Source organism: Saimiri boliviensis, chromosome 9 (assembly GCF_048565385.1).
Source record: "Saimiri boliviensis isolate mSaiBol1 chromosome 9, mSaiBol1.pri, whole genome shotgun sequence".
Taxonomy (NCBI): domain Eukaryota; kingdom Metazoa; phylum Chordata; class Mammalia; order Primates; family Cebidae; genus Saimiri; species Saimiri boliviensis.
In genome coordinates, this window is record NC_133457.1 from 71,874,375 (window position 1) to 71,946,463 (window position 72,089).

General features: G+C 42.7%; 1 protein-coding gene across 1 annotated transcript; it reads right to left on the reverse strand.

Annotated features, from left to right (window-relative positions):
• Window positions 1–18,240: 18,240 nt before the first annotated feature.
• On the reverse strand, window positions 18,241–35,042 carry LOC101030295 (ral-GDS-related protein). Its single transcript, XM_039479710.1, is given in 13 exon segments — window positions 18,241–18,490; window positions 18,648–18,719; window positions 19,169–19,240; window positions 19,722–19,756; window positions 20,195–20,255; window positions 21,441–21,565; window positions 22,534–22,572; window positions 22,574–22,749; window positions 23,486–23,595; window positions 23,597–23,787; window positions 23,922–24,026; window positions 24,058–24,230; window positions 34,847–35,042. Coding segments are annotated over 13 exon segments (1,605 nt in total).
• Window positions 35,043–72,089: the final 37,047 nt, after the last annotated feature.

The window sequence follows — 72,089 nt, forward strand, 5'->3', positions numbered from 1 at the left end:
AAGTTCTTTGAGAAATCTCCAAACTGCTTTCCACAGTGTATGACTCATTTGCATTTCTACCAGGACTGTAGTAGGTAACCCTTTCCTCTGCTGCCTCATCAGCATGTTAGGTTTAGACTTGTGCAAAATCACCATTTTGGGCTTTATGGAATGGTACGTGCTTTTGTGATGTATTTCTCTGATAATTAGTGATGGAGCCTTTTTTATGTTTGCTGCAGGCTTGTAGGTCTTCTTTTGAAAAGTGTGTGTTCATGTCCTATGCCCATTTTTGAATTTCAGTATTTTTTTTGATACAAGGTCTCGCAGTGTCACCCAGGCTGCAGGGCAGTGGCACAATATTTGCTCACTGCAACCTTAGCCTCTGAACCCCAGGCTTAAGCAGTCCTTCCAGTCAGGCTCTCAATAACTGGGACCACAAGAATGCACCAGCACACCTAGCTATTTTTTTTGATGGAGATTTCACATTGCCCAAGCTGGTCTTGAACTTCTGAGCTCAACCCATCTGCCTGCTTTGGCTTCCCAAAGTGCTGGGATTACAGGCATTAGTCACCATTCTTGGCCCTTTGTCCATTTTCTAACTGGATTTTTACATTGTTTGCTGATTGGTTTGTTTAATGTACTTGCAGATTCTGGCTATTAAACCTTGTTTAGATGCATATTTTTTTAACGTGTTCTCCCATTTTGTAGGTTGTCTGCTTACTCTGTTGATAATTTCTTCTGCTGTACAGCAGTTATTTAATGTATTTTTAGATTCCACATGCGAATTACTGTTTTGTTGCAGTTGCTTTTGAAATGCAGCCATGTAAATGTTTTGCCAAAGCTTATGACAAGAAGCGTATTTCCTAGGTTGTTTTGCAGAATTGTCATAGTTGAAGGTCTTCCATTTTAGCGTTTTATTCATCTTGAGTTATTTTCTGTATACAGTGAGAAGTCAGGGTCCAGTGTTATTCTTCTGCATCTGCCTAGCCACTTACCTCAGCACCATTTATTGCATAGGGAGTCCTTTCCCCGTTGGTTATTTTTGTGTACTTTGTTAAAGATCAGATGGGTTTAGGTGTGCTGGTTTACTTCTGCATCGTCTAATCTGTTTCACTGGTCTCTATAGAAGTGGGTCCCTAATTTTCCAGTGTAATTGGAGACAGTGATGCTAGCAAAGTACTTGCTAGAGTTCTCAGGATTGCTTTGGAAATTCAGAGAATTTCCCCTTCCCATGAGAATTTAATTTTATTTTGTTTTGGTTTAAATAATTTATTCCATTTGGTTTTTTTTAAACTTGTATTTTAGGTTTGGGAGTACATGTGAAGGTTTGTTATATAGGTAAAGTCATGTCACAGTGGTTACTTGTACAGATTATTTCATCACCCAGGTATGAAGCCTAGTACACAGCAGTTATTTGTTCTGGTTTTCTCCCTCCTCTCACCCTCCACCATCAAGTGGACCCCATTGTCTCTTGTTTCCTTCTTTGTGTTCATGAGTTCTCATCATTTAGCACCCACTTATATGCGAGAGCTTGTAGTATTTGCTTATATATATTACTTTAAAAATTGCCATATAGTAAAAGCATACAATGTGAGTGTAGAGTGGGACATTTTGGTCCAGGCAGACATTGTGGAGTGATGGAATCCGGGCATTTAGTGTCTCTCTTACCTCATACAGTTGTTACTTTCTTTATGGTGAGAACACTCAAAATCCTTTTTTATCATCTTTTGTACAAAGGGCCTGGGGATATGCTAACCCCTAGTCACTCCACTGTGGAACAGAAGCGTACATTTCATCCCTCCCATTATAAATGTAACTTGTACCCATTTCTAATCCCTGCCCATGCTTCACCTTCCCCCAAACTTCTGGTAAGCACTAAGGTGCTCTCTAGATGTAAGAAAGAACATTTTCATAGACTGTACATTAGTAACACATTTCTCTGCCTGACTTAATTCATTTACCATATGTCCTCCAGTTTCAATTGCGTGGTTCAAACTATGTGGTTTCACTATCTTTTTCTGGGTTAAGAGTATTTCTTTATATATATATATATATATATATATATATATATATATATATATATATGCATTTTAGGTTCTGGGGTACATGTGAAGAACATGCAAGATTGTTGCATAGGTACATACATGGCAATGTGGTTGGCTGCCTCCATCCCCACTACCTATATCTGGCATTTCTCCCCATGTTATCCCTCCCCAACTCCCTACCCACCCTAGTCACCCCCACAGACCCCAGTGTGTGATGCTCCCCTCCCTGCACCCGTGTTCTCATTGTTCAACACCACTATGAGTGAGAACATGTAGTGTTTGATTTTCTGTTCTTGTGTCAGTTTGCCGAGAATGATGGTTTCCAGATTCATCCATGTCCCTACAAAGGACAGGAACTCATCATTTTTTATGGCTGCATAGTATTCCATGGTGTATATGTTCCACATTTTCCCTGTCCAGTCTATCATCATTGGGCATTGGGGTTGGTTCCAAGTGTTTGCTATTGTAAACAGTGCTGCAATGAACATAGGTGTGCATCTGTCCTTATAATAGAACAATTTATAATCCTATGGATGTATACCCAGTAATGGGATTGCTGGGTCAAATGGAATTTCTATTTCTAGGTCCTTGAAGAATCACCACACTGTCTTTCTTCCACAATGGTTGAACTAATTTACACTCTCACCAATGGTCTAAAAGTGTTCCTATTTCTCCACATCCTCTCCAGCATCTGTTCTCTACAGATTTTTTAATGATTGCCATTCTAACTGGCATAAGATGGTATCTCTTTAAGGATGTTGAATATTTGGCCGCCACTCTCTTCTGGCTTGTAGGGTTTCTGCTGATAGATCTGCTGTCAGTCTGTTGGGCTTCCCTTTGTGGGTAACTCAACTTTTCTCTCTGGCTGCCCTTAGCATTTTCTCTTTCATTTCAACCCTGGTGAATCTGATGATTATGTGCCTTGGGATTGCTCTTCTTGAGGAATATCTTCTTGGTGTTTTCTGTATTTCCTGGACTTGAATATTGGCCTGCCTTGCTAGGTTGGGGAAGTTGTCCTGGATAATATCCTGAAGAGTATTTTCCAGCTTGGATTCATTCTTTTCATCACATTCAGGTACACCTATCAAATGTAGATTAGGTCTTTTCACATAGTCCCACATTTCTTGGAGACTTTGTTCATTCCTTTTTACCCCTTTTTCTCTAATTTGGCCTTCTCGTTTTTTTTCATTCAGTTGATCTTCGACCTCTGATATCCTTTCTTCTGCTTGGTCAATTCGGCTGTTGAAACTTCTGCATGCTTTGCAAAGTTTTCATGTTGTGTTTTTCAGCTCCATCAGTTCACTTATATTCCTCTCTAATTTGTCCATTCTTGTTAGCATATAGTCAAATATTTTTTCAAAGTTCTTAGTTTCTTTGCATTGGGTTAGAATATGTTCTTTTAGCTCATGGAAGTTCCTTATTACCCACCTTCTGAAGTCTGATTCTGTCATTTCATCACACTCATTCTCCATCCAGTCTTGTTCCCTTGCTGGTGAGGAGTTGTGATCCCTTGTAGGAGGAGAGGTGTTCTTGTTTCGGGTGTTTTCATTCTTTTTGTGCTGGTTTCTTCCCATCTTTGTGGATTTATCCACCTGTCGTCTTTGTAGTTGCTGACTTTCAGATTGGGTCTCTCAGTGGACGTCCAACTTGTTGGTAATTAAGTTATTTCTATTTCTTAGTTTTCTTTCTAACAGTCTGGCCCCTCTGCTGTAGGGCTGCTGAGGTCCACTCCAGGCCCTGCTTGCCTGGGGATCACCTGCAGCAGCTGCAGAAAAGTAACGGTTGCTATCAGTTTCTTTTTCTGCTATCTTTGTCCCAGAAGGATACCCGCTAAATGTCAGTCTGATCTCTCTTTTATGAGATGACTCTTTATGTATACGGGGATCAGGGAGCTGCTTGAGGAGACAGTCTATCCTTTACATGAGCTCAAGTGCTGAGTTGTGAGCTCTGTTTTTCATTCAGGGCTGCTGGGCAGGTACGTTTAGGTCTGCTGCAGCGAGCTCATAAATACCTTTTTTTCCCCCAGGTGCTCTGTCCCAGGGAGTTAGGGCTTTATGAGTTTCCGTTGTGCTGCTGCCTTTTATTTTTTTCAGGGCTGTGCTGCGCAGCCATGAGGCAGCCTAGTCACTGTCTACCTGCAGAGGCTTTGCTGAGCTGCTGTGGGCTCCACCCAGCTGTTGTGTGAACTTTCCTGCAGTCCTGTTTATATGGGTGTAGTTAGAACTGTCTCAGCATTGGTGGTCCGCCTCTGTAATGGCAGACTCTCACTGTAATGTCAGGTTGCCTCGGCAATGGCAGCTGACTCAGCAATTGCGGACGCCCCTCCCCCACAGAGCTGGATCATCCCGGGTTCAGCTGTGCTTGCTGTGAAACTCTCAATCCAGAGTTTCTGATTGCTGTTCTTCTGTGGGTGTGGGACCAGCCAAGCCTGATCACCTGGCTCCCTGCCTCAGAGCCTTTTGCTCTCCAGTTGAACGGTTGACTCTCTCCCAGGTGTTCCAGTCACCTGTTAAAAAGGCACCGGGGTCTATGTGATTTCCCCTGCGGTGACTCACTGTGCCAGCTGAACAGCAGCGCTGAGATTCATGGGGCCTTTTGTTTGTTTGTTTGTTTTTGCCCAGCAATCTCCTGGCTTGGCTCCCTGCCTCAGACCACCCTTTAGTTAGATGAATGGGTGACTGAGCCTTCCCAGTGAAGAGGGAGACCCAGGCATCTCACATCAACTTACCTTTTCCTAAGACTATAAACTTCCCCTTTTCATTCCTAACACTGCAAACTGAAACTCTTTTCATATGTAATTCCTAAGACTGTAAACTGAAACCCTTTTCATATGTAATTCATAAGACTGTAAACTGAAACCCTTTTCATGTGTAATTTCTAAGACTGTAAACAGAGATCCTTTTCATATGTAATTCATAAGACTGTAAACTGAAACCCTTTTCATGTGTAATTTCTAAGACTGTAAACAGAGACCCTTTTCATATGTAATTCATAAGACTGTAAACTGAAACCCTTTTCATGTGTAATTTCTAAGACTGTAAACAGAGACCCTTTTCATATGTTAAACTATAAACCTAAGATTCTCCCATGTGTAACATCTAAAGTATCAGCCTATATAAAGAAGGAACATTCCTTTGTTAGGCAAGCTTGGATATTAGGCAAATATGCCACTTGGCTCCCAGCCAAATAAACTCCTTCCTTCAATATTCAGTGTCCGAGAGATGTTTCCCATGGCCACTCCTGCAACATTTTGGTGCGTTGGCCAGGAAGGGAATCTTGGATAGCAGATGGTGGGAAAAAGTCTCTTAGGTGGTTTGCCTAGCCCTGTGGAACATCCCTGCGGGGGGACTCCTGCTCCCTAGGGTGACGCATCCTGAGAGCACTCCTGGGAAGGTATTTGCCCAGTGGAAAAGCCTCGCCAGAGTGGAGCAGGAATGCCCCGTGGTATGGATCCACCCAGTGGCTGAACACCAAGGAGGAACAAGAACATTTGGGGAAGTCCAGCTCACTGAATTTGGTAAGATTGTACCCAGGAAAGTAGCCCACCACATTTTGGGTGGAAGCGTGGCCTGATCACGCACAGGTGCCAGATTGGCATGTTGGAAGGTAGCTCTCTGTTGAATTGGAAGGAGAGCGTTTGGATGTGTGTCTATGTCTTTGTACCCGGGAAAGTAGTCCACCCCAATTTGGGTGGAGGTGTGACCTGATCACCCACGGGTGCCAGATTGGCACATTGGGAGGTAGCTCTCTGTTGATTTGGAAGGAGAGCATTTGGATGTGGGTCTGTGTCTTTGTACCCGGGAAAGTAGCCCGTCCCATTTTGGGTGGAAGTGTGGTCTGATCACCCACGGGTGCCAGATTGACACATTGGAAGGTAGCTCTTTGTTGAATTGGAAGGAGAGCATTCGGATGTGTGTCTGTGTGTAACCTTGGAAGCTTTTGCTTATGGTTTTGAATTCCAAGGAGAGCAATCGGATGTGTGTCTGTGTGTGGATATGTGTCTGTGTGTAGATGTGTCCAGCCAGACTCATCAGTCGTGAAAGGTATTGGGCCCATTAGGAAGGGCTTCATGTGTCAAGCAATTTGTAAGAATTAGAGATAGCCACATAAGGCTGAGTGAAGAAGCCTCAGGGCATTGTAAAAGGATTGAAGTGAATGTAAATCAGAGAGTGCTCTGTGCTGCATCTTGCTAGTCAGGAACTGCTGTGAGTGAACTAACACTCTCCTAAGTGTGGGAATTGTTTCTTTGAATTGTTAATATGGGTCACTCCATAACAAGCCCACCCCTTTGAAACCATGCTGAAAATTTTCAAGACGGAATTTAGTGGAGATTATAAAGTAACTATGACACCAGAGAAATTAAGGGTTTATGTAGGAAAGATTGGCCAGCATTTAGGGTGGGTTGGCCCCCAAGAGAGGCCCCTTGTCTCCAAAGTAAGGCATGAGATTATGTATGGTGAACTAGAACACTTTGGTCAATTTCCGTACGTAGACTCATGGTTGCAGTTAGTTTTGAACCTTCCAAAGTGGCTAAGAGAGCAGGCAGCGACTATTTTAGTAGCCAAGGGACAGACTGCTAGAAACCACCATCCTCCTTGCTGCCAAGAAACGCAGACTCCCAAGTCCAGGCAAATGCAGTGGCAGAAACAGGCAGGATTAGCATGTACGAATAGTTCAGTTATTGGAAGTGGCTAACCAGGCATTTGTAAACCAAGAGGCGATAAGCCAGAGGGGAAATCATAAGGAAAGGGAACATCAGGCTCAACGGAAGGCTGACTTGATTGCTGCTATGAGAGGAATGCCCCCAAGAGTGTGGGAAAAGGGGGGTTCCTGGAAAGCCCCACAGTCTGCCCACCTGTGCCTGCAACGTGATCAGTGTGCATTTTTGTCAAGAAATAGGACATTGGAAAAAATGCCCACAGTTAATGGGAAAACAGGGCCATCCTAAGCACGAGGATCCAGATAAAAAGTGAAGGCACTCTGTTCAATCTAATGGAAGGGTCACCGTACCTAAAAGAGAGGGGAGACAGACTCATATGCCCCCAAAGAGTCCACAGTCCAGACAACAGCCCTGTAACCCCCCATGGGAAAAAACAACCAATATTGTTAGAGCTATTAAGGTGCTAAGAGAGCAGACTTTCTTGTACTTAATGGACTGCCCCTGCCCCCCTTCTCCGGCAAAACCTGTTGTGCAAATCGAGGACCACTATCCTATTCAAAAAGAAGATTCCCTGCAGCTGAAATGCCTTAGGCAGGGGTCATCCAGGCTCTCATTGTCCCTTGGGAAAGAGGGTGGCGCCTTCCTAGCCAGAAGCAGAAGACTGATATTATCACCCAGGCCCATGCAGGGCTTGTGTGGTTCGCACTCAACTCAAACACGAAGTTGGGATTATTGCCAGCAGAGGATAGTTGGTTCACTTAATGGGACTTAAAGAATACCTCCTTAGCATTGGACTGGCCTCAGAGGGTCAAAAGAACTATTTGCATTTCAATGGCAGAAACTCAGAAGCAAGTGTAACCACTCAATACACCTGGACCCAGCTTCCCAGGGGCTCAGAAACTCTCATCATCCTTGGGGAGGCATCAGGCTGTGCCCCCCCCCCCACAAGCTTCTTGCTTGCATGCTGCTCCCGTATACTGATAACCTTCTATTGGGACACCCCATGGCAGTCCGGTGCACAAACAAATGCCTTACTTTAGCACCTGGAAGACTGTGGCTATAAAGTGTCTAAAAGGAAAGCCCAGATTTGCCAAACCATCTGGAAGGGGGAACACAGCCTAGAAACAGAGAGGAAGCAAGCCACTTGCAAAGTGACAGAAACTGAGACTAAAAAGCAGGCGAGAGAGCTCCTGGGAGCAGTGGGTTTTGTAAATTGTGGATTTCCAAACTTCGCAGTACTAGTGAAACCCCTCTATGATGTGACAAAGTTGGGGGACAAGGAGCCCTTTGAATGGGGATCCCAGCAGCGTCAGGCCTACCAGAAACTGGAAACAAAACTAATGTCAGCTCCATCTTTGGGTCTGCCTGATTTAACAAAGCCCTTCGCATTATATTGGCAGAAAGAGAAAAGTGGCAGTTGGGGTCCTAGTCCATACAGTAGGACCTTGGCTCAGGCATATAGCTTACCTCTCCAAGCAGCTGGATGGAGTTTCCAAAGGATGGCCCCCATGCTTAAGGGCCCTGGCAGCAACTGCTCTGCTGGCACAAGAAGCAGATAAGCTAACTCTGGGGCAGAACCTAAATATCACGCAGTAGTGATATTTAGTCACTACTGCGTGGCACGTCACGCAGTAGTGACTCTAATGAATACCAGAGGGCATCACTGGTTATCAGATGTTAGGCTGACCAAATACCAGGGCCTGCTATGTGAAAATCCCTGCACCACCATTGAAGTCTGCAACACCTTAAACCATACCACTTTGCTCCCATTGTCAGAGGGTCCTGTTGAACACAACTGTGTTGAAGTCCTGGACACAGTCTATTCCGGCAGGCCTGATCTTCAGGATCAGCCATGGACAGTAGGAGACTGGGAGTTGTATGTGGATGGGAGCAGCTTTGTCAATCCACGAGGGGACAGATGTGCAGGCTACACTGCGGTAACTCTGGACAATGTAATGGAGGCCAAATCCCTGCCTCAGGGCACCTCAGCTCAGAAGGCTGAACTCATCGCTTTAACTCGAGCCTTAAAGCTGAGTAAAGATAAGGTTATAAACATTTACACCGACTCTCGATATGCCTTCCCGACTCTCCAAGTACATGGAGCACTGTACAAAGAGAGAGGCCTGTTAACTTCAGGGGGAAAAGAAAGTATCAGCATGAAATCTTGCAGCTGCTAGAAGCAGACTGGAAGCCCTGGAGGGTGGCAGTCGTGCATTGCTGAGGACATCAGTGGGCCCACACCTCCGTGGCCCTGGGAAATTCCCGAGCGGATTCAGCAGCTTGTACGTAGGGCAGCATCTGCCCCCTACCGAGTAGCAGTTACAGGCCCGCTGATTCCCCAGATCCCTGATTTAATACCTACTTACTCTAAGGAGGAAAGAGACTTTCTCCAGACAGAAGGGGATAACTGATTAAAGAAGGATTGACCAACTGCCAGATAGAAGAATAACAGCACCGCAGCTGCTGGGGGCAGCAGTTGTACAAGCCATACATGAGACCACTCATTTAGGTCAAGAGTCACTTGAAAAGATGTTGGGCCGGTGCTTTTATGTAAATCTCACACTTAGCAGCCTTGACCAAAACTGTGGCACAGCGATGCATTACATGTCGGCAACACAACTCAAGGCAGGGTCCAACTATTCCCCCTGGAATTCAAGCCATACTCTGGATGGGACTGAAAGAGCCCATGAAGTAACCTGTGTGCTGCTTCAAGATCTTATCCCTAGGTTTGGACTGCCACTGCACATAGGGGCAGTGGACCAGCATTTGTGGCAGATTTAGTCCAGAAAATAGCAACGGCCTTGGGTATCACCTGGAAACTGCACGCTGCCTACCAACCTCAGAGTTCAGGAAAAGTGGGAAAGAAATGAACCAGACCATCAAAACAGCTTAGGGAAAGTGTTCAGGAAACAAGATTAGAGTGGGTGCAGTCACTTCCCTTGGGGTTATTCAAAATTAGAGGCACCCCCTTTAGGAAAAACAGGATATTCCCCTATTAAGTCTTTGGGCACTTTTAGGAACTCCTTGGGAGTGGGGAGAGATTGAGCTAGGATGCTAGTTACCAGCTCTAAGGAGAATCGCTTAGGATACTTCAACCTAAGTAAATAACAAATGTCCTGTAAGCCTTTTTCTCCCCAGTTCACCCTTTCTCACTAGGTAATCACGTGTGGATAAAGGACGGGAGTACAGCCCCTCTAAAGCCGCAATGGAAAGGACCTCAGACCTGATCCTGACCAATCCCACAACTGTGAAGGTAGAGGGACTCCCAGCCTGAATCCACCACAGCCGTGTAAAAAACCAGCAACAGCTGAGACTTAGACCAAGGCAAGGACTGCAAAATCACCCTAAGGACAACAAGCCTTGCTCCAGCCACATCCCAGAAGCTGACTGGTCCACACATGGCCAAAGCATGAGGCGATTCATTGTGGGACTTGTTCTTCTTAATATTTGGACTTGCACAGTAGGAACATTAATTTTGAAGAATGCCCTCAGTGTGTACACCAGGTAGGATGTAAAAGTTACTCTTTTGTCCTGCAGTTCTTCTAAATGTACGGGGACACAGAAGGGAACCTGTTTATATAATGGAACTCATTATAAGGTGTGTAATCCATGAGATGGACAGGTAGCTGTGCCATAGGCATCATTAAGCCTTCGTTCTTCCTATTATCTGTTAAGATAGGTGAGCTGTTAGGGCATTCAGTTTACTCCACTAGGGAGAAGAGATACCTAAAACTAGGGAATTGGACAAATGATGAGTGACCACCGGAGAGAATTATTAAGTACTATGGGCTGGCCACAGGGGCTGAGGATGGGGATACCGGACCCCTATTTACATGCTCAGCTAGATCATCCAGTTGCAGGCTGTTTTGGAAATACTAATAAAACAGGCAAAGCTCTGTTCCTCCTGGCCTGAGAAACTAAGAACCGACCGGCCCTAGATTGTTTGCTAGCAGCCAAAGGAAGAGTCTGGGGAAAATTCAGTCTAACCAACTGCTGTCTGCACATAGATGACCAGGGGGAATCAGTGGAGGATATTGTGCATAACATGACCAAACTGGCACACATGCCTGTACAGATATGGCACGGATTTACCCTGAGTCCTTATTTGGAGGTTGGTTCTCATCCTTGGGAGGATTCAAAACCCTCATCATAAGTGTAATAATAATAATAGGTGTTTGTTTACTGCTCCCTTGTCTACAGCCCCTGTTCCTTCAGGTGATTAGGGGATTCATCCCTACTGTAGTTAGCCAAAAAGTGACATCACAAGTGTATTATATGAAACATTAGAAAATCTGGAAAGTGAGAATGAAAGTGAGACCTCTTACTAATATTATGAAGTGGTGAGGGTCTCAGGGGTAATGAAGAGGGAGACCCAGGCAGCTCAGATCAACTTCCCTTTTCCTAAGACTATATAAACTTCCCCTTTTCATTCCTAAGACTGCAAACTGAAACTCTTTTCTTATGTAATTCCTAAGACTGTAAACTGAAACCCTTTTCTTATGTAATTCCTAAGATTGTAAACAGACCTTTCTCGTATGTTAAGCTATAAACCTATGATTCTTCCACATGTAACATCTAAAGTATAAGCCTATATAAAGAAGGAACCTTCCTTTGTTAGGCAAGCTTGGATATTAGGCAAATATGCCACCTGGATCCCGGCCAAATAAACTCCTTCCTCCAATATTCGATGTCTGAGAGATGTTTCCCACAGCCGCTCCTGCAACACCAGGGCTCCAATGGCCAGCCAAAGGGGCACCCGGACCAGTGTATTTTGTACAGAGAACTGCTGTGCTGGGGCACTGCAAAGCAGCTGCGCAGGCCAAAACAGCTGCGGGGACTGAAACGACGCCGCCAGCCAAAACACTCATGCTGGTGACCTGTGGGGCTCCTACGCCTGAGAATCTCCTGGTCTATGGGCAATAAAATCCGTCTGGAAATGCGACATCCACTCACCCTCCGCGCTTTCACTGGGAGCTGCAATCCCAAGCTGTTTCTAAGTGGCCCTCTTGGATCCTCCTGAGATGGTATCTCAATGTGGTTTTGATTTGCATTTCTCTAATGACCAGTGATGATAAGCATTTTTTTCATGTTTGTTGGCCTCATATACATCTTCTTTTGAAAAGTGTCTGTTCATATCTTTTGCCCACTTTTTAATGGGTTTGTTTGTTTTGTTCTTGTAAATCTGTTTTAGTTCTTTGTAGATTTTGGATATAAGTCCTGTGTCAGATGGGTAGATTGCAAAATTTTTTTCCCATTCTTTTGGCTGCTGGTTCACTCTTAATGACAGGTTCTTTTGCTGTGCAGAAGCTCTGGAGTTTAATTAGATCCCATTTGTCTATTTTGGCTTTTGTTGCCAATGCTTTTGGTGTTTTAATCATGAAGTCCTTGCCTATGCCTATGTCCTGAATGGTTTTGCCTAGGTTTTCTTCTAGGGTTTTTATGGTGCTGGGTCTTATGTTTAAGTTTTTAATCCATCTGGAGTTAATTTTAGTGTAAGGGTCCAGTTTCTGCTTTCTGCACGTGGCTAGCTAGTTTTCCCAACACCATTTATTAAACAGGGAATCCTTTCCCCATTGCTTGTTTTTCTCTGGCTTGTCAAAGGTCAGATGGTTGTAGATGTGTGGCATTGCCTCTGCGGCCTCTGTTCTGTTTCACTGGTCTATATCTCTCTTTGGTACACATACTGTGCTGTTTTGATTGCAGTAGCCTCATAGTATCTTGTGAAGTCAGGTAACATGATGCCTCCAGCTTTGTTCTTTTTGCTTAGAATTGATTTGGCTATGTGGGCTCTCTTTTGGTTCCATATGAAGTTTAAGGTGTTTTTTTCCAGTTCTATGAAGAAGGTCATTGGTAGCTTGATGGGGATAGTGTTGAATCTATAAATTACTTTGGGCAGTATGACCATTTTCATGATATTGATTCTTCCTAACCATGAACATGGAATTTTTCTCCATCTGTGTCCTCTCTTATGTCCTTGAGTAGTAGTTTGTAATTCTCCTTGAAGAGGTCCTTTACATTCTTTGTCAATTTTATCCCTAGGTATTTTATTCTCTTTGTAGCAATTGTGAATGGCAGTTCGTTCTTGATTTGGCATTCTTTATGTCTGTTATTGGTGTATAGGAATGCTTGTGATTTTTGCACATTGATTTTGTGTCCTAAGACTTTGCTGAAGTTGCTTATCAGTTTAAGGAGATTTTGGGTTGAGATAATGGGGTCTTCTAAATATGCAATCATGTCATCAGCAAGTAGAGACAATTTCACTACCTTCTTTCCTAATTGAATATCCTTTATTTCTTTTTCTTGCCTGATTGCTCTGGCTGGAACTTCCAATACTATGTTGAATAGGAGTGGTGAGAGAGGGCATTCTTGTCTAGTGCCAGATTTCAAAGGGAATGCTTGCAGTTTTTGCCCTTTCAGTATGATATTGGCTGTGGGTTTGTCATAAATCACTTTTATTACTTTGAGATACGTTCCATTGATACCTAGTTTATTAAGAGTTTTTAGCACAAAGCGCTGTTTAATTTTGTCAAAGGCCTTTTCTACATCTGTTGAGATAATCATGTGGTTTTTGTCTTTGGTTCTGGTGAATTATGTGGTGAATTACATTACTAGACTTGCATATGTTGTACCAGACTTACATCCTCAGGATGAAGCCTATTTGATCATGATGGATAAGGTTTTTGATGTGCTGTTGCAGTCAGTTTGCTAGTATTTTATTGAAGATTTTTACATTGAGGTTCATCATGGATATTGGCCTGAAATTTTTTTTTCTTGTTGAGTCTCTGCCGGGTTTTGGTGTCAGGATGATTTTGGTCTCATAAAATGATTTGGGGAGTATTCCCTCTTTTTGCATTGTTTGGAATAGTTTCTGAAGGAGAGGTACCAGCTCCTATGTCTGGTAGAATTTGGCTGTGCACCCATCTGGACCCCAGCTTTTCTTAGTTGGTAGGCTGTTAATTGCTGCCTCAACTTCAGCCTTTGTTATTGATCTATTCAGGGTTTCATCTTCTTCCTGGTTTAGGCTTGGGAGGGTGCAAGTGTCCAGGAATACATCCATTTCTTCCAGGTTTACTGGTTTATGTATATAAAGTTGTTTGTAGTAATCTGTGACAGTGGCTTGTATTTCTGTGGAATCTGTGGTTATATCCTCATTATTGTTTTTTTATTGCACCTATTTGATTCTTCTCTCTTTTCTTTTTTATTAATATGGCTAGTGGTATACTTTGTTGATCTTTTTGAAAAACCAGCTTCTGGATTTATTGATTTTTGAAGGATTTTTTTTGTCTGTGTGTCTATCTCTTTCAGTTCTGCTCTGATCTTAGTTATTTCTTGTCTTCTGCTAGGTTTTGAGTTTTTTTAATCGTGCTCCTCTAGCTCTTTCAATTTTTACAATAGGGTGTCAATTTTAGATCTCTCCTTGCTTCTCATGTGGGCATTTATTGCTATGTATTTTCCTCTAGAGACTGCTTTAAATGTGTCCCAGAGATTCTGGTATGTTGTGTGTTCAATCTCGTTGGTTTCGAAGAGCATCGTTATTTCTGCCTTCATTTCATTGTTTATCCAGTCAACATTCAAGAGCCAGTTGTTCAATTTCCATGAGGCTGTGAGGTTCTGAGTTAGTTTCTGAATTCTGAGTTCTAACTTGATTGCCCTGTGGTCTGAGAGACTGTTATGATTTCAATTCTTCTACCTTTGATGAGGAGTGATTTACTTCCAATTACGTGGTCAATTTCAAAGTAGGTGTGATGTGGTGCTGAGAAGAATGTATATTCTGTAGATTTGGGGTGGAGAGTTCTGTAAATGTCTATTAGGTTTGCTTGGTCCTGGTCTCAATTCAAGTTCTGGATATGCTTGTTAATTTTTTGTCTCATCGATCTGTTTAATATTGATAGTGGAGTGTTAAAGTCTCCCACTATTATTGTATGGGAGTGTAAGTCTTTTTGTAGATTATTAAGAACTTGATTTATGTATCTTGGTGATCCTGTATTGGATGCATATATATTTAGGATCGTTAGTTCTTGTTGCAGTGATCCTTTTACCATTATGTAATGTCCTCCTTTGTCTCTTTTGATCTTTGTGGGTTTTAAGTCTATTTTATCAGAGACTAGGATTGCAACTCCTGCTTTTTTTCTCTCTCTCTCCATTTTCTTGATAAGTCTTTCTCCATCCCTTTATTTTGAGCCTTTGTGTATCCTTGCATGTGAGATGGGTTTCTGGATACAGTACACTGATGGGTTATGACTTTTTATCCAATTTGCCAGTCTGTGCCTTTCGATTGGGGCATTTAGCCCATTTACATTTAAGATTAATATTGTAATGTGTAAATTTGATCCTGCCATTTTGATGCTAGCTTTTTATTTTGCCCATTAGTTGATGCAGTTTCTTCATTGCATCAATGCTTTTTACCATTTGGTACATTTTTGGAGTGTCTGGTATTGGTGGTTCATTTCTATGTTTAGTGCTTCTTTCAGGAGCTTTTGTAAGGCAGGCCTGGTGGTGATGAAATCTCTGTTCATAAAAAATTTTATTTCTCCTTTGCTTATGAAGCTTAGTTTGGCTGGATATATAATTCTAGGTTGAAAGTTCTTTAAGGATGTTGAATATTGGCTCCCACGCTCTTCTGGCATGTAGGGTCTGCTTAGAAATCTGCTGTGAGTCTGATGGGCTTCCCTTTGTAACATGACCTTTTTCTCTGGCTGCCCTTAGTATTTTTTCCTTCATTTCAACCCTGGTGAATCTGATGATTATGTGCCTTGGGGTTGCTCTTCTTGAGGAATATCTTTGTGGTGTTGTCTGTATTTCCCAGACTTGAATGTTGGCCTGCCTTGCTAGGTAGGGGAAGTTCTCATTGATAATATCCTGAAGAATGTTTTCCAGCTTGGATTCATTCTCTCCGTCACATTCAGGTACACCTATCAAATGTAGATTAGGTCTTTTCACATAATCCCATATTTCTTGAAGGCTTTTTTCCTTTATTTTTACTTTTTTTCTCTAATCTTGCCGTCTCATTTTGTTTCATTGAGTTGATCTTCAATCTCTGATATCCTTTCTTCTGCTTGGTCAATTTGGCTATTGAAAATTTTGTATGCTTCGTGAAGTTCTTGTGTTGTGTTTTTCAGATCCATCAATTCATTTATATTCCTCTCTAAGCTATTTATTCTTGATAGTATTTGTTCATACCTTTTTATAGGTTCTTAGTTTCTTTGCTTTGGGTTACAACTTGATCTTTTAGCTCAGAAAAGTTTGTTATTGCCCACCTTATGTAGCCTGTCTTTGTCAATGCATCAGACTCATGCTCCATCCAGCCTTGTTCCCTTGCTGGTGAGGAGTTATGATGCCTTGGAGGAGGAGAGGCATTCTGGTTTTGGGTATTTTCGTCCTTTTTGTGCTGGTTTCTTCCCATCTTTGTGGATTTATGTACCTGTGGTCTTTGTTGTTGGTGACTTTCAGATGGTGTCTCTGAGTGGATGTCCTTTTTGTTGCTGATGAAGTTATTTCTTTCTGTTTCTTAATTTTCCTTCTAACAGTCAGGCCCCCCTGCTGTAGGACTGCTGGAGGTCCAATCCAGATCCTGCTTGGCTTGGGATCACCTGCAGTGGCTGTAGAACAGTAAGGGTGGCTGCCAGTTTCTTCTTCTGTTATCTTAGTCCCAGAAGGGTACCTGCCAGATGTCAGCCTTAGCTCTTCTTTATGAGGTGTCTCTGGTTATTTCAGGGTTGGGGAGATGCTTGAGGAGACAGTCTATCCCATATAGGAACTCAAGTGCTGAGCTGTGAGCTCTGTTGTTCTGTTCAGAGCTGCTGGGCCGTTATGTTTAAGTCTGCTGCAGTGGAACTCATAACCACCTTTTTTTCCCTGGTCCCCTGTCCCAGGAAGGTGGGGCTTTATTTGTAAGTTCCTGTAATTTTGCTGCCTTTTTTCAGAGATGCCCTTCCCAGAGAGGAGGTAGCCTAGTCACAGTCTGCCAGCAGAGCTGTTGCTGAGCTCCTGTGGGCTCTGCCCAGCTGCTGTGTGAATTTCCTTGCAGTTTTGTTTATAGGGATTTAGTTAGAACTGCCTCTGTAATGGCAGTCTGCCTCAGTAATGACAGGCTGCCTCAGTAATGGTGGATTGCCTCAGTAATAGGGGAATGCATTGATAATGGTGGACTGCCTCAGTAATGGTGGACTGCCTCTGTAATGGCAGACTGCCTCAGTACTGGTGGACTGCCTCAGCAATGGCAGATGCCCTTCCCGCCACAGAGCTGGACCATCCTGGGTCCAGCTGTGCTTGCTGTGAAACTTTCAATCCAGAGCGTTTCAGATTGCTGGTCCTTGTAGGGGTGGGTCCAGCCAAGACAGATCACCTGTCTCCCTGTTTCAGCCCCCTTTTTTTCAGTTGAACTGTTGGCTCTATCTCCCAGGTGCTCCAGTCACCAGTTGAAATGGCACCTGGATTTGTGTGAGTTTTTGTGTGGAGACCCACTGCACTGGCTGAAACAGCTGCACTGGAGACTCATGGCGCTTTTCTGCCTGGGAATCTCCTGGTCTGTGGGCAGTAAAAATTTGTTTGGAAATGCAGTGATCACTCACCTCTGTGTTATTGCTGGGAACTGCAATCCAGAGCTGTCCTATTTGGCCATCTTGGATTGGTCAAGAATATTTCATGTGTGTACATATACTACATTTTCTTTATCCCTTCTTCTGTGGATGGATAAGTAGGTCGATTTCTTATCTTGTCTACAGTGAATGGTGCTGCAGTCTATATGGGAAAGCAGATAAGTCTTGCATGTATTTATTGCATTTGCATGGAACGTGTACCCAGTAGTAGATAGATGAAATGGTAGTTGTAGTTTTAATGTTTGGAGCAACCTCCCACTTGTTTCTGTAGTGTGTATACTAATTTACATTCCCACAAATTGTGGGTGAGAGTTCCCATCCTTAGAAATCAACATGAACATTTGTCTCTCTCTTTTAATAATTTCTATGTTTCTAGTCACATTCATTTCAATTAGAGTGAAATTGTATGTGTGTTATTTTGGTTGACATTTTTCTCATGAGTAATGATGTTGTTTTCAATGTTATATTTTCTTTGCAGAAAAGTATATTCAAGTTATTTTGCCCATTTTGGTTTGGTGAATAATTTCACTTTTGTTTTTTGTTTATGTCAGTAAAGTTTGCTGCTTAGACCTGTACAAAGACAACCACTTATCAGATGTATGTTTGACCAAATCTTCCTTATAAGCTGTTGGGTGGTTTTTTTTTCTCTTGTGCACAATCTCTAGAGTTTGATATTGTCCCAAATGTGACAGACTAAGAATTGTAAAAGATTGCCTTACTGTTATTGCATTAGAGTTACTTTTATCATTCCAGCAGCTATAGGACATTTTTCATAGTTTTATTCTACTGAAAAAATTTTTAAAAATAACCAACTTAACAACTATAACAAGAGGACATTTAACCAATGATCATGGTCTCCTGTCGCACTTGTAGGAGTTCCAAAGCCTGATCCCGGTCAGCAGGAGCTGTTGGTCTTCAGCAGCAGGAACGGACCTCATGTAGCTGAGCTGCCATCTACCTAGAGGTTGTCCCCTGGTGTCTGCTGTCTGGGTCAAGGATGCTGCAGAGCTAATGTTCTGGGCAGCATCCTGGTGGGGTCCCAGCCACTGCAGGTGCTGAATGTGTGATGCAGGCCTACTGGAATTGGAGCTTCAGCCACATGGCAGCTTGTAGCTGTAGAATAGAGAGGAAGCTGTGAGGCCACCAGGAGCCACACCAGAGTTTCTTTATCCATGCCTGCCCAGCTGGAGTCCTGGGGCTCCAGCAGTCTCCATGCAACAAAGCCTGATGCTGGCCAGGGAGCCATGGTCACAGGCTCTCTGTAGCTGGCCATAAGATGGCCTCTCCCTTCCCTCTGCCCATCTGCTAGACCCTCACCTCTTCTCACTGAGCCACCCCATTGCCTGGAACCAGACCTAAAATGGCTCCTTAGGTGGAAGGTGGTAGTTTTCTGCAGCCATTTGCAGCAGATGCATCTCCTGGAGGACTTGGACCTCCCTAGAGACAGAGAGAGGACAGGATGCTGACAGGGCCTTGGCAGAAGATGCTGAAGGGGGTGTCCTTGGGGAGGGTGGAGCAGGGGCTGGTTTCTGGGACTGTTTTCTTAAGAGGCCTCATGCATCACACACCTGTTCTGAGAGTTGGGTGTAAATAGCCCCATCTCCAGGAATTAGTACTTCATTCCAGTCCCCTACGTGCACCCTCCACTGGGATACATATTTTCCTCCTTTGTGTATCACACCCCTCCAATAAATCTGAGATGCAGGGGATGGAGCCAGGAAGTGTCCTGCACAGTGGGGTCTCTTGACATCCATGTCCCCACCCTTGCACACCCCCAGATGTTCACCTTCCTCCTTTTCTGTTTCAATCACATTTTCGTGTAAGGCAAACTTAGTCCATCAGAAAAGCCTCCTGGCCCATGACCAGCCCCAATTGCAACCCCTCACATGCTGCTGCCAGTGTCACCAGGGTCAGGGGATGTGCACCCAACAGGACTTGGACCTGCATCAGGCACGGGGCTGTAGAGAAAGGGACATGGAAGCTGAGGCTCAGAGATCTCAGAGGCCCCAGCCCTCTCTCATGGCACACTGGAAACTGAGGATGCCTGTAGAAATAATGTGCTCAGCCACTCAGGAATTCCCTGGTCTTGAAGAAGCTCAGTTTTACTCTTCTGCCATTGGTCTCATCCAAGGGAGAGGCTGAGTTCTGCTTAGCCCATATGGCAGAAACCTTGGCAGTCAGACAGCTTGCAGCTTCCCCAATCACGGTCAGAGAATGGTGGCTGCCTAGAGCCTCCATTATTTAAGGATGAGATGGGCCTAACACCCCCACTCAGAGGGGCAGCCATGGGGTTCTCAGGAGAGGAGGTTTGCTAAGGGCTCACATCAAGGGCTCAGTTCAGGATCCTCTCCTCCCAAGCCTCAGGATCCTGGTCCCCATCCTGCCTGCTCCAGGCTCACTTACATCCACATAGTCCTTCATGGCAGTGTCCAGCATCACCTGGTGAGGAAACTCCCCAGGAAGGGGACCACCCCCTGTGCCACGGTGGAATAGTTGTGATGAGCACTGGCCCTTAGGTGCCTGCCCAAGACTCTGTCCCATGAAATCCCATCAACCCCTGTCTCCCAGACTCCCTCCTCAGGTCTCCAACTTGGAGCAGCTGCCTCTCCTAATACTCTCCTTCCTCTTTCCCAGCTGGCCTCCAGGGCCACCAAGCACTCCTCTAGTTACCTCTCTGGTTGAAATTTTAAGAAGTCACAAGGGTGTGTGGCCCCAGCTCTACCCTTCTCCACATTTACTCTGAGCCCAGCTCTCCTGGCCCTTGCTCAGGTCTCACAAATGGAGACGTTTCAAGTCCTGTGGCCACAGTAAGCCAGGGCTGGGAAAGAAGTCCCTACTCTCTTAAGATGGAGGCCTCCCCTGGGAAGGAGGGGCCCTGTCCTCTGACTCCCTGCAGCCACAGGCTCACTCACCTCCTTCTGCTTCTGCACCCTCATCTGGGCTGTCTGGGGGTTCCTCTCCTGGGTGGCCAGAGATCATCACCTGCCAGGTCAAGAACAAAGTCAGAGAAGCTCTTCTCTTCTGACTCATTTATACCCCAACCTCACTGCCCTTGGGCCCTGGAGGACTGGCCTCACAGAGAGGTCGACTCTAACACCATCTGGAGGACCTTTCCCAGATGCTTTCACCCCACACCCCAGCACCACTCCCTATTAGGGTCATGTTTTCTGGAGCCTGAGTGTCCAGACCTCCAGCCAAAAACCATTGTGATGGGAGTCAGACAGTGTGTCTCAGGAGACCTGTCTGAGTGGCACCTGCATGTCTTAGCCCCACTCGAGTCTCTGCCCCATAATCTGGGTTTGAGGCAATGCCAAAGGCTTTACCTCCCCAATGATTTTCCAAGGAAGTGCCCTGCACAGAATTGTCTCTTCCTTCACACAGAGTAGTTGCCTGAGGGGCTGTCTCTGAGTCACAAAGCAGGGTTTTTTCCAGAATGGGGTGACATGATGCTTCTTCATTTTGCATGGAAGGTTCTGAAATCTGGTCAGGAAACATCCCCTAGGGATATGTGAGTCCCCAGGTAATTCTCATGAGCCAACTGGAGCATGTCTCAGTGCTAACCAGTGAGCGTCCTGTGATGTGATTATTTCCTGGTGTCTGCAAAGGGCAGAGTGGGGAGTCTCAGCAAACACACACACACACACACACACACACACACATGCATGCACGTCTGTCCCAAGAGTGTGCCCATTGGGACCCAAAGCTGGAGAGCATGTTGGACTCCCTGGCGCATGAGGTTCCTTTGTTGTCCTCACTGCTGGTGCAGGTAGAGGGCTCATCTTCATGGAGTTACAGTGCAGACAGAAGCAGAAACAGGGAACTGGCTTCCTGAGGAACTGCTAGGCAAGTTACAGGAAGGAAGGAAGCCTCATCTACCATGTCCAACCCACAGCCTGGAGGAAGCTCCATGCCAGCAGAATGGACCAGCCTGGGAGCCAGAGCCCTGCCAATGCTGCAGCTCATCACCTTCGCTCAGCAGCTCAGCAACCATCACCACATTCCATTTCCAGGGCATGCTGCCCCCATGCCCAGACTTGCCCATTGACAAACACACCGCTCTTCCTGTTGGTCCAGAATAGACACTGCTGCAGTATTTCAAGCCAATTTTCAGTAAGAAAATTTGAAATACACCAGGGCCAGTACCCCTTCCAACCTCACCCTTTTCCATGCTCTACAATGCAGAAGGATCTCTCATCTTCTAGTTTCCACTGTACCTTCATGAGCAGGTCTCCACTCAGTTTAATGTCTTTACTGAACAGATCTTTATATTTTCTGGAGCTGCTCTTATGCAGAGAGGAAAGAAAGAAGGATACATTTGGAAATAATGGTGGAGGCATGTGAGTTAAAATTCCTTTTATTTGAGATCCCAATGGAACCCAGCTGCCTTGATAAGAGTTGCCAGTGGGGTGTTCTGAGACCCACTGGCCCCAGGTGATAAGGGTGGGAGGTCTCATGCTGGTCCCTTGGGCCTCATCCCCACCTCTTTTGAGCCACTGTGTGTTGACACAGCTTAGAAATCGGTTGGGCACAGAGTTTCATTGCTGTGTTCAAACACCTGAAAGGCCTCCAGTTTACTTCAACCTGTTCCTGATGTTTCAAAATTCCTTAGTCCTTAGTTGGAAATCCTGACTTAAATTTCCAGGACAGCTTAAAGACTTCATCCACCAGCTTACCCCTGCCTCTAGTGTCCCTGGTGTCCAAGAATCTCCCTGCATCATTGAGAAAGCATCTTGAATCTTATCAGGGAGGAGATCTGTGGTCCATCCTGGGGCTCCTGTGAAATGAGGCACCCCAGGTCAAAACTCCCTACATCTTCTTGAGTCAATTGATTGAAGTGATTTTCATAGCAGAAAGGATGGTGTGGGGTTAGGAGAACTTCTAGTGCTAAGGCTCTCCTGGGAGGAAAGAGTATGAGCCCTGAGGCCCATCATTGGAGCTACACCTTCTCTAGCTTCAGCCTTTTGAGCTGATGTCTCCCCGTCTGGGTGAGGGAGAGGCCCAGAGAGCCACAGGATGGCACAGCTGGGGCCCAATGGGTGTCACACATGAGGATTTTTGTTCAACCCAAGGAGGAGCCCAGGTAGGAAGTGAACAGCCACGACTGGGCCGTGGGAGTCAATGTCAGTGAGCTTCTGGCACGAAGCACCTAGGGGATGTGCAGGGCTTAGACCACAGATGCCAATCCTGAGAGCTGATGGAGAAGAGACAGTTACCACATCTCAGGGAATCCCCAGGCCTTCCCATGGCTTACCCTGGCCACCTTAATCCAGTGCTGCACCACCCTGGACCTCACCCCAGGCCTTCATGCTGTGGTCCCCAAAGTAACGTGTGATGACACAGTTGATCACACTGTGAAACTGGGTAATAGGGGCACAGACAGTGAGTGACACATGCTCCTTGATCATCTTATTCAGCTGGGGCCAGCTGGAGCCCAAGCATTCATAGGACACCACCTTCTTGAATAGATCTTGGGGAGGAGGAAAGTGTCAGGGACACGGCAAACCTCAGCTCAGAGTCACCTACAATCCCAGACGGACTGAGTTGTAGCTCAGAAAGCTATAAAATTGTCTTCAGATCATGGAGGCCTCTGGGTTTGGTTGTCTGCTCACTGCGGGCCCTGAATACATGATGGCCCAGAACTCAACATGGACAGGAAGAGAGAGTGACATTTTTGCGGAAGCCATCCTCACTCATTGTGTGAACCAGAAGGTGACTCAGGCCTGCCCATCCTGATGCCACATTTTCCTCGCATCCTGATCAGTGCCCTGCTTCTTCTCTTCATTTGGATGCACATTCCTCTTGGCAGTTGCAACTAGGGGCTCTGTTTGTATATAAGCCATAGAATCTAGTATGCATCAGGTGCCTAATAAGTGTTGTGGCTAGTGGGGCTACTGGGAAGTGGGGTGAATGACCTGTGGTTGAGCACTGCCACCACCACCTGGCTCAGGCCTCCATCACATGGGCCAGGCCTCTGCCCTGCTTTTTATTAATCCCTTCTCATTCAACCTGCTCAGTCACTCTGTGCAGCTGGCCCTGTTCGTGTCCCATCTCTACCATCCACATATGGACAGAAAACGTTTTTGGGTGAGAAAACTCATCCAGATCATGTGGTTAGTAAGATGAGGACCTGACACTGGATGCTGGTCAGGGAATGGTTGGTCTGAAACTGCTGGTCTCAGAGGCAGAATCTGCCCCCTTCCCACCTTGCAGAGCCCAGTGGCTAACTGCATCTATCAGAGTCAGCTGCTCTACCAGCAGCCTGGCATGCAAAACCATGCTGTCAGGCAGCTCCTCACTGGGATGGTTCTTGAGTCCCAGGACAGGGCCAGGGACATTCTGGGACTGGATGTAGCTCCAGCATTGTTCTTGGAGGGGGCTCTTCCCCTGATGCTGTCACAGGCCCTGGTGCTGAATCTAGAGATCCTGGTGCACCCAGGGCTGCAGGTGACACTGGCTCCACAAACCGGTATTGGAATTGCCTATCACTGAGGACATGGAGCAGGATCTGGAGAATGAGAAAGCCTCACTGCACCAGTCACTTTCCACTGGGCTTTTCAAACACAGAAATGGCCTCATGGAATTTATGGGAATTTCTATCCCAAAACACCACCCTGGAAAGTCTTTCTGGCTGCAGGTCACCTCACCATCTTCCTTGGTGGCTTCTAGAAGAACAGCCTGGATAAGGGCAATGTCCTGCTGATTCTTTAGGCCTAATTCAGGCCAAATGAAGTGCATACAGGCCAACTTAATGTGGAATGCTAAGTTCACGTGTGACAGTCATCCAAAGAGCATCCACGAGGCTTCTACATTGAAGGAAAAATATCTTCTCAACGAAGTTGGGCACAGGAATAAAGTTCCAGGAAGGCCCCAGACAGATGGCATAGCAGGAGATGATTCTATGCAGAAAGGCTGGGACCAGGGCCTCCACCGCTTCTCCCCTGTGCCTAGCTAGAAGTTTCACAGACAAGCCTGGGCAACATAGTGAGACCCAATCTCTAAAAAAAAAAATTAAAATATAACGACACTTGAAACTCAAGAAAAGGAAAGGAGAAGTCTAATTAAATAATGGGCAAAAGGCTTGAACTGAAACTCTAACAAAGAATACATAAATCTGGCAAATAAGCATATGAAAAACCTATTAGAGAATTGCAAATTAAGACAATAAGATGGCTACGAGTTTTGAAAACTTGGAAGCAACCAAGATGTTCTTCAGTAAGTGAATTAATAAATAAACTGTGCTATGTTAAGATGATGGAATAGAACCCAGTGCTGAAAGAAATGAGCTCTCAAGCCATGGAAAGACATATAAGTACCTCAGTACCTGAACTATGTATTGCTGAGGGAGAGAAAGCATTCTGTAAAGGCCCTACACTGTGTCATTACAGTGGCCTGACATTCTGTAAAAAGCTGTGAAATGCCAAACTATGGGGAGGCCACAAGACCCATTTACTATACGTTTCCTGCTTTCTCTTTTCCTAAAGCCTCATGTCCTCAGTAATTTTCTAATAGTGAAGCTTCCATTCTAGAAGCCATGTGACCAAGAAGTAAGACTTAATTTAGAGTATTTACTCTAGTTAAGATAATTTCTAAAGCATTGTATTCTGATATACAAAACATGGGACAACCATCCTGACACTCCCAGGTGGTCACAGCAGTCAGCCACCACTGACAGCTGACCCCTACCCTCCCTTGAATCACAGTGTCCACCAGGCAGCCACAGTATACCTTTCACGTGCCATGCTTTTCTCACTTACCATGTCAGTATGTTCCCAGTTACCATGTCAGTATATTCCCAATCCTTACTGTATATGTTTTAAATTATCTTGTTTCTGATAAGCTTCAAAACATTTGGTTTAGATCTTGCTTCACTAACAGGAGAAAGGAAATTGAGAACCATCACCCCACAGTCCCTCCCCCGCCAAATCACACTCTTAAATAACACGGGGTTCCATTTAAAAGCTATACTTTAGTATGGAATTTAACCTTGAATTGAACTGCTTGTTTCATGCAAAAATATTTTTTAAATGACAGTATTTTCATGTTGTACCTTCATGCAAATCACTATATCTATCTTTCTTGTACATGCCATGACTTTTTGGAAGTCCCCTCAGAGACCTGAATGATAAGAAGGACCCAGCCATGCAATGGTCTGGAAGAAGGGCATTCTAGAGAGAGGGACCAGGAAGTGAAAACAAGCTTAGCAGATTTGAGGCATGTGGCTGGTGGGAGAATCATAGGCAGCGAGGTGCAGGGAGCAAGTTGTGAAGGGTGTGGCAAAGCTAGGCCAGGAGTTTGGAATTTACTAGAAGGCATCAGGAAGCTGGTAGAGGAATGTGGGTAGGGGAGTGGTGCAATCCCTCTGGCTGCTCTGTGTGGACGTGGAGTGAGAAGGTGGGAAGGTAGGAGTGAAACTAGTTAGGAATCATTTTGTAGTCCAGACGATGGTGGCCTGGACCAGGGCAATAGTAGTGGAGATGTACTCAGGTGAATAGATATACATATGGGTGGAATTGACAGGACTTTATGACCATTTGGATGAAGGAAAAGCGTGACTCCTTGGATTTTACCTCCAGCAACTGGCTGGATTGTGGTGCCATTGACTGAGTTGGAGTGGATTGTGGAAGATAAATTTTGGGGAGGAAAATACAAATGCAGTTTTGATGAACTTACAGAGATTTCTGTAAGACAGGAAAGTGGAGATGACAAACAGATAGCTGGCTCTTTGAGCCTAGAGCACAGGAAAGAGGATTGGTCTAGACATAAATTTGGTTCAGGGCACAGGAAGCTCTGGTTAGGCCCTCAGAGACAGTACTGCTCAAGGCACAGGCGCTAAGCTGTCTGATACTAACACTAAGCTCTCCAGCACAGTAGCCACTAGCCACATGTCACTGTTGGGCACTTGATATGTGGCTTGTCTGATTTCAGATGTGCTGCAAGTATGAAGTTAACACTAGATTTTGAGGAGTTAGTGTGGAAAAAAGAATGTAGAACATCTCATTAATAATTTTTATACTGGGACAGGTATGCTGGCTCATGCCTAATATCTTAGTACTTTGGGAGGCCAAGGTTTGGGGGATCACGAGGTCAGGAGATCAAGACCATCCTGGCCAATATGATGAAACCCTGTTCCTACTAAAAAACACAAAAAATTAGCTGGGTATTGTGGTGGGTGCCTACAGTCCCAGCTTCTCGGGAGGCTGAGGCAGGAGAATTGACTGAACTCATGATTGCAGTGAGCTGAGATCGTGCGACTGCACTCCAGCCTGGTGACAGAGTAAGATTCCATATGAAAAAAAAATTATTTTAATTCTTATTATACATTCAGGTACTAATAGTTTGTGTATACGGGACTAGACAGAATACATTATTATTAGTTATCATTTTTATTATTTTTATAATGACAAGAGTTTCACTCCTGTTGCCCAAACTGGAGTGCAATGGTGCAATCTCAGCTCACTGCAACTTCTGCCCGCTGGATTGAAGTGATTCTCCTGCCTCAGCCTCCTGAGTAACTGGGATTGCATGCATGCACCGCCATGCCTGGCTAATTTTTTATGGGTTTCACCATGTTAGCCAGGCTGGCCTCGAACTCCTGACCTCAGGTGATCTGCCTGCCTTGGCCTCCCAAAGTGCTGGGATTACAGGTGGGAGCCACGGCACCCAGCCTATTATTATTATTTTGTAGAGATGAGGCCTTACTATGTTGCCTAGGCTGGTTTCAACCTCTTGAGTTTAAGCTATCCTCTTGCCTCAGCCTCCCATACTGCTGGGATTACAGGAGTGGGCCACTGTGGCTGATCATAAAATAAATGTATTATTAAAATTAATTCCACCTATTTATTTTTACGTTTTAAAATTTGGCTACTAGAAAATTAAAATCACATTTTTTTGGTTTGTTTTTGTTTTCTAAGACAGGGTCTCACTCTGTCACTCAGGCTGGAGTGCAGTGACATAATCTCAGCTCACTGCAACCTCTGCCTCTCAGGTGGAAGCAATTCCCCTGCCTCAGCCTCCCTCCTAAGTAGCTGAAATCACAGGTGCATGCCACCACACCTGGCTAATTTTTTTATTTTAGTAGAGATGGGGTTTCACCATGGTGGCCAGGCTGGTCTCAAACTCCTGGCTTCACGTGATCTGCCTGCCTTGGCCTCCCATAGTGCTGGGATGTATTTCTAATGCTATATAGGGTAGGGTTTGTGTATCATAGGGTGTGGCAGATTAGGGCACTGGGGGCAGCAGTGGTTAGGAAATCAAGAGGCATTTACAATGAAGCAATCATGGGAAACACAGAGAAGGGGTTGGCCTAACTCTGTCTGGCTCTCTTTGCTGACACCTTGTCAGAGCACAACTGTAGCACACCCCCTTGGATTTCCCAACCCCGTGGCTGTCTCAGTTGGAGTTCAGGAATAGGCAGGAGAGGGCCCCCTTGAGATGGTAGCCTGAATCACTCAAGAAGTTGCTGGTACTTCAGGTCCTGATCTCATTCTCTTCCTTTAACTGCAGCTGACATCACTGTGCTAGGGGAACATTTCCACCCCTTGGGCTGAGCAGGGTATGCCAACCAACAGCTGGGTAGTCAAGGCAATAGAGCTCACAGAGGTTAACTTACATGAAGTGAATGTGACTGTAACCAGTTTTCATTCATTATAATTCTAAACATCATGTCTAAATTGCCTGTAGTTTAGTGTTTCTAGTTACTAGGGAGAAGAGAGCAGTGGGATGATTGGAGTCAAGATTGAATTCACTTCAGTGGGTTTGGTGTGACTTTTGTGAGTACCGCTATGTGCCAGACACTGTGTTGTTAACTATGTAGTCCTCAAGGAATATCTGTCTAAGCACTTTTATACAGGGAGAAATGTGTAGAGGGATAGAGACCCAGGAGAGCTTGGAGGAAGTGCAATTCATGATCGTGCATGGGTATGTGATTCTTTGAACTCAGAGACAGTGCCAGGTAGCATCAGTGCAGACAGTCAGGATTTAGCCATGCAGTGGAGGGGTGGAGAGTGGGTTTTGCAAGTACAGGGACAGAAGGAAAGGACATGACTCAAGGAAGGACAGGGAGATTTGTTTGGCCACGTGGAGTAGGGTCCTAGGAAAACAAAGATGGTGCCAGATCTTGAGAGTCCTTGGTTTCCAGGTTAAGGAGATTGGATGACTTTATTTTATTTTCCCTTTTTTCATAACTCAGGGAAAGAGATTGGACTTTGGATTGTAGGTACTTAAGCGCTTTTGAGGAGTGACTGAGCTGGGTACCACTGTGCTTAGAAAGAAAAAACCATACAGTGCTTCTGTTTTCATGGAAATAAAATAAAATAAAATAAAATATTAAAAAAAGAAGAAACCGTGTTACTGGAGCTTTTTGGTGCTCAAGGGCAGGGTAGGAGAGGAAAAGGAGTTTGTGTGTTGAATGCAGGGAGGTAAAGAGCCCCTCTGAGTCTAGCGAATTGGCAAATAAGGCAGAGTGGTAGAGCAGTTAAAAGTATTTATTTTAGGAATGGAAAGACCTATATTTAAACACTAATCCTATAAATTTTTAAAGGAAATTTTATTTTTTGAGATGGAGTCTCACTCTGTCCCCAGGCTGGAGCACAGTGATAAGATCTTGGCTCCCTGCAACCTCTGCCTCCCGGGTTCAAGCAATTCTCCTGCCTGAGCCTCCTCAGTAGCTGGGACTACAGACTCACACCACCAGGTCCATGCCACTAGGCCCAGCTAATTTTTGTATTTTTAGCAGACAGGGTTTCACCATGTCAACCAGGATGGTCTCAAACTCTTGACCTCATAATCCTCCTGACTTGGCCTCCCGAAGTGCTGGGATTACTGGCATGAGCTACCGTACCCAGCCTAATTTTTTCCTGGTAATAGCTTTCTTGAGATATAATTCACATCCCATACAATTCACCCTCTGAAGTATACAATTCAACTGTGTTTAGTGTGTTTATAGTTATACAACAACTACTACAATAATTTTACTTTTTATAAATAAAGATACTCACATACCATAAATAGAGATAGAATAAAACTCACCATTTTAAAGCATTCAAATCAGTGGTTTTTGGTATATTCATAAGGTTGTGCACAAATCATCACAATCTAATTCCAGACTATTTTCATCAACCCAGAAAGACATCTTTATCCATTAGCAGTTACTCCCCATTCCCTTTCCTTCCAGTTCCTGAACACCACTGATTCATTTTCTGTCTCAGTGAATTTGCCTATTCTGGGCATTTTCTATGGATAGACTCAAATAACATGTAGCTTTTTGTGTCTGGCTTCTTCCACTAAGTGTGATGTTTCCAAGGTACACCCATGTTGTAGCACGTATCATTACTTCATTTCTTTTTATGGTTGAGTAATATTCCATTTTATGGACAGACCACATTTTGTTTATCCATTCAATAGTTGATGGACATTTGGCTTGTTTCCACTTTTTGCTATTCAGCTATTAGGAATAATGCTACTGTGAACATTCTGTACAGGTTTTTGTGTGTACATATGTTAAAACTTTTTTAAAAAATTATGTATTTCAAGAGACAGGGTCTCACTGTGTTGCACAAGCTGGAGTGCAGTGGCATGATCATACCTCACTGCAGCCTCGCAATTCCAGGCTCACAGGATCCTCCTATCTCAGCCTCTGGAGTCACTGGGGCCACAGGAATGCACTACCATACCCACTAATTTAAAAAATGTTTTTTGTTTTTTTTGAGACAGTGTCTCACTTTGTCACCCAAGCTGGAGTGCAGTGGCTCAATCTCGGCTCACTGCAACCTCCACCTCTCAGGTTCAAATGATTCTCCTGCCTCAGCCTCCTGAGTAGCTGGGATTACAGGCGTGCACCACCACACCCAACTAATTTTTGCATTTTTAGTAGAGATGGGGTATCACCATATTGGCCAGGCTGGTTTCAATCTCCTGATCTTGTGATCCACCCACCTTGGCCTCCCAAACTGCTGGAATTACAGATGTGAGACACAGCATCCAGCCAAAATTTTTTGTTTTGAGACAGGTCTCCCTCTCTCACCTGGGGTGGGGTACAGTGATGTGGCCACGGCTCACTGGAACCTCAACCTTCTGTGCCCAACTGATCCTCCCACTTCAGCCTCCTGAATGGCTGAGACTCACATATCATCACATCTGACTGAATTTTGTATTTCTTTGTAGAGACGATGTTTCATCATTTTGCCCAGGCTGGATTTGAACTCCTGAGCTCAAGCAATCCACCTGCCTTGGCCTCCGAAATTACTGACATTACAGGTGGGAACCACCATACCTAGCTTCTTAAATTTCTTTATTTTTTATTTTTTAATAGAGATGGGGTCTTGCTATGTTTCTCAGAATTAAGTCCTGGCCTCAAGTGGTGCTTCTGCCTTGGCTTCCCAAAGTGCTGAGATTATATACATAAGTTACCATGCCCAGCCCCCATTTTTATGTTGGAATTATTTATTTGTCTTTTTATATTTGAACTGTGGGTGGTCTTTTTTTTTTTTTTTTTTTTTTTCCCTGAGATGGAGTTTCCCTCTGCACCCCGGCTGGACTGCAATGGTGGAATCTTAGCTCACTGCAATCTCCACCTCTTGAGTTTAAGAATTCTCTTGCCACAGCCACCAAAGTAGCTGGAATTACAGGTACATGCCACTATGCCCAGCTAATTTTTATATTTTTAGTAGAGACAGGGTCTCACTATATTGGTGAGGCTGGTCTTGAACTACTGACATAGTGATCTGCCTGACTTGGCCTCCCAAAGTGCCAGGGTTACAGGCATGTGCCACCGTGCTAAGTGGAATTGTGGGAGTTCTTAATCTCTTCTGTATACTACAGCCTTATGAGGTAGGACATTTGCAAATATTTCTGTTATTCTGTGGGTTGTTGTTTGATTTTCTGTCATAGTGTCATAAAATGGAAAAAAATTTTGATGAAGTCCAGTTTATCTATTTTTCCTTTAGTTACTTGTGCTTGAGGTGTCATAGCTAAGAAACCATGAAGATTTACATCTATGTTTTCTTCTAAGAGTTTAACCATTTTACCTATTACACTTGGGTTTTTGATCTATTTTTAGTTAATTTTGTATGTGGTGTGGGTAGAGGTCTACTTTATTTTTTTCTATGCAGATATTGAGCTGTACCAGTACCATTTTAGGAAACACTATTCTTTCCCCCATTTTCTTTCCACCCTTTTCTAAAATCAGTTGCCCATAAATGTATCCCTGCCACTTTTTTTTCCAATCCTGCTCCTTCCATAAGCTATCACTTTTTAGCTCTGTAATTTAAGCCTCAGTTTTCTCATCTGTGAAATAACAATAATATCCAGGACTGACTCACCCATCAGGCACAAGAGGCTCAATATTCTAGGTCCCATGGTACTTTTAGGGGTCCATAAAAACATTTTAGTTGTTTTTTGGCTAGGCATGGTGGCTCACACCTGTAATCCCAACACTTTGGGAGGCCAAGGGGGGCCTTTCATTTGAGGTTAGGAGTTCGAGACCGGTCTGGCCAACATAGTGAAAGTCTGTCTTTAATAAAAATACAAAACTCAGGTGCCTATAATGCCAGCTACTTGGGAGACTGAAGCAGGAGAATCACTTGAACCCAGGGGCAGAAGTTGCAGTGAACCAAGATTGTGCCACTGCTTTCTAACCTGGGCAAGAGCAGTCTTAATATATAATATTATTATATAATATTAAGACAATATTAAGTATACCTATGTTAATTCTGTTGTAAAATAGAATTTTTAGTATTTTTTGTATAGAAGAAGGAGCTTACATAGGCAATGGTGTCTCAGACCCACAAAAATCCTACTGTGGCCCTGACGATATCTATCTCACAGAGTTATCATGAGGATGCAATGTAATAATCATGTCAAACCCCATGTGCTGTGCTGGCCCGTAGTAGGCCATCAGTATGTGGTCAGTATTTATGGAATATCTGAGAGGATCTCATTTATCTGTCTGGGCCCCTCTAGCAGAACAAGGTGCTAGCACTTTGACAGGCTGGTGCATTGACTGTGCAAACCCATGAAGGAACCACTTAGTGAGCTCAAGGGAAGGTCAGTGCTAAGGAGCTGGCCCTCTGCCCCAGTTTCTGGCTCTGACACCTCTGAGGGTTCAGGGGCACCTGTGGCATCACCAGGCAGAGAGAGAGTTGCTGAGGTGGAGAAGACAGAGGCAGTGGAGGGTTGCTATGCCTCAGCGCCTGTGCGTGGGGTTGGTAAATCTCCCTAGCTGCCACTCCCTGCCTTTGTTAGGCAGAGACCTGGTGTTCACCTGGGTGGAGAAGGCAATGACTGCAAGTGACTTAAATGGCTCTGACAGCCAATGTTCTTTTTTAATTTTTTTTTTTTTTTTTTTTTTTTTTTGAGACAGGGTGTCACTCTGTCACCCAGGTTGCAGTGCAGTGGCACAGTCTTGGCTTATTGCAACCAATGTTCTTCAAATTAAGCTAAAATTAACCGTTTTGTTTATTTTTTTATTTTTTGAGATGGATTCTCACTCTGTTGCCACGCTAAAGTACAGTGACATGATTTTGTCTCAGATTCTCCCGCCTCAGTCTCCCAAGTAGCTGGGACTACAGGCGTGTGCCACCAAGCCCAGCTAACTTTTCTATTTTTAGTAGAGATAGTACTTAACCATGTTGCCAGAATGATCTCAATCTCTTGACCTTGTGATCCACCTGCCTGGTCTCCCAAAGTGCTGGGATTACAGGCGTGAGCCACAGTCCCTGGCCCATTTATTTATTTAGTAGAGACGGGATCTTGCTATGTTGTCCAGGCTGGAGTACAGTAGCTATTTATAGGTGTACTGATCAGCACAGGACTTTCGACCTGTTCACTTTCTGACCTGGGCCTGTTCACCCCTCCTTAGGCCGCTGGTGGTCCCTCGCTCCTGGGAGGTCACCATATTGATGTTGAACTCAGTGTGGATATCCAATTGGCAGAGTGCACTCTAGCCCAGAATTCAGGGACTCAAGCCAGCCTCCCATGTCCCTTGGACTACAGGTATGCACCAAAATTACCATTTTAAAGTGTACGATTCAATGGCATTTAGTACATTTATAATATTAGGCAACCATTACCTCTATACAGTTCTAAAATATGTTTATCATCCCAAAAAGAAAGCTTATACTACTCAAACAGTCACTTACCATTCCTCCCTTGCCTCAGGCCCTGGCAGCCACTTATCTGCTTTCTGTCTCTATGAATTTGCCTACTCTGGACATTTAATATAAATGGAGTCATGAAATACATGACCTTTTGTGTCTGGCTTCCTTTACTCAGCATTTTTTTTTTATTTTTAAATTTTATTTATTTATTTATTTTGAGACAGAGTCTTGTATTTTTAGTAGAGATGAAGTTTCACTAAACAATGATTGCACCCAACCATTGTTTGCTTTTTTGATTATAGCCATCCTAATGGGTGGGCAGGCAGTGGTATCTCATTGTGGTTTTGATTTGTGGCTTCAATTTGTATTTCCCGCTGGGTGTGGTGGCTAATGCTTGTAATCTCAGCACTTTGGGAGGCCAAGGTGAGCAGATCATCTGAGGTCAGGAGTTCAAGACTAGCCTGGCCAACATAGTGAAACCTCATTTGTACTAAAAATAGAAAAATTAGCCAGGCATGATGGCAGGTGTCTGTAATGCTAGCTACTTGGGAGGCTGAGGCAAGAAGGATCCATCTAAAAAAAATTTTTTTTTGTATTTCCCTAATGATTAATGGCATTGAGCTCCTTTTCATGTACTTGTTATCATTTGTTCTGTTTTCTTTTGCTTTTTTGTTTTTGAGACGGAGTCTTACATTGTTGTCCAGACTGGAGTGCAGTGGCATGATCTTGGCTCACTGCAACCTCTACCTTTCAGATTCAAGCGATTCTTCTGCCTCAGCCTCCCGAGTAGCTGGGACTACAGGCATGTGCCACCAAGCCCAGGTAATTTTTATACTTGTAGTAGAGACAGTGTTTCACCACATTGCCCAGGCTGGTGTTGAACTCCTGGCCTCAGATGATCTGCCCATCTTGCCCTTCCAAAGTGGTGGGCCACTGTGCCTGGCCTGTTATATTTTCTCGAGCAGAATCAAGCCCTGTTTGGATGCCAGGTTGCACAGAATGGTGTTACAGAGGAGTTTCTTAGATGTGCCTATGTCGTCATCTGAGATTCTTTTGATCTAAGCCTGATGAATTCTCCACCTGTCCCTATAAGAAAACCTTGTCCTTGGGGACAGAGTTTGCACTGAGCTGAACACAGGCCACTGCACTCCAACCTGGGAGACAGAGAGACTCTGTCTCAGGGGGAAAAAAAAAAAGAAAAAAGAAACCTTGCCCTGTAGGAGTCCCCTTCTCTGGGCATTATCTAGCCTCAGATGTTAAATATACAGTCTAGGTGTCCTCTCTGCCTCATGTGTCTTTCAGACCCCTTCTCTAGCTGGCCTCATCTCAGTTCTTGCCTTAGGTCTTGGGCCTTTCCTGCTGGCCATAGTGTTCCAAAGGAATAACAATTGTGTCTTTGGGAGCTCTTCTCTTTGCCTGATAAATTCCTGTTTGTTTAACCCTGGTGCTGTTCCAAGTCAAGGCCCTCACCAACTTCGAAAGTCACCTTAGCAGGTTCTTCAGTTGGAGCCACTGGTGCTCCTTCCATTGTGTCCCTAGTTGCCTTGTAGACCTCTGTCTCACAGGGACACACCGAGCCCTGGTGCTGTTCCAAGTGAAGGCCCTCACCAACTTCAAAAGTCACCTTAGCAGGCTCTGCAGTTGGAGTCACCAGTGCTCCTTCCATCGTGTCCCCAGCTGCCTCATAGATTTCTGTCTCACAGGGACACATGGACCCCTAATGCTGTTCCATATGGGTGCTGGCCCTGGGGCACCACACACAACAGGTCAGTGTATTCCCCATAATGTACCTCTACTCCTGTCTGCCACCACCTGTGCCTCTGGTCACCACTTTGGCCATGCACTCCCACTGTCCTAGGCAGAAGCTGTGCTGAACTTGCAGAAATGCTCTTGCCTGCTCTTTGCCTGCCCTGCCCCAGCAGGGGGCTAATGCCAAGGCCCACACCCCACCACCTCCCTTGAGTTTACTTGTCTGGGAGGGTGAAGACCTGCTGGCTTATTGAATAAGTTATGCACCCAACAAGTGCTGAGAGAAACAACTTTCTGAGAGAGTACAGAGGGAAATGTTCCTCCTTCTGCAGTCACCTACAGACTAAAGCCCACTGGCTCAAGTAGGAGCCAAGGCTTGTGTGTCACAGTGCCCCACCCCACACCGCATAATACCCCACCCTGGCTGCCCCCTCCCCCACAGCTCAGAATGCTCCTGCCTGGGCTGCCCCACCCCGTGTCTTATGATGTTGCTGCTCTCCTGACCCCTAGTGTAGTGCCAGTGGGACTAAGGTTTTCATTTATCTCCAGCTTTCCTGAGCTTTTAACTCCTAAGAAAAGCACAGAATGATTTGTTACTCGAAACCATCTTGCCCTATGAATTCTACACAAAGCTTCAGTTAGTAGAGTGGGTCCCATTAGCAACTAAGATGAACAACTTTTATTTGCTGACTGAATTTAGATACACCTGAATTGTTGATTGCTAAATACTCCTTTCCTGAGTCCCCAGCTGCCCCATAGACAGGGAGGGGTATTTACTCCTCTCCTGTCTTCCAATGAGTGGTAGTTTTTATCTGCAATGTGACCACAGCAATCCCCGGAACCCTAGCTGTACTCTCAATAAAGGGTTATGACTTTGTGTCTTGAACCACACCTTAGGACCCATCCTGTCTCCACCTCCTTCTCCATAAAATAGAAACCTAACTTGTCCCTTTCCAAGCTCTGAAATGCTGAAACTTACCAACTTCCTTTTCTCCCCTCTTTCTTCCCTCCATGGCAGGGATTTTCAGATTTTATTTCTTTACTAACAAAGCACTAAGTATGATTTTGTCATACAAAGTTGAGAGCCACAAAGTGGGGCACCACAGTCCTAATTCAATAAAGATGAATACTCAACGTCTGGCAAGCAGTATGTGCCTGACAGCATCCCCACTGTGCTATGCTCATTTAACCCTCTGAGCATTAAACCCTCTAATGCTCAGAGGGTTAAATGAGCATAGCACAAAAAAATCTCATTTTACAGATTTTACAGAAGTTGAGATGGAGAGGATACATAACCTCCCCAAAGTTACATGACTGCTTAGGATGGAGTCACAACTTGATCCCAGATACTCTGAATTTCCTAAATCCTCAATATGGTTATCAGGAAGTGTATTAGTCCATTTTCAAACTGATATAAAGAAATACCTGAGGTTGGGTAATTTATAAAGAAAAAAGATTAAATCGACTCACAGTTCTGCATGGCTGGAGAGGCCTTAAGAAACTTATAATCATAGCAGAAGGGGAAGCAGGCATGTCTTACATCATGGCTACACAGAGTGTGAGCATGAGAAGGAACAACTGTCAAACACGTGTAAAACCATCAGATCTCAGCTGGGCATGGTGGCTCATGTCTATAATCCTAGCACTTTGGGAGGCCGAAGTGGGTGGATCACCTGAGGTCAGGAGTTCAAGAACAGCCTGGCTAACATGGTGAAACCTCATCTCTACCAAAAATACAAAAATTAGCTGGGAGTAGTGGTGTGTGCCTGTAATCCCAGCTACTCAGGAGGCTGAGGCTGCAGTGAGCTGAGATTGGGTCACTGCACTCCAGCCTGAGTGACAGAGCAAGACTCTGTCCCCAAAACCTCATAAGATCTCATGAGAACTCACTGAATATCACAAGAACAGCATGAGGAAAACTGCCCCCATGATCCAGCTGCCTCCCACCAGGACCCTCCCTCAAAACATGGGGATTATGGGGATTTCAATTCAAGATGAGATTTAGGTGGGGACATGGCCAAACCTTACCAAAGTAAAGGTGGAAGTCAAGCTTGGAGGGGAAGTGACATTGTAGATTAGTATATTTGTAAAAGAGCAACTTTTTTTTTTTTTTTTTTTTTTTTTTTGAGACAGTCTTGCTCTGTTGCTCAGGCAGTGGTACAATCTTCCCTCCTGGGTTCAAGTGACTCTCATTCAAGTGCCTTAGCCTCCCAAGTAGCTGGGATTACAGGAGCCCACCACTGCACTTGGCTAATTTTTGTACTTTTAGTAGAGATGGGATTTCACCATGTTGACCAGGCTGATCTTTAACTCCTGACCTCAAGTGATCCACTTACCTTGGCCTCCCAGAGTGCTGGGATTACAGGGGTGAGCCACTGCTCCCAGCCAGAACATTTTGCCTCCTTTCATTCAACATTGATTAAGTCCCTTCTACATGCCATGCACTGTATGTGTGAAACAGTCTTAACTCTCGATGAGCATAGGTAGATACACAAAGGCTTAAGGAGTTCACTTTTCTGAGACCACACTGCTGCACAGTATATGAACCCGGGATACAAACCCACCTTTATTTGACCCTAAATTTGATGCTGGGGTGGTTTTAATTTTATTCTGAGAATCTGAGTCATTGAACCATACAAAGGTGAGGAGTCTCTGTCAGATGTGTGTGTACTGGTCTGTATAATAATGAAGAACTGAAGGAAGCAACAGATTTTAAAACTTTTTTTTTTATTTTAAAACATTTTGATTGAAGGCAATATTGAAGTATGTTAAGAAAAAATCCGATTCTTCCATAACATTGGTAAGTCTGAGAGAGCCAAGAGAAATAAATTAGAATAGTGTAATTTGAATTAATCAGGAATTTGATTCTGTGGAATGAGCTGAGACCTTGTTTATTTATGATTCCAGAGTAAACTAATTAATTCATGGAATCATTCAATATCCATTTAATATCTGAGCCCTTAGCAAACACGCTGCACACTGTGTGTAAGTGCTGGGGATATTGCTTGGATCAACAAAAATAAGGTTCTTATTCTTGTAAAACTTATCTTCCAGTAAGGGAGTTAATAGAACATGTTGACCATCACCCCTACCTGCATTATCTAAGATAACTATTGATCTCCAGCTATTGGATCTTCATTCCAGAAAGTAGGGTAGAGAAAGAAAAGAAGGAGAATTTTTAGAAGGTACTCATAGCATAGTGCTTACAAATTATCGGCTTAAAACTTAGTCACATGATCATACCTAGTGGCAGGGGAGGTTCAAAAGACATAATCATATAGCTAGGGTAATGAATACAGAGGAAACAACTGAATATGGAAAGGAAAGTAGCGTGCTATGCCACAATCTCTAAAGAAAGATTAGGAAAGTTTTGGCTTAAAGCAAGAATAATCACAATAAAATTTTACAATCCTTTGCAAGAATATATGAGAAACGTACAAAAATTATGTGATAATCTTTTCTTAAGCTAAGAGGACAGAAAAAATGAGAAAAATTAAACAGTAAAATGAAACTTTGGTTTAGAGGTAAGAAACACTTTATGGCAGTCAAGAGATCAGGGTTGTACGGTATATTATGTGAATGTTGTGACTCATTGGTTTCATCTTGGATACCGTCACTTGACATTTTGTAAAAGTGGTTTTTCATGGGAATTTTTTCAGGTGCTCTATAAAGTTCTGTCCCATAAGAAGTGAATAATAATCTTCCGTATTCTTGAGAGATCTTAATGGCATCTTCTACAGTCTTCCATTGTTTAGTTTAGGTAACAATCATGTTTGGGTATTGTCTCACCCAACTTCTGTTATCCATCCCCATCACAAAGTCAGGAAGGTCTTGGATATTTTGTGCTCTAGCAACTAATTCACCATTAATTCTGGAGTTATTTGCTACTCCAGTCATTTGTCCTACTTCACTTCCTATAAGCATAATGGATTTACCACCATTAACTCCTAAACCATGTGGAATTTATACATCTGATTTGGCTTTGTGAGCAAAAGTTTTACATATATCCTCTAATTCTTGTCTAGTATAAAATGCATTTTCAGTAGAGATTATATTTCTGCACTCATGCACCTATGTAATTTTCACTGTTATTGCTGGTTGGGCTTTCCAGGGGTCATTATAACCTCCTGGGTTCTCTGGAAGAGGAACATATTCTTCAGGATGATGTAATGTTTTGTTGGCTAAAATCTTTTATCTATATGAATCAATAGCTCCTAATGTCTTGAGTAACAAGGCTGGTACGTTATTTATTTTTCTTAGCTCTGCAAGTTAATGTGACCAATGCCTGAGGTTGGGTAATCAGGACAGTATCAGACTGGTCTTTGCCAGAACATGCCTCATACATTTCTCTGTTGCTTTCTACAAGTCACTGGATGTTAATATGTGTTCTGGAATTGCAATTTAAAAAAATGTTTTGTGAATGACTAGCAACATAGTCATCAGTAATTTAATTTTCAAACATAATTTGCAAGTGAAATGTGTAGGACTCCAATAAGGCACAATGACCTAGACCCTGAGTAGGATCCCCTTGGAAGAGGCAAATAGTTGAGCAAGTTCACTCACATCTGCTTACACTGGTCACTTTTGAACTGCTCAGTGGCAGGCAGGGGGAATGACCTCTGGTTGGCAGATGTTCACTCAGTATGACCCTGGATTGGACATATAGTTACCTTGAGTCAGGCCAGCCATGTGTTGCTGGACTGTTCCTTGGAGATATACTCATTGGTGACTGTTAAAGTACCTGAGTCATTAGGTATCTGTAGACTATGCCCACTGATATGTGCATTAGGTGCAAGCTGCCTGTGCTGACACTGACTGAAGCTGTGAGGTTTCACAATGACATGGCAGCCAATTACACATGCTCAGATTTACCACGTATCAAAAGGTATTCACACTATCAAGTATGCAGTTATCCTTCTACACACAGGCAGTAATAAAGGGAGTAAAAAATCACAGTGATGACTCGGGAGATGAACATACCACCAGAAGAGTCCAGTGGGTCCAAAAGCCCTTTGGATGCTGGTCAGATTCCCCTTTTGGGCAGAGATCCCAGCAGCAGCCACCAGGTCTGCAGAAGTCCTTAGAGTTCTTATGGAAAAAGCTTCTGAAGGCATCTTAGACAAGCCCTTGTCTTTGCTGGTTTTACAATCCTGTGCAGATGGGTCTATTCTCTTTCTATCAGTTCATTTCAGGTCTCTCATGATCCCAGGCAGCACTAGTTATCACTTCAGTTAATTCATATATGTTTTTTTCTTTGGGGATGAGGGGACAACTTCACTGTGGACTTAATTCTTACCACCTGGGGCTGAAAGCAAGTAACTCCATTTATTCTGAAAACATTCTGTCATTGGTTATGGTGCCAGTTGCTGTGAGGGACTTCATTTTCTCCACCTGTTCTTTACAAGGTTTGAGTCTGAACTGTTAACATTCTATGGATTTCTGATTGAAGAGACTGAATGCACCATCCTATCAGAGCACTTGCCCCATTACTTCCACTTTAAGAGTTTTCCACCATGTCCAGAACTACAGTCCATTAATCGTTTCGTTTTTCTCTCTTAAGAGAATAAACAACACATCTCACATACATGCCCACACACTTTTTCTGCCAAATACTAAACACACAAAAACCCAATCTGTCTCCTCCTACCTAAGCAATTTTAGATAGTCACTTTCTCATAATTACCTTAAGCTCCCCAACTTGCTGCTTGTCCTTTCTCTGGAAAAATCTAATCCCTGGGTGAGTCCCACTGTGTGTTTGCTCGATGACACCACTCACTTGAACCAGAAAAAAAAAGCAAAAAGTGGTCAGAGATATCATCGTAAATTCAAATTACTTACACAACAAATTGGCCCTAAATATTTCCAGAAAACAATAAATTTTTGTTTCTCCAATGACATCATTTCTTCAGAAACCCAACATGTATAATCAATATTTTCTATATTCTTCTAACTTTTATTCAACTGCAGTGAGCCATAGTCACACCACTGCTCTACCACTGGGGCAATAGATATTTTCAAAAGGATCTTCTCTGTTTAAAACAATCAAATAAACAGGTGGCCATGAGGCTGAGGTGGCTCCAGTGCACTCAATTCCTCCTTCAACAAACCAAAACTTGACTCAGTGTAAATAATAAAAGGAAACTTAAGCTTAATCAATCAGAAACCACCAATTAACATCAAGCTTTCCACTGCAGTGATCTAAATGAGGCCACTGCTTCACTTTACCCAATCAAGTATTTTCTTTTTCTTCCACATTCACCATATAAGAGTCTTCCACCACCCTCCCTAAGCCTCTCTGTTGGAGCTCTGAGCTGCTTGCAGTCTGGGGCTGCCTGATTTCTAAATTTCTGAATGCTCAAATATACTTCTTAATGTTTCAAATTGCCTAATTGTATCTTTTAGCAGCTTTCATGGTGACATAAGTCTTTCTAGATCCTAAAGTTCTACCTCCTTCATTGGATTGATTCTTCAGTATGTTAACACATTCCCCTCTACCGTCATAAAGAGTCTCCTAATATGGCCAGTTTCTTACAAAACTATACATGCTCTTACTATGTGATCCAGCAGTTGCACTCCCTAGGTCTTTATCCAAATGACCAAAAAGCTTCTGTCCACACAAATCTTTACAGCAGCTTTTTAAAATGGCTACCAAAACTTAGGAGAAATCAAGATGTCCCTCAGTAGCTTAACTGATAAATATACTGTGGTATATTTAGGAAATGAAATATTAATCACCTCTAAGAAGAAATGAGCTACTGAGTCATCAGAAGAGACTGAGGAATCTTAAATACATATTACTGACTGAAAGGAGCCAATCTGGAAAGTTATCTACTCTATGATTTCTAGAACATAACATTCAGAAAAATGCAAAACTGGGATCCGGATCCAAAATGGTCTTTTAAAAACAGCTCAGGATTGCAGCTCCCAGTGAAAGCACAGAGGGTGAGTGGACGCCACATTTCCAGACAGTTTTTATTGCCTACAGACCAGGAGATTCCCAGGCAAAGGAGACTCATGGGTTGCCAGCGTGACTGTTTTGGCCAGCGCGGCTGTTTTGGTCCCACAGCTGTTTTGGCCCATGCGGCTGCTTTGCAGTGCCCCAGCACAGCAATTCTCTGTATGAAATACACAGGTCCGGGTGCCCTTTTAGCTGGCGATTGGAGCCCCGGGAAGGCGCAGTCGCCCATTCACCTGACTAAAAAAGTGTCTGAAACAGGGAGCTAGGCCAGGAGATTCCCGGACAAAAAAAAAAAAAAAAAAAAAAAAAAGCCCGATGAATCTCAGCACCACTGTTTAAGCTGGCACAGTGAGTCGTCACATGGGAAAGCACACAGATCCCGGCGCCTTTTCAACAGGCGACTAGAACATCTGGGAGAGAGTCAACCGTTCAACTGAAAAACAAAAGGCTCTGAGGCAGGGAGCCAGGTGATCAGGCTCGGCTGGTCCCACCCTCACAAAAGAACAGCAATCAGAAACTCTGGATTGAGAGTTTCACAGCAAGCACAGCTGAACCCAGGATGGTCCAGATCTGTGGGGGAGGGGTGTCTGCAATTGCAGAGGCACTCCACCACTATGGAAGTAATCGGCCACTGCTGAGGCAGCCCACCCATATAAACAGGACTGAAGGGAAGTTCACATGACACATGGGCGGAGCCCACAGTAGCTCAGCAAAGCCTCTGCAGACAGACAGTGACTAGGCTGCCTCATGGCTGCGCAGGGCAGCCCTGAAAAAAAGGCAGCAGCACAATGGAAACTCATAAAGCCCTAACTCCCTGGGAAAGAGCACCTGGTGAAAAAAATGGTGTTTATGAGTTCTGCTGCAGCAGACCCAAACGTACCTGCCCAGCAGCCCTGAATGAAAAACGGAGCTCACAACTCAACACTTCAGCTCATATAAAGGACAGACTGTCTCCTCAAGCAGATCCCTGACCCCGTATATCAAAGACTAACCTCATAGAGAAGAGATCAGACTGACATTTAGCGGGTATCCTTCTGGGACAAAGATAGCAGAAAAAGAAACTGGTAGCAAACGTTACTGTTCTGCAGCTGCTGCAGGTGATACTGAGGCAAGCAGGGCCTGGAGTGGACCTCAGCAGCTCTATAGCAGAGGGGCCAGACTGATAGAAGGAAAACTAAGAAACAGAAATAACTTCATTATCAACAAATTGAACGTCCACTCAGAGACCCAATCTGAAAGTCAGCAACTACAAAGATGACAGGTGGATAAATCCACAAAGATGGGAAGAAACCAGTGCAAAAAGGATGAAAACACCTGAAACCAGAATACCTCTACTCCTACAAGGGTTCACAACTCCTCACCAGCAAGGGAACAACACTGGATGGAGAATGCCCGAATCAAAAGACACAGACTGACAAATTGGATAAAAAGCCAAAACCCATCAGTGTGCTGTATCCAGGAAACCCATCTCACATGCAAGGATACACAAAGGCTCAAAACAAAGGGATGGAGAAAGATTTACCAAGCAAATGGAAAGCAAAAAAAAAAAAAAAAAAAAGCAGGAGTTGCAATTCTTATCTCTGAAAAAAAGAGACTTTAAAGCAACAAAGATCAAAAGAGACGAAGAAGGACACTATACAATGGTAAAAGAATCAATGCAACAAGAAGAGCTAACGATACTAAATATATACACACCCAATACAGGAGCACCCAGATATATAAGGCAAGTTCTTAATGACTTACAAAGAGACTTAGACTCCCACACAATAATAGTGGGAGACTTTAACACCCCATTGTCAATGTTAGACAGATCAACCACACAGAAAATTAACAAGGATATCCAGGACTTGAACTCAGACCTGAAACACAAACCTAATACACATTTACAAAACTCTTCACCCCAAATCCACAGAATATATATTCTTCTCAGCACCACATCACACCTACTCTAAAACTGACCACATAATTTGAAGCAGATCACTCCTCAGCAAATGCAAAAGAACAGAAACCATAACAAATAGTCTCTCAGACCACAGTGCAATCAAGTTAGAACTCAGAATTCAGAAACTAAGTCAGAACCACACAGCCTCATGGAAACGGAACAACTTGCTCTTGAATATTCACTGGATAAACAATGAAATGAAGGCAGAAATAAAGACGTTCTTCGAAACCAACGAGAATGAGCACACAACATACCAGAATCTCTGGGACACATTTAAGGCAGTATCTAGAGGAAAATATATAGCAATGAGTGCCCACATGAGAAGAAAGGAGAGATCTAAAATTGACACCCTATCAACATAATTGAAAAAGCTAGAGGAGGAAGATTAAAAAAAAAACTCAAAACCTAGCAGAAGACACGAAATAACTAAGACCAGAGCAGAACTGAAGGAGATAAAGACACAAAAAACCCTTCAAAAAATCAATAAATCCAGAAGTTGGTTTTTCAAAAAGATCAACAAAATAGACAGACCACTAGCCAGATTAATAATAATAATAAAAAGAATAACCAAATTGATGCAATAAAAAATGATAAAGGAGATATCACCACAGATTCTACAGAAATTCAAACCATCATCAGAGATTATTACACACAACTCTACACACATAAACTAGTAAACCTGGAAAATGGATGAATTCCTGTACACTTGCCTCCTCCCAAGACTAAACCAGGAAGAAGTCAAAACCTTGAACAGACCAATAACTAGGTCTGAAGTTGAGGGAGCAATTAAGAGCCTACCACACGAAAAAAGCCCAGGTCCAGATGGGTACACAGCTGAATTCCATCAGACATACAAAGAGGAGCTGGTACCATTCCTTCTGAAACTATTTGAAATAATCAAAAAAGAGGGAATCCTTCCCAAATCATTTTATGACACCAACAACATCCTGATATGAAAACCCGGCAGAGACTCAACAAGAAAAAAGACTTCAGGCCAATATCCATGATGAACATAATTGCAAAAATCTTCAATAAAATACTGGCAAGCCGATTGCAACAGCACATCAAAAAGCTTACCCACCATGATCAAGTAGGCTTCATCCCAGGGATGCAAGGCTGGTTCAACATATGCAAGTCTATAAACGTAACTCACCACATAAACAGAACCAAAGACAAAAACCACATGATTATCTCAATTGATGCAGAGAAGGCCTTTGACAAAATTCAACAGCCCTTTGTAGTAAAAACCCCCAATAAACTAGGTATAGATGGAACGTATCTCAAAATAATAAAAGCTATTTATGACAAACCAACAGCCAATATCATACTGAATGGGCAAAAACTGAAAGCATTCCCTTTGAAATCTGGCACTAGACAAGGATGCCCTCTCACCACTCCTATTCAATATAGTACTGGAAGTTCTAGCCAGAGCAATCAGGCAAAAGAAATAAATAAAGGGTATTCGAATAGGAAAGGAGGAAGTCAAATTGTCTCTGTTTGCAGATGACATGATTGCATATCTAGAAGACTCCATTGTCTCAGCCCAAAATCTCCTGAAACTGATAAGCAACTTCAGCAAAGTCTCAGTATACAAAATCAGTGTGCAAAAATCACAAGCATTCCTATACACCAATAACAGACTTAAAGTGAGCCAAATCAAGAATGAACTGCCATTCACAATTGCTACAAAGACAATAAAATACCTAGAAATACAGCTAACAAGGAACGTAAAGGACTTCTTCAAGGAGAACTGCAAGCCACTGCTCAATGAAATAAGAGGACACAAACAGATGGAGAAACATTCCATGTTCATGATTAGGAAGAATCAATATTGTGAAAATGGCCATATTGCCCAAAGTAATTTACAGATTCAATGCTATCCCCTTCAAGCTGCCAATGACCTTCTTCACACAACTGGGAAAAAAACACCTTAAACTTCATATGGAACCAAAAGAGAGCCTGCATAGCCAAGTCAATTCTAAGCAAAAAGAACAAAGTGGGAGGCATCCTACTACCAGACTTCAAATTATACTACAAGGCTACAGTAATCAAAACAGTATGGTACTGGTACCAAAACAGAGATATAGACCAATGGAACAGAACAGAGGCCTCGAAGGCTAAACAACATATCTACAATGGTCCAATCTTTGACAAACCTGACAAAAACAAGCAATGGGGAAAGGATGCCCTGTTTAATAAACGGTGTTGTGAAAACTGGCTAGCCATGTGCAGAAAGCGGAAACTGGATTCCTTCCTGACACCTTACACTAAAATTAACTCCAGATGGATTAAAGACTTAAACATAAGACCTAACACCATAAAAACCCTAGAAGAAAATCTAGGCAAAACCATCCAGGACATAGGCGTAGGCAAGGACTTCATGACCAAAACACCATAAGCATTGGCAACAAAAGCCAAAATAGACAAATGGGGCCTAATCAACCTCCACAGCTTCTGCATGACAAAAGAAACAGTCATTAGAGTGAATTGGCAACCAACAGAATGGGAAAAATTTTTGCAGTCTACACATCTGACAAAGGGCTGTTATCCAGAATTTACAAAGAACTAAAACAGATTTACAAGAAACAAACAAACAAACCCATTCAAAAGTGGGTGAAGGATATGAACAGACACTTTACAAAAGAAGACATACATGAGGCCAACAAACATATGAAAAAATGCTCATCATCACTGGTCATCAGAGAAATGCAAATCAAAACTACATTGAGATACCATCTCATGCCAGTTAGAGTGGCGATCATTAAAAAATCTAGACAACAGATGCTGGAGAGGATGTGGAGAAATAGGAACACTTTTACACTGTTGGTGGGAGTGTAAATTAGTTCAACCATTGTGTAAGATAGTGTGGCAATTCCTTAAGGATCTAGAAATAGAAATTCCATTTGACCCAGCAATCCCATTACTGGGTATATATCCAAAGGATTATAAATCATTTTACTATAGGGACACATGCACATGAATGTTCATTGCAGCACCGTTTACAATAGCAAAGACTTGGAACCAGCCCAAATGTCCATCGATGATAGACTGGACAGAGAAAATGGGGCACATAAACACCATGGAATGTTATACAGCCATCAAAAATGATGAGTTCATGTCCTCTGTAGGGACATGGATGAAAACCATCATTCTCAACAAACTGACACAAGAGCAGAAAATCAAATACTGCATGTTCTCACTCATAGGCGGGTGCTGAACAATGAGAACGCATGGACACAGGGAGGGGTGCACTGCACACGGGTCTGTTAGGGGGAAATAGCATAGGGACAGTGGGGCTTGGGGGTTAGGGGGAGATAGCATGGGGAGAAATGCCAGATATATGTGAAGGGGAGGAAGGCAGCAAATCACACTGCCATGTGTGTACCTATGCAACTATCTTGCATGTTCTGAAGGCAGCAAATCACACTGCCATGTGTGTACCTATGCAACTATCTTGCATGTTCTTCAAATGTACCACAAAACCTAAAATGCAATAAAAAAATGAAAAAGGAAAAAGAGTTATGCCAAAATAAGTATGCATAAACAAAGCTAAAAACAAACAAAAAAAAAAAACCCTTACTCAATACTGCACAACTACATGAAAACTAAACAACCTGCTCCTGAATGACTACTGGATAAACAATGAAATGAAGACAGAAATAAAGATGTTTTTCGATACCAATGAGAATGAAGTCACAATATACCACAATCTCTGGGACACATTTAAAGCAGTGTCTAGAGGGAAATATATAGCACTAAATGCCCACATGAGAAGCTAGGAAAGATCTAAAATTGACACCCTATCATCAGAATTGAATGAACTAGCAGAGCAAGATCGAACAAATTCAAAAGATAGCAGAAGACAAGAAATAACTAAGATCAGAGCAGAACCAAAGGAGATAGTGAGACAAAAAAAATTTTTTTAAAAAAAATTAATAAATCTAGGAACTGGTTCTTTGAAAAGATCAACAAAGTACACAAACCACTAGCCAGACTAATACAAAAGGAAAGAGAGAAGAATCTAATAAATGTAATAAAAAATGATAAATGGGATATCACCACTGATTCCACAGAAATACAAACTACCATAAGAGATTACTATAAACAACTCTAAGCACATAAACCAGTAAATCTAGAAAAAATGGATAAATTCCTGGACACTTACATACTTCCAAGACTAAACCAGGAAGAAGTTGAATCCCTGAATAGACCAATAACAAGGTCTGAAGTTGAGGAAGCAATTAATAGCCTACCAGCCAAGAAAAGTCCAGGACCAAACGGGTTCACATCCGAATTCTACCAGATGTACAAAGAGGAGCTAGTACCATTCATTCTGAAACTATTCCAAACAATACAAAGAGAGGGAATCCTTCCCAAATCATTTTATGAGACCAGCATAATCCTGATGCCAAAACCTGGCAGAGACACATCTAAAAAAGAAAACTTCAGGCCAATATCCATGATGAACATAAATGCAGAAATCTTCAATAAAATACTGGAAAGCCGATTGCAACATCAAAAAGCTTATCCATCACGATCAAGTAGGCTTCATCCTGGGGATGCAAGGCTGGTTCAACATATGCAAATTTATAAACGTAATCCATCACATAAACAGAACCAAAGACAAAAACCACATGATTATCTCAACAGATGCAGAGAAAGCCTTTGACAAAATTCAACAGCCCTTTATGCTAAAAACTCTCAATAAACTATGTGTTGATGAAATGTACCTCAAAATAATAAAAGCTATTTATGACAAAACTACCACCAATATCATATTGAATGAGCAAAAACTGGAAACATTCCCTTTGAAAACTGGCACTAGACAAGTGTGCCCTCTCTCACCATTCCTACTCAACATAGTATTGGAATTTCTAACCAGCATAATAAGGCAAGAAAAAGAAATAAGGGGAATTCAATTAGGAAAAGAGGAAGTAAAATTGTTTCTATTTGCAGATGACATGATTGTATATTTAGAAGACCCCATCATATCAGCCCAAAACCTCCTTAAGCTAATAAGCAACTTCAGCAAAGTCTCAGGATACAAAATCAATGTGTGGAAATCACAGCATGCCTATACACCAATAACAGACAGAGAGCCAAATCATAAGCCAACTGCCATTTACAATTGCTACAAAGAGAATAAAATACCTTGGAATAAAACTAACAAAGGATGTGAAGAACATCTTCCAGGAGAACTACAAACCACTGCTCAAGGAAATAAGAAAGGACACAACCAGATGGAGAAATATTATATGGTCATGGTTAGGAAGAATCAATATTGTGAAAATGGCCATACTGACCAAAGTAATTTATAGATTCAATGCTATCCCCATCAAGCTACCATTGACCTTCTTCACAAAACTGGGAAAAAACACTTCCAACTTCATATGAAACCAAAAGAGAGCCCACATAGCCAAGACAATCCTAAGCAAAAAGAACGAAGCTGGAGGTATCACACTATCTGACTTCAAACTATACTATAAGCCTACAGTAATCAAAACAGCATGGTACTGGTACCAAAACAGATATAGACCAATGAAACAGAACAGAGGCCTTAGAATTAATGCCACACATGTACACCCATCTGCTCTTTCACACACCTGATAAAAACAAGCAATGGGGAAAGGATTCCCTGTTTAATAAATGGTGTTGAGAAAACTGGCTAGCCATGTGCAGAAAGCTGAAGCTGGACCCCTTCCTTACACCTTACACAAAAATTAAGTCCAGATGGATTAAAGATTTAAACCTAAGATCTACCATCATGAAAACCCTAGAAGAAAACTGAGGCAAGATCATTCAGGACATAGGCATAGGCAAGAACTTCATGACTAAAACACCAAAAGCAGTGGCAACAAAAGCCAAAATAGGCAAATGGGATCTAATTAAACTCCACAGCTTCTGCATAGCAAAAAAAAAAAAAAAAAAAAAAAAAAAAAAAAAAAAAAAAAAAAAAAAAAAACAATCATTAGAGTGAAAAACAAACAACAGAATGGGAAAAAGTTTTTGCAACTTACACATCTGACAAAGGGCTAATATCCAGAATCTACAAAGAACTAAAACAGATTTACGAGAAAAAAGCAAACAACCGAGGGACTTTCAAGATGGCCGCCTAAGAACAGCTCAGGACTTCAGCTCCCAGTGAAAGTGCAGAGGGTGAGTGGACGCCGCATTTCCAGACGAACTCTTATTGCCCACAGACCAGGAGATACCCAGGCAGAGGGGTCGCCAGCGTCGCAGTCCCAGCCGGTGCGGCTGTTTTGGCCCCTGTGGGGCTGATTCCGCCCGCGCGGCTGCTGTGACCACTCCCTGCTGCTGCGGTTCTCCGTACAAAAGCCACTGGTCTGGGAGCCCTCTTAGCTGGCGAGCAGAGCCTTGAGACGGCAGAATAGCCCATTCATCTGAAATAGCGAGCCAGGCCAGGAGATTCCTAGGCAAAAAATCCGCCAGGAGCTGGCGCCGCGGTTCGAGCCGACTCCGTGAGTCGCAGCACGGGAGATCCCGGCGCCTTTTCAACAAGCGACCGGAACGCGGGGTCGTTCAACTTAAAAGAAAAGACTCTGAGTCAGGGAGCCAGGTGATCAGGCTCGGTTGGTCCCACCCCTCCACCCCCAACAACAACGAAAACAAAAACAGTAATTGGAAACCCTCTGGGTTGAGCCCTTCAAACCAAGCACAGTTGAACCGGGACGGTCCGGCTCCGTGGGGGAGGGGCTTCCGCCATTACTGAGACTCTCCACCGCTACGGGAGGCAGGCTGCCGTTGCCGAGGCAACCCGCCGTTGCCGAGGCAACCTGCCACAACAGAGAGAGTCCGCCATAACAGAGGCGGGGCCACCATTGCCCAGACAGTTCTAACTACGCCCATATAAAAAGGACTACAGGGAAGAGCTCAGGGCAGCTGGGCGGAGCCCACAGCAGCTCAGCAAAGCCCCTGCGGGCAGGCAGAGGCTAGGTGTGCTGCTAGCTGGGTGGGTCCGACCTGAAAAAAAAAAATCAAAAAAGGCAGTAGTGCAACGGAAACTCATAAAGCTCCAACTCCCTGGGACAGAGACAGACAACAGGTGGATAAACCCACAAAAATGGGTAGAAACCAGCGTAAAAAGGATGAAAACTCCCGAAACCAGAACACCTCTCCTCCTAAAAGTGATCACAACTCCTCACCAGCAAGGGAACCAGACCGGATGGAGAAGGAGGGTGATGAAATGACAGAATCAGACTTCAGAAGATGGGTAGTAAGAAACTACAATGAGCTAAAAGAACATGTTCTAACCCATCGCAAAGAAAATAGGAACCTTGAAAAAAGACTGGATGAACTGCTGACGAGAATGGACAGCATAGAGAGGAGAATAAGTGAATTGATGGAGCTGAAAAACGCAACACGAGAACTTCGTGAAGCATGCACAAGCTTCAACAGCCGAATTGACCAAGCAGAAGAAAGGATATCAGAGGTCGAAGACCAACTCAATGAAATAAAAAGAGAAGGCAAGAACAGAGAAAAAAGCGCAAAAAGGAATGAACAAAATCTTCAAGAAATGTGGGACTATGTGAAAAGACCTAATCTACGTCTGATAGGTGTACCTGAATGTGATGAAGAGAATGAATCCAAGCTGGAAAATACTCTTCAGGATATTATCCAGGAAAACTTCCCCAACCTAGCAAGGCAGACCAATATTCAAATCCAGGAAATACAGAGAACACCACAGAGATATTCCTCAAGAAGAGCAACCCCAAGGAACATAATCGTCAGATTTACCAGGGTTGAAATGAAAGAGAAAATGCTAAGGGCAGCCAGAGAGAAAGGTCGGGTTACCCACAGAGGGAAGCCCATTAGACTCACAGCAGATCTCTCAGCAGAAACCCTACAAGCCAGAAGAGACTGGGGGCCAATATTCAACATCCTTAAAGAAAAGAACTTTCAACCCAGAATCTCCTATCCAGCCAAACTCAGCTTCATAAGTGAAGGAAAAATAAAATCCTTTGTGAACAAGCAAGCACTCAGAGATTTCATCACCACCAAACCTGCTCTACAAGAACTCCTGAAAGAGGCTCTACACATATAAAGGAACAACCAGTACCAGCCACTCCAAAAACACACCAAATGGTAAAAAAGCAGCAACACAATCAAGAATCTGCATCAACTAACCAACAAAACAGCCAGGTAGCATCAAAATGACAGCATCAAATTCACACATAACAATACTATCCCTAAATGTCAATGGACTAAATGCCCCAATCAAAAGACACAGACTGGCAAATTGGATAAAAAGCCAAAACCTATCAGTGTGCTGTATCCAGGAAACCCATCTTACATGCAAGGATACACAAAGGCTCAAAATAAAGGGATGGAGGAAGATCTACCAAGCAAATGGAGAGCAAAAAAAGGCAGGAGTTGCAATTCTCATCTCTGATAAAATAGACTTTAAAGCAACAAAGATCAAAAGAGACAAAGAAGGACATTACATAATGGTAAAAGGATCACTGCAACAAGAAGAGCTAACGATCCTAAATATATATGCACCCAATACAGGAGCACCCAGATACATAAGGCAAGTTCTTAATGACTTACAAAGAGACTTAGACTCCCACACAATAATAGTGGGAGACTTTAACACCCCATTGTCAATATTAGACAGATCAACCAGACAGAAAATCAACAAGGATATCCAGGACCTGAACACAGACCTGGAACGAGCAAACCTAATAGACATTTACAGAACTCTCCACCCCAAATCCACAGAATATACATTCTTCTCAGCACCACATCACACCTACTCTAAAATTGACCACATAATTGGCAATAAATCACTCCTCAGCAAATGCAAAAGAACAGAAATCATAACAAACAGTCTCTCAGACCACAGTGCAATCGAGTTAGAACTCAGAATGCAGAAACTAACTCAGAACCGCACAGCTTCATGGAAACTGAACAACTTGCTCTTGAATGTTGACTGGATAAACAATGAAATGAAGGCAGAAATAAAGATGTTCTTCGAAACCAATGAGAACGAAGACACAACATACCAGAATCTCTGGGACACATTTAAAGCAGTCTCTAGAGGAAAATATATAGCAATGAGTGCCCACATGAGAAGAAAGGAGAGATCGAAAATTGACACCCTATCATCAAAATTGAAAGAGCTAGAGGAGCAAGATCAAAAAAACTCAAAACCTAGCAGAAGACAGGAAATAACTAAGATCAGAGCAGAACTGAAGGAAATAGAGACACAAAAAACTCTTCAAAAAATCAATAAATCCAGGAGCTGGTTTTTTGAAAAGATCAAGAAAATAGACAGACCACTAGCCAGATTAATAAAAAAGAAAAGAGAGAATAACCAAATTGATGCAATAAAAAACGATAAAGGGGATATCACCACAGATTCCACAGAAATCCAAACCATCATCAGAGATTATTACAAACAACTCTATTCACATAAACTAGTAAACCTGGAAGAAATGGATAAATTCCTGGACACCTGCAACCTCCCAAGCCTAAACCTGGAAGAAGCCGAAACCCTGAATAGACCAATAACATGGTCTGAAGTCGAGGCAGCAATAAAGAGCCTACCACCCAAAAAAAGCCCAGGTCCAGATGGGTTCACAGCTGAATTCTACCAGACATACAAGGAGGAGCTGATACCATTCCTTCTGAAACTATTCCAGACAATCCAAAAAGAGGGAATCCTTCCCAAATCATTTTACGAGACAAACATCATCCTGATACCAAAACCCGGCAGAGACTCAACAAGAAAAGAAAATTTCAGGCCAATATCCATGATGAACATAGATGCAAAAATCTTCAATAAAATACTGGCAAACCGATTGCAACAGCATATCAAAAAGCTCATCCACCATGATCAAGTAGGATTCATCCCGGGGATGCAAGGCTGGTTCAACATACGCAAGTCCATAAACGTAATTCACCACATAAACAGAACCAAAGACAAAAACCACATGATTATCTCGATTGATGCAGAGAAGGCTTTTGACAAAATTCAACAACCCTTTATGCTAAAAACCCTCAATAAACTAGGTATTGACGGAACGTATCTCAAAACAATAAAAGCTATTTACGACAAACCAACAGCCAATATCATACTGAATGGGCAAAAACTGGAAGCATTCCCTTTGAAATCTGGCACTAGACAAGGATGCCCTCTCTCACCACTCCTATTCAATATAGTACTGGAAGTTCTAGCCAGAGCAATCAGGCAAGAAAAAGAAATAAAGGGTATCCAAATTGGAAAGGAGGAAATCAAATTGTCTCTATTTGCAGATGACATGATTGTATATCTGGAAGACCCCATCATCTCAGCCCAAAATCTCCTGAAACTGATAAACAACTTCAGCAAAGTCTCAGGATACAAAATCAACGTGCAAAAATCACAAGCATTCCTATACACCAGTAATAGACTTCAAGAGAGCCAAATCAAGAACGAACTGCCATTCACAATTGCTACAAAGAGAATAAAGTACCTAGGAATACAACTAACAAGGAACGTAAAGGACCTCTTCAAGGAGAACTACAAGCCATTGCTCAACGAAATAAGAGAGGATACAAACAGATGGAGAAACATTTCATGTTCATGGTTAGGAAGAATCAACATCGTGAAAATGGCCATACTGCCCAAAGTAATTTACAGATTCAATGCTATTCCCATCAAGCTACCAATGACCTTCTTCACAGAACTGGAAAAAAACACCTTAAACTTCATATGGAACCAAAAGAGAGCCCGCATAGCCAAGTCAATTCTAAGCAAAAAGAACAAAGCGGGAGGCATCACACTACCGGACTTCAAACTATACTACAAGTCTACAGTAATCAAAACAGCATGGTACTGGTACCAAAACAGAGATATAGACCAATGGAACAGAACAGAGGCCTCACAGGAAATACAACATACCCACAACCATCTGATCTTCGACAAACCTGACAAAAACAAGCAATGGGGAAAGGACTCCCTGTTTAATAAATGGTGTTGGGAAAACTGGCTAGCCATGTGCAGAAAGCAGAAACAGGACCCCTTCCTGACACCTTACACCAAAATTAACTCCAGATGGATTAAAGACTTAAACATCAGACCTAATACCATAAAAACCTTAGAAGAAAATCTAGGCAAAACCATTCAGGACATAGGTGTAGGCAAGGACTTCATGACCAAAACGCCAAAAGCAATGGCAACAAAAGCCAAAATAGACAAATGGGACCTAATCAAACTCCACAGCTTCTGCACGGCAAAAGAAACAGTCAGTAGAGTGAATCGGCAACCAACAGAATGGGAAAAAATTTTTGCAGTCTACCCATCTGACAAGGGGCTGATATCCAGAATTTACAAAGAACTAAAGCAGATCTACAAGAAAAAAACAAACAAGCCCATTCAAAAATGGGCAAAGGATATGAACAGATACTTTACAAAAGAAGACATACAGGAGGCCAACAAACATATGAAAAAATGCTCTTCATCACTGGTCATCAGAGAAATGCAAATCAAAACCACATTGAGATACCATCTCACACCAGTTAGAATGGCGATCATGAAAAAATCGGGAAACAACAGATGCTGGAGAGGATGTGGAGAAATAGGAACACTTTTACACTGTTGGTGGGAATGTAAATTAATTCAACCATTGTGGAAGACAGTGTGGCGATTCCTCAAGGACTTAAAAATAGAAATCCCATTTGACCCAGCAATCCCATTACTGGGTATATATCCAAAGGATTATAAATCATTCTACTACAAGGACACGTGCACACGAATGTTCATTGCAGCACTGTTTACAATAGCAAAGACCTGGAACCAACCCAAATGCCCAACGATGATAGACTGGATAGGGAAAATGTGGTACATATACACCATGGAATATTATGCAACCATCAAAAACGATGAGTTCACGTCCTTTATAGGGACATGGATGAACCTGGAAACCATCATTCTCAGCAAACTGACACAAGAGCAGAAAATCAAACACCGTATATTCTCGCTCATAGGCGGGTGTTGAACAATGAGAACACATGGACATAGGGAGGGGAGCACTACACACTGGGGTCTGTTGGGGGGAAATGGGGGAGGGGCGGGGGGTGGGGAGGTGGGAAGAGATAGCATGGGGAGAAATGACAGATACAGGTGAGGGGACGGGAGGCAGCAAAGCACACTGCCATGTGTGTACCTATGCAACAATCTTGCATGTTCATCACATGTACCCCAAAACCTAAAATGCAATAAAAAAAAAGAAAAAAAAAAAAAAAAAAAAAAAAAAAAGCAAACAACCGCCCTCAAACAGTGGGCAAAGGATATGAACAGACAATTTTCAAAAGAAGACATTTATGTGGCCAAGAAACATATGAAAAAATGTTCACTATCACTGGTCATTAGAGAAATGCAAATCAAAACCACATTGAGATACCATCTCACTCCCATTAGAATGGCAATCATTAAAAAAATTGGAGACAACAGATGCTGGAAAGGATGTTGAGAAATAGGAAGAACTTTACACTGCTGGTGGGAGTGTAAATTAGTTCAACCATTGTAGAAGACATTGTGGCAATTCCTCAAGGATCGAGAACTAGAAATATCATTTGACCCAGCAATCCCATTACTTGGCAAATGCCCATCAATGACACACTGGATAAAGAAATGTGGCAAATATACTCCATGAAATGCTATGCAGCCATAAAAAAGGATGAGTTCATGACCTTTGGATGGACATGGATGAATCTACAAACCATCATTCTTAGCAAACTGACACAAGAACAGGAAACCAAACACTGCATGTTCTCACTTATAAGTAGGTGTTGAACAATGAGAATACATGGACACAGGGAGGGGAACACCACACACAGTTTTCTATTGGTGGGTGGAGGGCCAGTGGAGGGAAAGCAGGGGATGGGGATATTGGGGAGGGATAACATTAGGAGAAATATCTAATGTAGGTGATGGTAGGGATGGAGGCAGCAACCCACCATGGCATGTGTATGCCTATGTAACAATCCTGCAAGATCTGCACATGCATCCCAGAATTTAAAGTAAAATGAAAAAATAATGTTGTTCTGGTAGGTGACAATTAATAAAAAATTTGTAGGTTAAATAAACTACATTTATTACAACCCACAGCGTTTTTGTTTTTTTTTTAACTATACTAAAGATTCTATAAAAAGAACAGCTAAACAATTAGGATCCACTATCCAAATGGCCTAAGAAAAAAGAATAGTCCTAGATATAATATTAGTGGAGAAAGGTGGTGTTTGTGTTACGATTAAATACCAGTGTTGTAACTTTATTCCAAACACACTGCTCTCAATGGGAGCATAACAAAAGCCCTCCAATGACCTACTGCTTTATCAAATGAGCTAGCTAGAAATTCTAGCATCAATAACACTATTTCAAATTGGCTCAAAAGGTGGTTTGGTCAATAGAAAGTATAACCTCAATTCTTACTGTAAGATTTATTGTTGAGGTAAAATGAGGAAACTGAGGCAAGTATAAGAAAATGAGAAGCTAATTTATTTAGCTTTTGGGTGAGGTTTTGTGGTTTAGGAAGGGGCTAAAGAAGTTGTACTTGGCTGTTTAGGGCATGGGGTTTTATTGGAAGGGAAGGTAATTGATTGGCTATTGGGGAAATAAAGCGAAGGCAATTTTATTGGCTATTGAGAGGCAGGAAATGCTTGGAGCTAGTTGCTATTGGTAGATGGGCGAGACTTTGGGTAAGTGGGCCTTGATTGGTTATTGGGGAAATAAAGTGAAGGCAATTTTATTGGCTATTGAGAGGCAGGAAATGCCTGGAGCTAGCTGTTATTGGTAGGTGGGTGGGACTTTGGGTAAGTGAGCCTTGATTGGCTATTGGGGAAACAAAGTAAGGTAACTTTATTGGCTGAGAGGCAGGAAGTGTATGGAGCTAGTGCCATTGGTAGGCGGGCGGGACCTAGGGTAAGTGGGCTGGCTGGGGGAGTACGGGGCAGACTGCTAGTGGGTAGGGTTTGGTGGGGCTTCTTTAAAAAATTCTTTTGCAGGTCTTTTTTTTTTTTTTTTTTAACAGAGGGCTGAGGTTTGGATGCATAGTTTAGTGCTGAGTGTGGGCTTGGGTATGGTATGCAGAGGCAGGTGCAGGGAAGCCATGTGGTGAGGCCAAGTAACAAGCTTAAGTGATGATGTGGTTATCAGGCATGGAGAGAGATGGATGTGTCCGTTTGACTCCCGATGAGGCAACTGGCCTTACACTTACCTCTCTAGCAACTGTGGTAATTACCCTTCTTGTTAGATGTTGTGTCATACCATGCATCTGAGGGCTTGTGCAGAGGCTAGTAGACACACTCTTACTAAAATATCCCCAGTCTCTCCTCCACCCTATTCAAATGGATTACTTCTTTTAGAAAAACAAACAGAACTAAGCCAAGACCTGTCAAGAAAATTTGAAGAGAAATGAAAACTGTAAAAATTCAAGATGGGGGATTGTTATAGTGAACCCCAAGTTTCTCTTCAAAAAATTAGTATGTCAGTATGTTCAACTCTTTTATTCTTTCTCTATTTTAAAGTTTAACTTCCTTGTAATTCTAGTAAACAACTTTCTTCACTGGTTCTAATCAGTAGTTCACATCTGTTCCCCCTACCTCTGGTTTCAACCTGACTCATCCTAGTCACCTGATCACCCCTGGCTACCTGATCTACCTGCTCTGACACGCCCATAACTGTCCTTCCCACCAAAACACCCACCCTGCCACTCCAGCTCAGACCCCTGTTTTTTGTTTTGTTTTTGTTGCCCAGGCCAGAGTGCAATGGCACAATCTTGGCTCACCACAACTTCTACTTCCTGGCTTCAAGTGATTCTCCTGCCTCAGTTACCCACCACCATGCCCAGCTAATTTTTTTTTTTTTTTTTCAGTAGAGACAGGGTTTCACTATGTTGCTCAGGCTAGTCACAAACTTCTGACCTCAGGTGAACCATCCGCCTGAGCCTCCCAAACTGCTGGGATTACAGACATGAGCCACTGCGCTGGGCCCCTTGCTCTTTTTAAAATAGCCAATTGGGATTAGTCCAGCTTGTGCGGTCTAACTCTAGCCAATAGGGGATTGCACAGCAATAGAGATAACCCCTGTCAGGCATAAGTACCCCTTCACCCCTTGTCCAAGCATGTGGCCGCCATTGTTCCATCTGTATGCCACACCCTTCTATAGATGTAAACTGTCTTGCTGAGAGGACTTATCTTTGAGTGCTATTTCTTTTGTGGCTTCAAAATTTTACTTATAATATTATGTAAGGTACATAATATTTTATAATGATGATAAATTACTATGGGTGGTGAGGCTAAGATAGCTGACCAGAAGCAGCAGCTTTTGGAGGCTCCTATTGAAAAAAAAAAAAAAAAGGAGCATGTTAATTCTTCACCAGGAATCAAGGTATCCATGTTCTCTCATCAACATTGACTAGAAGGCTGGCATGACTCACAGAGAGGAGAAAAAATAGTGTGGTGCAGTGGCCCACCTGAGAGCCACACAGGGAAGGGGAACCCCCTCCTCCCAGCCAAGGGAGGTGGCAAGTGAACATGCTACCCAGCTGGGGAAACTGTGCTGTTCCCATAGAACTGTGCAACTTATGGATCGGAAGATCCTATTTATGAACCCATGCCACCAGGGCCTAGTGCCCCAACCCTGAAAAGCACAGAATCTTTCAGGCTCTCAGGTGGAATCTGCTTAAAACCACCAAACTCCTGGAGGGAGGGGCAACCAGCACCAGGGCTGTGGCTGCCTGCTGTCTAAGCCACTTGAGCTACTTGAGTGAGCAGCAGCAGCCAGAACTGGGACTCACAATGGCCTAATGGGCTAAGCTCCCTGGGCTGGGAAAGGGCAGCATCCATTTCTATAACTCCAGGCTCTGCTTTTCCCATGCTAGAGTGAGGGAGGCTGGGTGGCTTGGTCCCAAGACTTGTCCCCACAGCCCAACACACCAGCTTGGCAATCTGTAGCCAGAGTGCCTCTTCAGGCCTGACCCTGACCCATCTTTCCTCATTCAGTGGTGCTTCCTTCCAGGAAGTCCAATAACTTCAGCCAGAGGCTCAGGGACAGAACCCGGATCTGCCTGGGCATGTGCCCCTAGGGAGAGAGGTGGCCACAGTCGCTGGAAACTAACAGACCTATAACAGACTTAGCCTTTCCTCCTGGAAGTTCTTAAGAATCCAGGACGCTCAGACAATTGTGTTTCCCCCCAGCAAGGCACACCCCCTCCATCAAGGGATGAAGAGCTTGTTAAATAGGTTGTGTCCCTGTGCCATTCAACTGGGTGAGACACTCCAACAGGGATTGTAAGACATCCAATACAGGAGCAATCCTACTGGTTTCAGGTTGGTACCCCTCATGGTCAAAGGTCCTAGAAGGACAAGGCACCTATCTTTGCTGTTCTCCAGCCTCCTTGAGTGACATCTCCAAGCATAAGAGTGAATCAGATAAATAGGGCCTGAAGTGAACCCCCAGCAGACTCCAGCAGCCCAACAGAAGAGAAATCTGATTTAAAAAAAAAAAAAAAGTAGAAAGTGACAACAGCAACAACAACAAAAAGGCCCCCATAAAAACTCCATCCAAGGGTCAGCAGCCTCAAATACTGAAATTAAAAAACTTATGAATATGGGAAATAATCATCCAAAAAAATGCTGAAAACACAAAAGGCCAGAGTGCCTCTTCTTGTCCAGGTGATTGCAATGTCTCTCCATCAAGGTGCAGAACTGAACAGAGAATCAGATGGACAAATTGACAGAAGTAGGCTTTAGAAGATGGGACATAAAAAAACTACACTGAGCTAAAGGAGTATGTTCTAACCCAAAGCAAAGAAGCTAAAAATCTTGATAAAAGATTAGAGTCATTGCTAACTGGAATAACCAGTTTAGAGGGGAACGTAAATGACCTGATGAAGCTGAAAAACACAGCACAAGAACTTCATGAGGCATACACAAGTATCAACAGCCAAATCAACAAGCAGAAGAAATGATATCAGAGTTTGAAGACTACCTTACTGAAATAAGACAAACAAACAAGAAAAGAGAAAAAAGAATGAAAAGGAATGAACAAAGTCTCCAAGAAATATGGGACTTCATAAAGGCTGACCCAATGATTGACTGGAGTACCAGAAGGAGATGAGGAGAATGGAAACAAGCTGGAAAACACACTTCAGGATATTATGCACGAGAACTTCCCCAACCTAGTAAGACAGGCAAACATGTAAATTCAGGAAATACAGAGAACACCAGTAAGATACTCCATGAGGATATAACCTCCAAGACACATAACCATCAGATTCTCCAAGGTCAAAATGAACAAAAAACTGTTAAGGGCAGACAGAAATTCCGGGTCATCTATAAAGGGAAGCCCATCAGATTAACAGTGGACCACTCAGCAGAAATTCTACAAGACAGAAGAGAGTGGGGGCCAATATTCAATATTTTTGAAGAAAAGAATTTTCAACCCAGAATTTCACATCCAGCCAAACTAAGCTTCATGCTGAGGTATTTCATTACCACCAGGCCTGCCCTGCAAGAGCTCCTGAAAGAAGCACTAAATATGGAGGGAAAAAACAAGTACCAGCGATAGCATCAACATCAACAACAACAAAAAAATCACCACGCAAAAACTCCATCTAAAGGTCACGAACACCAAAGACCAAAGGTAGATAAATCCATGAAGATTTTTAAAAAATAAAAAGTGCAAAAAGGCTGAAAATTCCAAAAACCAGAATGCTTCTTCTTTTCCAAAGGATCACAACTCCTGACCAGCAACAGAATGAAATTGAAAGGAAAATGAGTTACACAAATTGAGAGAAGTAGACTTCAGAAGGTGGTTAATAACAAATTCCTCCAAGTTAAAAGAGCATGTTCTAACCCCATGCAAGGAAGTTAAGAACGTTTATTAAAAATTAAAGGAATTACTAACTAGAATAACCAGTTTAGAGAAGAGCATAAATGACCTAATGGAACTGAAAAACACAGCACAAGAACTTCAGGAAGCATACACAAGTATCAGTAGCCAAACTGGTCAAGTGAAAAAAAGAATATCAGAGATTGACTATCAACTTAATGAAATAAAGCATGAGGACAAGATTAGAGAAAAAAATAATAAGAAGGAATGAACAAAGCCTCAAAGAAATATGGTACTTTGTGAAAAGACCGAACCTACATTTGATTGGTGTACCTGAAAATGACAGGGAGAATGGAACCAAATCAGAAAACACACTTCAGGATATTATCCAAGAGAACTTCCCTAACATAGCAAGACAGGCCAACATTTAAATTCAGGAAATAGAGAGAACATCACAAAGATACTCTTCAAGAAGAACGACCCCAAGAAATATAATCATCAGATTCACCAAGGTTGAAATGAAAAAAAAAAAAAAAATGTTAAGGGCAGCCAAAAAGAAAGGTTGGGTTATCCACAAAGGGAAGCCCATCAGACTAACAGTGGATCTCTCTGTAGAAATCCTACAAGCCAGAAGAGAGTGGGGCCAATATTCAACATTCTTAAAGAAAAAAAATTCAACCCAGAATTTCATATCCAGCCAAACTAAGCTTCATAAGCAAAGAAGAAATAAAAATTTTTTACAGATAAGCAAATGCTGAGATATATTGTCACCGCCAGGCCTGCCTTACAAGAGCTCCTAAAGGGAAGTGCTAAACATGGAAAAAAACAACTGGTACCAGCCACTGCAAAAACATACCAAACTGTAAATATCATCAATGCTATGAAGAAACTGCATCAACTAATGGGCAAAATAACCAGCTAGCATCATGATGACAGAATCAAATTCACACATAACAATATTAATCTTAAATGTAAATGGACTAAATGCCCCAATTAAAAGACACAGACTGGCAAATTAAATAAAGAGTCAACACCCATTGGGGGGGGGGGCTGTATTCAGGAAACCCATCTCATGTGCAAAGATATGCATAGGCTCAAAATAAAGGAATGGAGGAAGATTTACAAAGCAAATGGCAAGAAAAAAAAGCAAAGTTGCAATCTTAGTCTCTGATAAAAACAGACTATAAACAAACAAAGATCAAAACAAAGAAGGGCATAATGGTAAAGGAAACAATTCAACAAGAAGAGCTAACTATGCTAAATATATATGTACCCAATACAGGGGCACCCAGATTCATAAGGTTCTCAGAGACGTTCAAAGAAACTTAGACTCCCACACAATAATGATGGGAGATTTAGCACCCCACTGACAATATTAGACACATCAATGAGACAGAAAATTAACAAGGATATTCAGGACTTGAACTCAGCTCTGGACCAAGCAGACCTAACAGACATCTAAAGAACTCTCCACCACAAATCAACAGAATATACATTATTCTCAGCACCACATAGCATTTATTCTAAAATTGACCACATAATTAGAAGTAAATCACTCCTTAGCAAATGCAAACTAACAGAAATCATAGCAAACAGTCTCTGAGCCCACAGTGCAATCAAATTAGAACTCAGGATTTAAAAACTCATTCAAAATCATATAACTACATGGACACTGAACAACCTGCTGCTGAATGACTACAGGGCAAATAACAAAATTAAAAAAGAAATAACTTCTTTGAAACCAATAAGAACAAAGACACAACATATCAGAATCTCTGGGACACAGCTAACGCAGTTTAGAGAGAAATTTATAGCACTAAATGCCCACAGGAGAAAGCAGGAAAGATCTAAAATCAACACCCTAATATCACAATGAAAAGAATTAGAGGAACAGGAGCAAACAAATTCAAAAGCTAGCAGAAAACAGGAAATAACTAAGATCAGAGCAGAACTGAATAGAGATACAAAAAACAAAAAAACAAAAAACCTTCCAAAAAAATCAATGAATTCAGGAGTTGGTTTCTTGAAAAGATTAACAAAATAGACTATTAGCTGGACTAATAAAGAAGAAAAGAGAAAAGAATCAAATAGACACAGTAACAAATGATAAAGGGGAGATCGACACTGATACCAAAGAAATATAAACTATCATCAGAGAATACTATAAATATCTCCATGCAAATAAACTCAAAAATCTAGAATAAATGGATAAATTCCTGGACACATACACTCTACCAAGACTAAATCAGGAAGAAGCCAAATCCATGAATAAACCAATAACAAGTTCTCAAACTGAGCCAGTAATTAATACCTACCAACCGAAGAAAAAAAAAAACAAACCCAGGACCAGATAAACTCACAGCCAAATTCTACTAGAGATACAAAGAAGAGCTGGTACCATTTCTTCTGAAACTATTCCAAACAATAGAAAAACAGGGACTCCACCCTAACTCATTTTATGAGGCCAACATCATCCTGATACCAAAAGTTGGCAGAGACACACAAAAAAATTTCAAGGCAATTTCTTGGACGAACATTTATGCAGACCCTCAATAAAATACTGGCAAAATGAATCTGGCAGCACATCAAAAGCTTATCCACCACAATCAAGTTGGCTTCATCCCTGGTATGCAATGGTGGTTCAACATATGCAAATCAATTAAAATAAGCCATCATATAAACAGAACCAATTACAAAACTGCACGATTATCTCAACAAATGCAGAAAAGACCTTCAATAAAATTCAGCACTCCTTCATGCTAAAAACACTCAATCAACTAGGCATTGACAGAACATATCTCAAAATAATAAGAGCTATTTATGACAAACCCACAGTCAATATAATATTGAATGGGCAAAACCTGGAAGCATTCCCTTTGAAAACCAGCACAAGACAAGGATGTCCTGTCTCACCATTCCTATTCAACATAGTATTGGAGTTCTGGCCAGAGAAATCAGGGAAGAGACAGAAATAAAGCATATTCACATAGAAAAAGAGAAAGTCAAACTTTCTCTGTTTGCAGATGACATGATTCTATATTTAGAAAATCCCATCGTCTCAGCCCAAAAACTCCTTAAGCAGATAAGCAACTTCAGCAAAGTCTCAGCATACAAAATCAACTTGCAAAAATCAAAAGCATTTCCATACACTAATAACAGACAGAGAGCAAAATCATGTGTGAACGCCATTCACAAAGGCTACAAAGAGAATAAAATGCCTGGGAATACAACTAACAAGGAACATAAAGGACCTCTTCAAGGAGAACTACAAACCATTGCTCAAGGAAATAAGAGAGGACACAAACAAATGGAAAAACATTTCATGCTCATGGATAGGAAGAATCAATATTGTGAAAATGGCCATACTGCCCCAAGTAATGTATACATTCAATGCTATCCCCATCAAACATTGACTTTCTTCACAGAATTGAAAAAAAAACACCTTACACTTCATATGAAACAAAAAAAGAGCCCACATAGCCAAGACAATCCTAAGGGGGAAAAAAAAAGTTGGGGTCATCAATCCACCTGACTTCAAATTATACTACAAGGCTACAGTAACCAAAACAGCATGGTACTGGTACCAAAACAGATACATAGACCAATGAAACAGAACAAAGCTCTCAGAAATAATACCACATGTACAACCATCTGATCTATAACAAATCTGACAAAAACAAGCAATGGGGAAAAGATTCCCTATTTCATAAATGGTGCTGTGAAAACTGGCTAGCCAAATAGAGAAAACTGAGACTGGACCACTTCCTTATACCTTATTAAAAAATCAAATCAAGATGGATTAAATATTTAAACATGAGACCTAAAACCATAAAAACCATAGAAGAAAACCTAGACAACACCATTCAAGACATAGGCATGGGCAAAAACAACATGATTAAAACATCAAAAGGAATTACAACAAAAGCCAAAATTAGCAAATGGGATCTAATTAAACTAAAGAGCTCTATTCAGAAAAAGAAACTATCATCAGAGTGAACAGGCAACCTACAGAACGGGAGAACATTTTTGTGATCTATCCATCTGACAAATGGCTAATATCCAGAATCTACAAGGAACTTAAGCAAATTTAAAAGAAAAAAACATAAAAAAGTGAGCAAAGTATATGAACAGACACTTTGCAAAAGAAGATATTTATGTGGCCAAAAAACATATGAAAAAAAGCTCATCCTCACTGGTCATTAGATAAATGCAAATCAAAACCACAATGAGATATCACCTCACACCAGTTAGAATGGAGATCACTAAAAAGTCAGGAAACAATAGATGCTGAAGAGGATGTGGATAAATAGAAACACTTTTACACTGTTGGTGGGAGTGTAAATTAGTTCAACCATTGTGGAAGACAGTGTGGCAATTCCTCAAGGATCTAGAAATATAAATACCATTTGACCCAGCAATCCCATTACTGAGTATATACCCAAAGTACTATAAATCATTCTACTATAAAGACATATGCATATGTATGTTTATCACAACACTATTGACAATAGCAAAGACTTGGAACCAACCCAAATGCCCATCAATGTTAGACTGGATAAAGAAAATGTGGCACATGTACACTATGGAATACTATGCAGCCATAAAAAAGGATGAGTTCATGTCCTTTGCAGGGACATGGATGAAGCTGAAACTATTGTTCTCAGTAAACTAACACAAGAACAGAAAACCAAACACCGTGTGTTCTCATTCATAAGTGGTAGTTGAACAATGAGAACATACAGGCACAGGGAGGGGAATATAACACACTGGGGCCTGTTGGGGAGGGAGCAAGGGAGGGATGAAATTAGAAGAAATACCTAATGTAGATGACATGTTGATGGGTGCAGCAAATCACCATGGCACATGTATATGTATGCAACAAACCTGCATGTTCTGCACGTGTATTCCAGAACTTAAAGTATAATAAAAATAAATAAATAAGAAATGGGAAAAAAAAATCAAGGCAATAAAAAACCCAAAACATAAAAACTAAAAATAAATAAATAAATCACAAGGAAATTAAAACATACTACCAGAGAAAACCACTTTTACACAAAGGAAGATGGGAACTAAGGAAGAAAAAAAAAGAGGAACAATAGAACAACTAGTAAACAAATAACAAAATGGCAGTATTGAGTTCTTACCTATAAATGCCAACATTGAACATAAATGGACTAACTTCTGCAATCGTAAGATATAGAGTTCCCGAGTAGATAATAAAACAAGACCCAACTATACACTGCCTACAAAAAACTCACTTTATCTATAAAGGCATGCAAAGACTGGGAATAAAAGAATAGAAAATAATATTCCATGCAAATGCAAACAAGCAAGAGCAGGAGTAGCTATATTTATATCAGAGAAATAAATTTCAAGACAAAAATGGCAAGAAAAAGCAAAGAATGTATTATATTGATAAAGAGGTCAATTCAGCAAAAGAATATAAAAATTGTAAATATATATATACCCAACACCAGAGCACCCAGGTATATAAAGCAAGTGTTATTAGAGCTAAAAAAAAAAAAAAGGCCAGGCAGAGTGGCTGACACCTGTAATTCCAGCACTTTGAGAGGCCGAGGTGGATGGATCACAAGGTCAGGAATTTTGAGACTAGCCTAGCCAACATGGTGAAACTTTGTCTCTACTAAAAATAAGAAAATTAGCTGGGCATGGTGGTGGGTGCCTGTAATCTTAGCTACATGGGAGGCTGAGGCAGGAAAATCACTTGAACACAGGAGACAGAGGTTGCAGTGAGCCCAGATTGCATCACTACACTGCAGCCTGGGCAACAAAGCTAAACTCTGTCAAAAAAAGAAAGAGAAAGAAAGAAAGAAAAGAAAAGAAAAAAGAAAGAAAGAAAGCCTAATACAATAATATCTGGGGACCTTAACACCCCACTTTCAGCATTGGACAGACTGTTTGAGAGAAAATAAACAAAGAACGTAAGACTCGGTCTGCACTGTAGAACAGATTCATCTAATAGACATTTAAAGAACGACTCAGCTTTAAGTCTAATAGACCCAATAGGTAAAAAACAATTTTTTAAAGAATATTTCATCAAACAGCTGCAGAATACACATTCTTCTTAGTACATGGAATATTCTCCAGGGAAGACTATGTGTTAGGTCACAAAACATGTCTCAAATCAATAACGAGGAACTTTGGAAACTATAGTAACATGTAGAAATTACATCACATGTCCCGACCTGCAGGACGACAACAGGGGCCCGAAGGGAGGGAGTGGGGATGGATGGGCAGGAGACGCGAGAAATGGAGACAAGACAGGAGTCTGATCAAGTCTCGTTTATTGTTGCTGAGCTCACAGCTTAAATAGGCCATGCAGGGAGGCGGGGCAAAGGAAGCTTGCAATTGGAAAATTCCGGCCTGGTGTGCCTCGTGCCGCTACCAGCCTCGTGCCGCCTCATGCCGTCCACGGGCTGGACCTGAATCATCAGGACTTGAGCCTCCCACAAGCGGCACCTGGGCTCTCTTGGCCCCAGGATTTGGCCTGTGCCGCTGCCCACAGGTCCCCCTTTTTTATTTTATTTAGAATTAGGCTGAGTGGTAGTTATGCCCACGGGAACCGTGCCTGTCTTAGGTCAGAGGACCCCACATGAGAGAACATTGACTCCTTATTCATCATGGGGAGGGGAAAAAACGTTTTCCTCCTTATTTCAGGCGGAGTGTCCTTACTCATGCTCCTCAGTTGCCCGTCATTGGCTAACCGGTTCAGCTCGCCGGGTGACCTGAGAGGAAAGGTATCAACCTCCATCTCTAGGTCTACCATCTCCTGCTTGTGGTAATGGACCTGAATGGGCTGCATCTTCATGGCCTCAATTTGTGATCCTGAGAAGCTCCTGAGTTTGCTGAGTATAACAGGACCGATTAGACAATAAGACAAGGAGGGAAAGCAATCAGGATAAATAATACCATGTTGTTGACTCCTAAAAAGGAAAAAGATAGAAGACCCTCAGGGCTCGATGTCGTCCCTGGGTGGAGTTGGTTTTTCGGATTTTTTGATACTTACTTGCTTTACAAGTCTCTCGGGAAGCCACCTGGCTGAATCGGCTTCCTTGGCATAAATGCACACCAATCCTCGACCCCAAATCAGGACTGGGTCCGGGCCATGCCATGCGCCCGTCATGGGATCTTTCCATATTACCGATGCATAATGGCTTTTGGATTCAAAATGCCAGTGTCGATCAGCAGCAGAGTGTCCTTCTTGATCCAGTGTTAAAAAATTTAAAATAAATAAAGAGTGTGATAAAAGGTTTTTTGGTGATCCCTTATGGGGGTACCATTCCCCCTTTTTTTATTTTATTTAGAGTGGTTTTTATGGTGAGATAAGCTCTTTCTACTATGCCTTGTCCCTGGGGGTTGTACGGGATGCCTGTAACATGTTGAATGTTTAGCTGAGTACAGAATTGAGTGAAGGCTGTACTGACATAACCAGGCCCGTTGTCAGTTTTGATTTTACGTGGACACCCCAGGGATGCAAAGGCAGTTAAAAGATGAGCAAGAACATGTTTTGTGGCTTCTCCGGTTTGTAAAGTGGCAAAGATATATCCACTACAAGTATCAATGCAGACATGAACGTATTTAAGATTTCCAAATTCTGGGATGTGGGTAACATCCATTTGCCAAAGGGCATTAGGTAGGAGGCCTCGAGGGTTAACTCCAAGATGTGGGACCGGTAAGTGAGGTGCACATTGTGTGCAGGACTTTACTATTTGTCGGGCTTGTTCTCTAGTTATGTGATGGAATAGTCTTAAGGATTGAGCATTAAGATGATGCAAGTTGTACGAATGTTGTGCTTGAGCTAGAGGGGTGTTAGGAAGTTGAACTAACAAAACACGGGTGGCTAGGTCTGCCTTGGCATTTCCAGAGGCCCATGGACCAGGTAAGCCTGAATGAGCACGTAAATGTCCAATGTAGAAAGGTTGTGTTCTGGAAATTAATAGCTTTTGTAGTTGAGAAAATAGTTTTGCAGCAGTTGAGGTGTGTTTTATGAATGGGGCTGTTTCTAACTTTGCGACAGAGGTAGCAATGTATGCGCTGTCTGTATAGATATTGAGAGGATCATTGGAAAACATGGAAAATGCAGCTATAACTGCATGTAGCTCTGCTAATTGGGCAGATGAAGATTGGGATTGAAAGCTGATAGTTTGGTTTGGGGTAACAAAGGCTGCAAGCCCTGTGGATGACCCGTCAGTGAAAATGGTAATTCCATTTGGAAGAGGATGAAGTCTGGTATTTTTAGGAAAAACGAAATCATGTCTGTTAACAAAATCTAGAAGCTTATTGGGAGGATAATGATTATCGAGGTTGCCAGTATAAGAGGCAAGTGCAATGGGCCATGCTTCAGTATTTTGCATGAGCCAATGGATCTGCTGTTTGGTATAAGGTTGGACAATGTTGTTAGGTTCCTGTCTGAAATATTCCTTTCCTAGGGTTCTTCCTTTGGTAATTAGACTGGCTACCATAAGGTAGTAAGGTTCAATGACTTTAGTGGGCATATTAGGAAGATGGATCCACATAAGTGGAGCAGTTTGCCAGAACACAGCTGTGGGAGATAATGAGGTATGACATATAATAAATTGGAGTGGTTTGTCAATATCAAAAAGGTGATGGTTTGGTTATTGATAGCTTGTTTAACTAAATTGATAGCTGATTTTGCTTCAGGGGTGAGTTGTCTTAAAGAAGTAGGACTGGGATCCCCTACCAATATATCGTATAGGGGCTTGAGATCAGCTTTGCATAATTTTAGATTCCACTTAACTGAAATCCTAGGTAAGTGTAGGGATCAGTAAGTTGCACCTTCTCTGGGGCTATGACTAATCCACTAGCAGTAAGGGCAGTTTGTAGACTTTTGAAACAAGACAAGACCACTTCCTCTTTTGATATTTTGGGTTAGCTAATTTTTGTTTAAGGCCTGCGGCTACAAGTTCAGCAAATTCCTCTAAGGAGCACACAGACCCACCGCTCTCCGCGGGTTTCTGTTCCTCTTTACCAGAGTTGCTATTGAATGACATTAAGTCAGCTTCCCCTGACTTTTTCTCCTTGCCCTCTTTGGGTTCTGGTTTCTCCAAAACTAATGAATTTTCTTTAAAGGGGGGACTTTTATCGGACAAATTTTTACATGAGTCTCTCAGGCAAGTTTCCCCCTGGGTTATGAGATTAGCAATAACTGGATCGTCATGTTTTCGGGTAATGACCTCATTTATCAGATTCCAGTATGAAAAAGCAATTACAGGGACCTTTTGAAGCCCAAAAGCATCATAATAATTTTTTAGGACTTCCCCTACTCTTTTCCAACATTTTTGATCTATGGTTCCTTCCTGAGGGAACCAGGGACAAACGTCCTTAATATAATCAAAATATTTAATTAACTGGTTTACTTTCACCTTTACTCCTTGCGCCTTTAATGCTATGCTTAATTCTTCTACAAACAACTCATGCTTACTAATTTCCTGACCCATAATATCGTCGTCCTCTTACCAGAGAGCAAGGCCGCAGCAGGTTCCCGCGGTGACTCCTCCTCTGGATTTCTTCCTTCAATCCGGCCGGCTTCGACGACGTCCCTCACTGTGTCCCTCGTACTTCGAGTCCCTGTTCGGGCGCCAAACTGTCCCGACCTGCAGGACGACAACAGGGGCCCGAAGGGAGGGAGTGGGGATGGATGGGCAGGAGACGCGAGAAATGGAGACAAGACAGGAGTCTGATCAAGTCTCGTTTATTGTTGCTGAGCTCACAGCTTAAATAGGCCAGGCAGGGAGGCGGGGCAAAGGAAGCTTGCAATTGGAAAATTCCGGCCTGGTGTGCCTCGTGCCGCTACCAGCCTCGTGCCGCCTCGTGCCGTCCACGGGCTGGACCTGAATCATCGGGACTTGAGCCTCCCACAAGCGGCACCTGGGCTCTCTTGGCCCCAGGATTTGGCCTGTGCCGCTGCCCACAATCACATACTCCTATAAAATAGCTAGGTCAATTAAAAAATAAGAAATTTTTGAGGCCAGGTGCAGTGGCTCACACCTGTAATCCTAGCACTTTCAGAGGCCGAGGTGGGTGGATCATCTGAGGGCAGGAGTTAAAAGACCAGCCTGGTCATCGTGGTGAAATCCCATCTTAAAAAAGAAAAAAAAAAGAAAATTTTGAAATAATGAAAATGGAAAAACGACATCCCAAAAACTATGGGATAAAGCAAAAACAGTACTAAGAAAGAAGTTATAGC